At 37.8% G+C, this 71,048-nt stretch overlaps 8 protein-coding genes across 8 annotated transcripts; 6 read left to right on the top strand and 2 right to left on the bottom strand.

The window, feature by feature from the left end:
- Positions 1 to 7,150: 7,150 nt before the first annotated feature.
- Positions 7,151 to 8,029, top strand: LOTGIDRAFT_86689 (hypothetical protein; the record flags this gene model as incomplete). The annotated part of the gene is made up of 3 exons (XM_009066687.1): positions 7,151 to 7,301; positions 7,632 to 7,715; positions 7,896 to 8,029. Coding segments are annotated over 3 exons (369 nt in total), but the record flags the coding sequence as incomplete, so codon positions are not given.
- A 3,742-nt stretch (positions 8,030 to 11,771) lies between these two features.
- Positions 11,772 to 14,855, top strand: LOTGIDRAFT_168766 (hypothetical protein; the record flags this gene model as incomplete). Its single annotated transcript, XM_009066686.1, has 5 exons — positions 11,772 to 11,856; positions 12,324 to 12,719; positions 12,966 to 13,190; positions 13,413 to 13,648; positions 14,790 to 14,855. 5 exons carry the CDS (start codon positions 11,772 to 11,774, stop codon positions 14,853 to 14,855), a joined length of 1,008 nt encoding a protein of 335 aa, XP_009064934.1.
- An 8,282-nt stretch (positions 14,856 to 23,137) lies between these two features.
- LOTGIDRAFT_168764 (hypothetical protein) lies at positions 23,138 to 24,607 on the top strand (the record flags this gene model as incomplete). Its single annotated transcript, XM_009066685.1, has 3 exons — positions 23,138 to 23,289; positions 23,666 to 23,864; positions 24,194 to 24,607. The coding sequence occupies 3 exons, from the start codon at positions 23,138 to 23,140 to the stop codon at positions 24,605 to 24,607; spliced, it is 765 nt and encodes a 254-aa protein (XP_009064933.1).
- Positions 24,608 to 25,638: 1,031 nt separating this feature from the next.
- On the top strand, positions 25,639 to 26,891 carry LOTGIDRAFT_236294 (hypothetical protein; the record flags this gene model as incomplete). The annotated part of the gene is made up of 3 exons (XM_009066684.1): positions 25,639 to 25,778; positions 26,003 to 26,186; positions 26,387 to 26,891. The coding sequence occupies 3 exons, from the start codon at positions 25,642 to 25,644 to the stop codon at positions 26,882 to 26,884; spliced, it is 819 nt and encodes a 272-aa protein (XP_009064932.1). The 3' UTR covers positions 26,885 to 26,891.
- Positions 26,892 to 27,399: 508 nt separating this feature from the next.
- LOTGIDRAFT_168762 (hypothetical protein) lies at positions 27,400 to 32,765 on the top strand (the record flags this gene model as incomplete). The annotated part of the gene is made up of 14 exons (XM_009066683.1): positions 27,400 to 27,493; positions 27,843 to 27,954; positions 28,296 to 28,347; positions 28,671 to 28,774; positions 28,962 to 29,068; positions 29,640 to 29,704; positions 30,144 to 30,245; positions 30,435 to 30,498; positions 30,740 to 30,837; positions 31,068 to 31,204; positions 31,485 to 31,543; positions 31,867 to 31,990; positions 32,200 to 32,348; positions 32,587 to 32,765. 14 exons carry the CDS (start codon positions 27,400 to 27,402, stop codon positions 32,763 to 32,765), a joined length of 1,446 nt encoding a protein of 481 aa, XP_009064931.1.
- Positions 32,766 to 36,213: 3,448 nt separating this feature from the next.
- Positions 36,214 to 41,699, bottom strand: LOTGIDRAFT_132455 (hypothetical protein; the record flags this gene model as incomplete). The annotated part of the gene is made up of 13 exons (XM_009066682.1): positions 36,214 to 36,411; positions 36,802 to 36,963; positions 37,284 to 37,396; positions 37,714 to 37,823; positions 38,025 to 38,176; positions 38,438 to 38,533; positions 38,891 to 39,016; positions 39,353 to 39,468; positions 39,663 to 39,744; positions 40,119 to 40,262; positions 40,697 to 40,851; positions 41,020 to 41,178; positions 41,549 to 41,699. Coding segments are annotated over 13 exons (1,764 nt in total), but the record flags the coding sequence as incomplete, so codon positions are not given.
- An 8,966-nt stretch (positions 41,700 to 50,665) lies between these two features.
- LOTGIDRAFT_196733 (hypothetical protein) lies at positions 50,666 to 56,524 on the bottom strand. Its single transcript, XM_009066681.1, has 10 exons — positions 56,422 to 56,524; positions 56,076 to 56,227; positions 55,062 to 55,244; positions 54,367 to 54,562; positions 53,859 to 54,199; positions 53,494 to 53,635; positions 52,972 to 53,193; positions 52,368 to 52,583; positions 51,821 to 52,060; positions 50,666 to 51,594 (listed from the first exon to the last, which is right to left on the bottom strand). Exons 2-10 carry the CDS (start codon positions 56,211 to 56,213, stop codon positions 51,017 to 51,019), a joined length of 2,256 nt encoding a protein of 751 aa, XP_009064929.1. The 5' UTR covers positions 56,214 to 56,227; positions 56,422 to 56,524; the 3' UTR covers positions 50,666 to 51,016.
- Positions 56,525 to 56,873: 349 nt separating this feature from the next.
- On the top strand, positions 56,874 to 60,801 carry LOTGIDRAFT_132248 (hypothetical protein; the record flags this gene model as incomplete). Its single annotated transcript, XM_009066680.1, has 8 exons — positions 56,874 to 56,944; positions 57,188 to 57,298; positions 57,649 to 57,893; positions 58,245 to 58,375; positions 58,707 to 58,992; positions 59,296 to 59,502; positions 59,978 to 60,465; positions 60,649 to 60,801. Coding segments are annotated over 8 exons (1,692 nt in total), but the record flags the coding sequence as incomplete, so codon positions are not given.
- Between the last annotated feature and the right edge of the window lie 10,247 nt (positions 60,802 to 71,048).

Raw genomic sequence — 71,048 nt, 5'->3', positions numbered from 1 at the left:
TGTAAAGAAAAATAGTAAAATCTCATTTAACTGTATGTAGGTGTGGCGACTCAGTTCTGTCTAGAATCCGTTTTTAATTTAAAGGTCGGGGTCAGTCAGACCAAGAAATATATAAAATATTTCGACATTTTAAAGATGGAGTGTCCCCCCCAAAAAACTCTAATTGTTAGTATAGTTATACTTTAACCAAGCAATGGAAATTCTAATCTATAGGGATATGGCACAACCGCATATATATACCTGTTAAGAATGCTCCCTATGATATACATCTATGCTTGTGAGACACATAGCTCATGGCATTCTGTAAGCATAATATATTTTGAAGAAAACTCATGTATGCCTACATAGCTCAAGTACATGTATATCGAAAGCTGTTGCAATGTCATGCTTGCGTATTGAGAATACAGTCCGTGCAGTCGCGTATACCAATAATTACTTACTAATGGTTCAAATTGCAAGAGATTGCGGGTACCCAACTTTAAGAGGTATACCGAGAAGAATCGTAAACCAAATTGTCAACAAAATAAGTACTTTGTAAACAGCCGTATACCGATAAAAGCAAACAAAAATAAACCAAATTGGACCCTTTGAATTTTTGATGATACTACACTATTACTTCAATAGTGGGTCATTGACTCAGATACGCTTTTCATTCTTGATGCTTTGATCTATAATTAAAAAATTGATTAAATGGAGTTTTACACCCTTATGTAACTAAGACACGAAACGGAGCTTTACCGCCTGTTGTTTTGTACCATGTTGAGCTAATGATACATTGTTCTGTATCTTATTGAACTAATGAAATGAAATGGAGTTTTATATCCTACTGTTCTGTATCTTATTGAACTAATGAAATGAAATGAAGTTTTATATCCTACTGTTCTGTATCTTATTGGACTAATGAAATGACATTGAGTTTTATACCCTACTGTTCTGTATCTCATTGGACTAATGAAATGAAATAGAGTTTTATATCCTACTGTTCTGTATCTTATTGGACTAATGAAATGAAATAGAGTTTTATATCCTACTGTTCTATATCTTATTGGACTAATGAAATGAAATAGGGTTTTATATCCTACTGTTCTGTATCTTATTGGACTAATGAAATGAAATGGAGTTTTATATCCTACTGTTCTGTATCTTATTGGACTAATGGAATGAAATGAAGTTTTATATCCTACTGTTCTGTATCTTATTGGACTAATGAAATGAAATGAAGTTTTATATCCTACTGTTCTGTACCTTATTGGACTAATGAAATGAAATGGAGTTTTATATCCTACTGTTCTGTATCTTATTGGACTAATGAAATGAAATGGAGTTTTATATCCTACTGTTCTGTATCTTATTGAACTAATGAAATGAAATAGAGTTTTATATTCTACTGTTCTGTATCTTATTGGACTAATGAAATGTAATGAAGTTTTATATAATTCTGTTTTGTATCTTATTGAGCTACCGAATTGTTAGATTTGTGCTCTGTTCTTAAAGGTTTTATTCAAACTGACAAAAAGAAAAATTGTCCAGACAATAGTGTTAGGCGTAGAATGCACGAGGTTACCCAAAGAAAATAATGAAACAAAATCGAGAAATGTATTTTAATCAGATCGAGACAATTTAAATCTTGAATTACTGAAATAGAAATTTAATCCAGACAAGTGTGTCATGGCCTACAATCCTATATTGTATTAAAGCCAGGTTAAAAGACGTGTACATGTGTTCCGATATGCCAGCTCAGAAGCATGTGTGACCTATTTCCTCAAGTTTGGATTTTTTTCTGGAAGTAATTGGGTTCGCAGACCCAATACCAATTGTTCTTAATTCATAATAGCCAACACATTGTACGGTCTGGAATCGTTGTGCAATGAAATGAAATGGAATTTCCCGTAGTGTTGTCCTGTATACCATTGTGCGAATTGAAATAAAATAGAATCCTAGCTAATGAAATGAAATTGAGTTAGTGTTAATGAAATATAAATGAGCTGGTGAAATGAAATAGAATCTACGCTAATACAATAAAATTTAATCAAACTTAGCTAATGAAATGAAATTGAATTGGGAGCAATGAAATGAAATAGAATCTGAGCTAGTGAAACAAAAGCAAATTCACTACTTTTTTTTATGTACAAGAAAGATTTCTTACGGCCGGTACGATTGTAACGTTGATGAAATGGGATTATTTTTTTCGGCGTCTTACGTTTGATATGATTGTTTTCATCTACATGAAACGTTCGACCACCAGCCTGTAGCCAATTAGTCGCAACTGTAAAGTTAATGCGTTTACCTATTTTCTATGTAGAGAACAATGTCAGATATGTCTAGGTGTATATATGATATCCCCCTAAACTATTCTACCTTACTAGAATCAATTACAACTTTCTCTCGAGTTTTTCTAACACGTTTCAGATTCTTATATTCTTTAGTGTTCAACATATGTTGCGATAATGACCACCATTTTCTACTTAAAGGGATGCTGTCCTCTAAAATCAATTGAGGTGAATACTCGCTTAGATTCATACTCACTTTATCCAAATAGCTTCGTATGAGGCTGTAAATTTTCACAATCATAACACGTTTTTCATTCGAGTGTAGCTACCTGTATATTATTGTATGCGATTTGTTCAGATTTACACAACATATCGCGAAAATAACTATGTAGAAGCATGTTGATTGGTTAGTTTTAAAAATCACGTGACGTCATGAATATTCATTACCCGGTCCGAATACGAGTTTACCTACTTAAGGGAATCCGGTAAATATATGTCAAACTGTAGTCTCGGACATGTTTAAGACCCGATGGTCTGCAATCGAATTTGCCAATTCGACACCCCTTTCGACATTCCACATAATAATATTGTTTATTTGGTTTATATATTACATTATAAACTTATTTATACGTTGCCAGATATAATTATATCTGTTGGCAAATTCAAACTTTCATTAAACGAGTCGGGTATTTTTGAGCAATTTATCATTTTCAAAATGACAACCCAATTTTTGCCTCACTCATGAATTTTGTAAGTTTGGCTTGTTGCCAGAATATTATTTAAAGAGGCATAATTGTCTAAATATGTGATTTACCAGTTAAATGGCGTAATTTGGTCTAGCAGTATCACCTTTTAGAATTCAAATCAGACGCCAAGTTCGTATATTTGAACAAAAGTTACCATGGAGAGCGATACCGATAGCTGGCATAGGAAATTTAGGACTATAGTATTGTTCCTTGTAATTACTAGTCTTCATTGGTGAAGAACAGTAGGACTCAAAACTCCACCAAGTATTATATTTTTTCCTCAACACCGTTGCTTTGATTATTCTGTTTCAGTTCAGGGATTAGCCTAGAATTTAAAGGTAAAACAAGATGGCTGCCAACATTTCATTCTCATCTGTTGGTAGTATTAAGGTAAATTCAGATGAATTTAACCCGATCGGTTAAACTATCCAGCAAGTGACCTATAGAGTATATTTATTTGACCTATGTGTATACCAGTACTATTATTATGATATACCAATACGTTAAATATAATTAACAAGCTGAAAGCAATAGACAGTCAGATAATATCAAACACGTGTTTCAGATCGATTAATCATGCTTACTCTAAAGTCCGTGTTATGTATGGTTTTCATATAGGCCTGAACCCATAATAACTTAACTGATTAATTAAAATGTTATCTATTGTTTTATCTTTACGCATAAATTAATATAAGTCGTGCTTACTCTGCAGTCCGCGTTAGTTTGGCTGAACCATGACTCTTGACTGATTAATTATAATGTTATCTATTGATTTACATTTATGCATAAATTACCCGATATACATCTGCATAAAAAATTAAAAATTACACATACTCACTCTGCAGTCCGCGCTGTTTAATTATATGATGGTTTCTTTGATGTATTTTAATCTCTTTTCATTTCCCTCGCCATTTCTAAGAAACAGCACTGTCAAACTTTAGTGAATTTAAACCCTTCCCACTATAACACTACCCAGTGCCCCTACCGCCTTCCTGGATTCACCCCCTCTTAACCACCCCCTCTCAATATATTTCTGTTTTGACAATAGACCTCTAATGTAGTATGTAACGAGGTTCAAATGATAAGTTGAAGCTGTAAATATCAAGTCGACTCTAGTATTTAGTCTGTTAAAAAAATTATTGAATCTGCTATCATCATTACGACACCATTAAATATCAAATATTACCACTCAATCGAACATCTTCAGAATCTATTTTTCAACCTTCATTTGTCCGCTAACCAAAATGAAATGAAATGAATGGAGTTTTACATCCTTCTTTTCTTCACTATGTGGGCTAATGAAGGCGGTATGAAACCAACGAGGTGCAGCTTGGTACATTTGGAATTCGGGGGAAGACGTCGGTCGTGTTTTTAATTCTAAGTAAAGTTAAAGTATTTTATAGTCGTCTGGGTATTTGCTTCAAAGGCACAAAGGCTCAAGCTATCTGTTCCACTTTTCAAAATTAGAATCCGACGTCTGATTCTTCTACAATTAAAAAAAAAGAAGGAGCTTTTTTACACCGGAAGCACTTCACAAACAAATGTAACCTCCAACAATCAGAGCTATTAGTAACATTTCAAAGAAAATTTTCGAAGTTATCTGAAACCTAAGTATCGTAATCTACTCGTACTAAATTACTGAAGAAATTAAAATCTCTGCAGCTAGTGATGGAAAACTATTTTTAAACTTTCGCTTTATCTTTTATTAGATAACTTTACAACGTGAAATTATTTTACTTAGTGGTCGTATATCTTTTTAAAGCTATAGATGTTTGGTTGGGACTATTTCCCACGCCTCAGTTGAAATAGTTTTATTGAAGGTCATACTTGCCAACCAAGATACGTACCTAACCGTACAGGGCCGAGTACCGATGTGCAGTTATACCTGTTCCAAATTTGCGACCCGTAACAACGAATAAAACACAAAATTACAACCTTGCGCCGTGTAACGAAAGACGTGAAATGAATTTGTTTCTGAACATTGTCCATAAATTTTTATGTTTGAAATTTTAGTGGTGAAAGTTGCCAAAATAAGCCACTTACCAAGACGATACTATCAGTAAATCGACTGTTATGAAACGATTTAGTTGAAAAAATAAACATTCTAATGTATTTGAGTTACATTCAACTCAAAAAACATAGATGTAATTTCAACAAACACATTTTCTGCATTTCTCGTTAATTTCGTGGAATGCCAAGTTTCTGCTGAGCATTTTATACAACTCGCGTCGAATAATATCATGTAGGCCGTCAACCCTGACCCACACAGTTCCTCAGACGTGATGATAATACGGATGTGATATCACGAAACGTTCCTCAGACGTGATATACGGATGTGATATCCTCACGAAACGTTCCTCAGACGTGATATCGTGACTACCTAGCTCCTCGGACGTGATACTGATATGCTGTCGTCACTACCACGTTCCTCAGACGTGATCTATAGATGTGATATCGTCACTGCCCAATTCCTCGGACGTGATATCTGGATCTGATATCGTCACTGTCACGTCATATATCACGTCTGAGGAATTGGGTAGGGTCAGAATTGTCGGGCTTTTGATGTCCTATAGTCTGAGGCGCTGCTTCCAGCTGTACATGTTAAAGGTCATTCCTAAATCTGAAATGGGAAAACAACCACAGCTTGTAGCAATTTTTCCTTATTGGGTAATGCACAACGGTGTCCGTCATACTTAGGCAAATCTTGAGCAGAAAAGTAGACCGTAGAACCCCATCCTTTTCATACCACTTGCTGTTACATGCCTGCTCGAAGTCCACCTATCAGATACAATCTTCTTATCTCTGTAACTCACAGCGGCCATTTCCGTTATCTGTCTGATACTGAACAGATCCTAGATAACTACCTCGTTGAAGCTTCTGATTTATTAGACACTTTCGAGTGGTTGTATCTGATTTCTTAAAGAGATTGTTTCGGCAACCTTTTTTCTCGCCAATAGCCAAATAGTGTCTACCAATACCCAAATTCTGTCTCGCCAAAAACTATATTCTGCCCAGACAAGGCCAAATTCCACCTTTCCAATTTGGGTATTGTTGAAACAGAATTTCACTCTTGGCTAGACACTGTTTGGCTATAGGCTAGACAGAATTTGGCTATAGGCTAGACACTGTTTGCCTATAGGCTAGACACTATTTGGTTATAGGCTAGAAACTGTTTTGCAATAGGCTAGACACTGTTTTGCTATAGGTTAGATAGAATTTGGCTATAGGCTAAGCATAATTTGGCTATAGGCTAGACACTGTTTGGATATAGGCTAGATACTGTCTGGCTATTGGCTAGACAAAATTTGACTATAGGCTAAGCATAATTTGACCATAGGTTAGACAGAATTTGGCAATAGGCTAGACAGAATTTGGCTATAGGCTAGACACTGTTTGGCTATAGGCTCGACAGAATTTGGCTTTAGGCTAGACAGAATTTGACTATAGGCTAGACACTGTTTGTCTATAGGCTATGCAGAATTTGGCTATAGACTAGACATTATTGGTCTATGTAGTCAAGGCAAAATTCCATCCCATTCATTCAGCTGTAATTACACTATAATTAAGATAGGGCATGTGTTAATTGAAGATAATAGCACCATTAAGATACGAGAATCATGTCTATTAGTATAATATTCTGTATCATATGATTTAATATACCATTAACAGATTATACGGGCTATTAAAGTCATACTAGTTCGTTCAATCATTCATCCTAATTGTCTATCGTTCATTCATTCATTTCTTTTTTTCCTTCATGTCTTTCAATGGCTCATGCCAGTGGCGTATCTAGAAAAAACCTTAGGGGTGGGGGGGAAGTCAAAAAATCAGAGGTGTCTCTCAGAGGCGAGGACTGATGTGCCGAAGAACCTTGAGTCCAGAGTTCTTGGGTCTGCCAGGGCCCTAAAAGCCACCGGATTTCAGATGATCTGAGATCAATTTTGGGCATTAAGAGGGTGAAATTCAAATGAAGACATTTCATTGGTCTAATTCGTTTCGTTATTATTTTCCGTCGGAGACGAACCCAAAAATGTTCTAGCATCTTCATTCTTATTTCAGTGATGATTTCTATTGCAGGTATTCTATGATTATATGGCTGATTCACCTGTTGGGTTCACGTCAGACCAGTTTGAAGACAAATGTCCCCCGGTGCCAAAAGTCCTGCTAGACGGTGCCTGTGCTGTCAGAATCTGTAATTCTGATAGAGAATGTGAAGACGACACTCATAAATGTTGTTATAACGGCTGTACTTATACTTGTCGACCTAAAGTTCAACCACCTGCTTGTAAGTATACATTGCACCATCTTAGCGCGGGCCTATGAGAGGCATTTTTCTTCTACTGTATAACGGAAGTTTGTAACTGCAAAAATTTCGTTGGATTGTAGGTTTGGATTGGGGCGAAATACACGAGATTACCCGAATTTTTCACCTAGTTAAGAGTATGAGACTTTTGCCCGCTAAACTTGCTTTCGAGGCTGCGAGAGGGGCCGCTGCCGCCTCTGACACCCCTCCCCCTCCCTCCTCCGCCACTGTTTTCATTGGTGTGTGTGTGATTACACCCGCTACAATTGATGGCAGTCGACACTTGAGCAATGCTCTGGGTTTATATTTTAGTTGTTGACTGGATACAGGAACCCAGAAGACGATTAAGCTCTGGTAGAAGTTGGTTGATCAATGGGCCAGATGCAGAAACTGAAGGTAAATATCATTTCAATTTCCCATACCGTCTTGGAACACTTGTTTGTCAAACCAATCTCCGGTTTGGAGAATGCAACATGGCTTCCCTTCTCCATTAATAGTTTTAATTTTCTAGTGCAGGTGTTAGGTGGAAAAACAGCGCAGTGAGACTCACAGCACATTCATTTCATTTCATTTCAGTTGAGATCTGTAGCACCAGTCCGGTAGATATAGACGAAGATCCTCTATTGTGTCCACATGGTTATTTCTGCAATATAGAGGACGTTGGAGATCCGAATAATGGTATACCGAATAGAGGAAACTGCATCAAACAGGTCGACGATGTCTTGCGAGGTATTGTTTGAATTCGTTTTGGGGTAAATTTTGAACTCTGTCAGGCAGTATGGTAGGATCCTTCTTTGACCAAAAATGACTACAAATTGTGTTATCCAGCTGGTAGACAGGATTCTCGTGAACCTAGAATGCTATATCAGTGGTTCAACTACCATGGTTGAACTAAGTCCGCGGACCCCCAACTCCCGACAAAAAAGCAGAAGAGCATATTTTGAAAAAAATATTTCCTGAGGGAGTCCACAGACCCCCACCTATCTAGTTGAGCCACTGTGATATATCAACGTGAGATCGTTGCGAAGAGGTTTGGTAGACAGCATCCTCGAGGACCTAAGGTTTCATCATTGTAAGACCAGTGCCAGAAGGTTTCACAACCCTGCCGTTTTGGCCAAGAGGGAATTGTTAGACAGGATTCCGAAGAACAGAAGATGTTATCCTAAATTGGAGATGTGCCTTTATTTTAACTTTATTTAAGAGACTTATAGGGGTGCTAAAGGAGTGCGGGCGTGTAACTACTTACTGGGTGTACTAATAGAACTCAATTTCAGCTACGTCGGATTTTAATACTGACAAGGGGTGCAGATAGCTGCAAATTGAGCTATATCATGTGGCTAAACTAATAAACACGCCTTTCCATCTCTTTCATTTTAGACACCCCTTTTAAATGGTCGCAGAAGGAGACAATAGATAGCAGTGAAGATAATAAAACTCCCTTTAAACATCATGGTTGTATTTTAGATGATCAGTTGATTACGGATCAAGCTTCTATAACATTAGATGGAAAAATATGGTGAGAAAATCGTCTCCGTGAGAAAATCATCTCCTATCCCATACCAAGTCAGAGTAGACCCTACCAATCTAGATAAATCTATATCTAATGCAATAGAAAACTGTGCTCGGACCAGAATCTATGTAACCTTGCAGCTCAATGGCATCTTCTGGCTGGTCGCATAATGAATCCATCAGCCATCAGTCATTATCATTATCATCGTTACCAACGTCGTTGTCGTCATCATCATCATCATCATCAATTACTATACCTTACCATTTTTTTATATTTCAGTAAATGTGATGGTAGTGTATTGAAATGTAAAAAAGAAGAAAAATGATGAAAAAACATACATTCCTTTTGGTAAAAAAAACGAGCGCTGGTGTCACAGATATCGCACTCATAACTTTATTATTCAGAAACTTGATTGGGTCTTACAATAAGAATTAACCAGTAAATTGTCTTATGAGCGTATATGAATAAAATAATTACAATAGAAAGCCATATAGAATATGTCATAATTTCAAATTTTCAATGTGGTTCTCACACCGTCATCAGGAATATTGTGATACTCTGAGAATATTTATTACTTTCAACGTTTCATTGTGATTCTCACACCGTCATCAGGAATATAAAGAATAATCTGGGTTATCCGATCTTTGCAATAGGTTCAAAAGAATCAAATCATTGATCAAAAATGTGAAAACTTCATATGGATTTTTTCATCCCCCAATTTTGGTGGTACATACTGCTGAATTATCAAATGACAATGCAATATTATGTTCAGTGAGTTAATAACACTGTGTAATAAATACTGTTATTAAAACATGTTATTTTATGTTGATAAATATAGCCATCTTTCGATGTCCAACTGTCGAGGGATCTTTAACTTGCACAGCCTGTAGAGAGGCAAACGGGGTCTCGGTTTATTGTCCCATCCGAACTACATCAGAGGGTCAGTCCCTCTTACCTACATCACTGAAGGTATTATCTCGACCTATGTCGGAATTGAACACTGGCCCTTCAGGTTACGCTAGCATGCGTTTACGTCATTGAACCATAGCCGGTTACATCCCAGTCCTCAAGAACACGGCGCAGAGCTACCGACAGTAATAGAGTTCTGGGAGTGACGGGACAAGTCAGATCCGAAGCAATTCCAGACTGTTCCGGAAATCTTAAAGGAAGTTCCATTGTCATGATTCCAAGGATCGTTATCGAAGATTTTTGTGTCCAGCTTGCTGGTCCCAAGCATATTACCACAGTATCTTATAGTCAGAATGTATTTATATCCTCTTATTAGAAATCTATTGTCTGAAAATAGCTATTCACCCTATTGGTTTTTTATTGAAGGGAGATAACTACTATTTATTTTAAAATATTCAGACTACACTTGATAACTTATTTGTATGGTGTATTTAACAAATCGAAACTTCATAAAATTTACATTTCTAAGAATGTTTTCACAATTTGAAGACTGTTGTTCCGATTAAAATAAAAATATCAGCAAAATTTCAAAGTCAGAAAGCATGTACGGTTTGTTGGGATTTAGTATCGGAACAAAAGTCTTACGGGAGCATAGCCTACAGAAAGTTTCTTATCCTCTTTAAGAATAATACTAAGAAAAAAACTTTAGCAGCCAACAAGTTTGGAAATTTGCATTATTTGAAATAAAATGAAATTTAATTAAATAGGCTTAGCCTAAATGCAATTTATTTTGGTCTATGGTTTAAATTTTAGACAGCCTTGTTTCCAAATGATTTATTTCTAAATTGTTTGTCTTATCAGCGAGTTCATTAACAACACACGTTTAAAACGTCTTCATTTCTGAAAGCGTTTTCTTAATGAGGCATCCATAATGGCTTTAGATGTTCACGGCTGACTTGGATAAGGTAAACAGTTTTTCTTTTGTTTTATGAGTATCGTTCTGCAATGCCTCATAATAGACTCAATCGTCAAGACGCCTCATTGAAATTTCTATAGTCAAAAGAGATTTGATAATCGCGACGTTTAAAAATCTGAAATTGTCTGCCCTTGTTTTCTAGAGGGCGCCAGTGTTTCAAAATGGAAGAATGGAGTAGAAGAAAGTAATTTTCTGCAGATGGTAATGTCTTTATATCTTTATTTTGCATCCCAAGAATTTATATCCAAATAATTTCTGAAATTCCGGAAGTATGCTTCACGTGTTAGACATGCTGCTAGGAGGAATTCCATTGTTACTAAGTAGCTACACATGACACAACACCAAGCTAACCGATTTTTGCTTTCTAGCAATTTTTTTTTTCGATTTTTTTTTTATAAATTTGGAAGCTTTGTCTTCTCTTGTCGGTTGGTCATTGCAGTTGTAGCTTCAAAGACTGTATCTATTAAGTTTTAGATTATTTTGTATGAGATCAAAGAAAAAAGTAATGTTACGGTACTTGGTTGGTTTGTATTGCCACTAGCCTGTCCATGCCATGCTCAAGCTTCCAAGTTCCATTTATTCAAATTCTCATTCAACTGTACCATTGTTGTACTGTTCTACCATACAACTGGCAGCAAAATGATACACTGCCATAGTAGGTTGCTTATCCCAAAACAGAAGTAGGGAATAAGCATGTGAACCTTCCAACATGGCTTCTTACAGTACCGGTATAGAGACGTTTAAAAGATGCAAAAGTCGACCCACCTATCCTACTAATACCAAAATAATTTGCTATGAAAATAAAAAAGATGCAAAAAAGTACTTAAGGAGAGAGGAAACTACTTTTGGGACCTCAAGGGGAAGAAATAGAGGGAAAACGACTGTGAGCCATTGAATCCTTTATTTACTTGATAAATTTATATTGTAGAGATTCAAACAGATTTGATAGCTATGTGGTAAATGATAGAAGCAAGCAAATGACAGATTTAGAGAAGCTGTCTCAGTTATATTTGTAAATCAACCCATCACCATAGCATAGAACCAGTGATCATCCAAGATGGAGATGTCACAGCTTTTGTCCCCGGTGTTGCTATTTATAACTTTGTTTTTTCATAAAACATTGTGTACTGGCTTAACCACATGTAAGTAGCCAACATCATTTGAATCTTTAATAAACTGAAAGAATATAAATAATTTGCCTCAAAATTAAGGTTATTAAATATACAGTGACTCTGGTTAAAGGGATCAATTGGCCATTTTCAGGGGTTGAATCAGGTATTGAATATTTGTGTAATATTAGAAATGTAAGAAAATTGGTAATTATCTTTATATTTATCTTTATGTCTTATCAATATATGACAGAGTCTCAAAAAACGTTTTAACTTACTAAAGCAGATAAGTCTGGACATACATAGATTATGATCAAGGGCTTATTAATATAGTTAGTATTACATGTCTAACTTCAGTAAAGACACAGACTGAAAATTAGGTCAGTTGTCTGAAGATCTCATAGCGTGAAACTCTGAGTAACAACATGTTTTTTAGGTTCTGTTTTAATATTTCTAGTTAGTATTTATTATGTTATTAAAAGGTTTTTTCCCTCTTTCAGATTATATGGAAACTAATTGTGGAAAAGCGCTAGATTTAGAATATTTCAATGAAATCCAAGTCAAGGCTCAACCGTCCTCCAAATCTTCAGGAAATTTAAACAGTATTTGTACAGTGACAATATCGACTGCTAGGTCAGCCGAGGAGGGCCAATATAGTAAAATTTGTGTCCATTTTGACTCGTTAAAGGTCTCAGATAAATGTGATTCGTCGCTATTTTTAACTGGCGTGGACAGTTCGGACCCTAACAATGCTATGTATTTTCTGTGTAAAGACGACCCTCCCTCAAAGGAAGTGTGTTCGGTAGCAAATACGCTAGACATCACAGTGAGTCGCGGGTCTCAAAGAGCCTCAGATGTCCAGTTCTCTTTAAAAGCTACGAATAAATACCCTGAAAGTAAGCGTTACTGATTTTATTTTTGCGTTCCAAAATTAAGATCAAAAATTAAAGTATCTTGCCTTTGTTTTGTTGCATGTTGGCGTTTCTCATCCAAAAGTTCGACGTTTTTGCTCAAGATAATCTGAACCACTGTGGCCTGATCATTTTATATGCCAATAAATTTAATAATTTTTCTTAAATAGCAGTGTGATATAAGGCTCTTATTTGCAAATTTTGTACGTTCCCTTTGTTTCTATTTTCCAGTAAAATCCCATTGGCAGGAGGAGAGGTTTAAAGATTTAGAAGAAAGACAAGAATCCTCTACTATTATATCTATAGTCTGTGGTGCTGTCGTCGGCGCCATGTTTCTCATTGTCATGGTTACCGTGTGTATCATGTATCAACGTAATCAAGCAAGGGCACGTAACTCCAGTACTAGTAATCAAAACGGAGACAATCCTCTGAACCCGTCTGCTCCTCCTAATCAAGGTGAGGATTTGATTTTAATGTCGTCAATAGAAATTGGATTATCTATTGAAGGGAGTTTTACATCCTAATTTTCGAATGAAATGGCAAATGAAGATACACAATCACAAAAAAAATTTCTAATTACAAATAAGTTAACCAATTAAAAAGTATGCTTGTATCTTTGTGAGATGCAAATTTTGCAAATGGAATGACAGATTCCATGTTTTGTTCCTTTCATTGCAGGAGTAGGATACACAGCAGTGCCAAGACACGATACAGCCACACCGTTACCTGGCAACCATCCAGTACCAGAATACCATCCAATGCATGTGCTTCCATCACACAACCCTTCAGAGGCGTCAGCGCCTAGCATGAGAATTCCTGGAGGGTTTCAACAATATACCATAAACGATGCCAACTTGCAGAGAAACTACGCCATGTCGAATCATGGAAGCATAGGACCCCAGGGCTCGGCACCGGTAGGCCAGTTTTATCCGCCAGCGTATGATGCCCTTTATCCAGCCCCTGAGAAAGTCAACTTTGTCTAGGATAATAACCCTCTTATGTAATTAGCTCTATTTAGTCTAGTTTTAATTAATGCTTGCTGCCATGTTTCTTATCATCACCACTCTTGTCTGTCTGTCCTTGACCTTGTGCGAAAAATTTTAGTGAGACGTTGAACATGAAAATATTTGAGTAATTTGTTGGTTCAGGAATATTTTAAAGAATTATAAGGTGAATAATAACCATTCGAAATAGACTATTTTATAAGCGAGGGGTTGATGTGCCCAAAAATCTTTGGAATGATTTATTGGATTCAGTTATTTGAAAATTATGTGAGTGGATTTTAACCAATCAAAAGAACTCTTTTCAAAGAGAGTTGTGCCCATAATCATTATTTATTAACAGATGTTCATATTTACAAAATGAACCTAAAAAATGGCAAAGTGCTAGCTTCTTGATTGGTTTATTTGAAATTCTCCTTTTAGTTGAAAAGAATTTTTTTTTAAATTTTATATAGCCTATATTGAAATCTTTTGGTTCAACAATTAAAAACGGACAATGAGGCCTGCTGAACTGGGCATACATAAGGATCTTGCTTAATCAAACAATTAATGTTCCACATATTGACTGTCTTCTAACAGCATTTGATATATACAATATACAGCAATATGCCATGTTTCACTCTTTTTCTGTCCATTCTGTCTTCACAAGCATCATGCAAGTTTGCTTTGAATTTTCAGCATAGATTTGAGCATTGCATGGCTTCTAGTTAGTACAAATTACTTGTGAGCTTTTTCTTTATATGTATGCATTAGCTTTAAATTGCTTTTGTAATTTTTGATGTTGATTTTTTAGCTACTAATAATATCAAGATCCTTTGCGATAAAGACGTCATAAAATTCTTAGTTTTAGTGGAATTGCAGGAATCACTGACGTCGTATTTGAAAATTGGAATAGTGCAAATTGGTGTTAACAGTGTCCCTAATACACATAGACAGTTTAGAAAATCCCTTTAATTTTTACAGCAAATGCCACATATTAATTTTGTTATGGAACCGAAACCAAATGCCTCTTCATTTTATGACATGTTTTCAGGAATGCCTCTTTTATTTTCAGGGCAACAAATGGAATTTTGGAAGAGATCAAGGCCCAGGTGGAGGCCCTGGTGGCTTATATATCTGAGGGATGAGATCTTTTTTTGACATTTTGTCTCTTGCTGCTAGAATCTAAGAGGGCCTGTGTTTGGCCACTGTGACATAACAGTTTGTCTTCATTAGTGCAGAAAAATGGGATGTAAAACTCCATTTCCTTTCCATGATGTTTGATTAGTAGGTCACCAAAGTTTTGCTTATGCTTATGCTTATTGAGTCTCAATGGTATTAGTTTAATTTATTTGAAAAATGATATTATTTTAAAATCAAAACTTTTTAAGAAATTCTCAATCAAATTTAATTTTTATTTGTCTAGTCATTTAGAAACCAAAAATTTATCAAGGGATATCGTACTCTAATTTTTTATCACTTTAACTGAATTTGTAGATGACTTCATCCTTTTAATTTCAACAAATTTCTCTACATTGCTAAGCTGAAATTGAGCTCTATCAGCTGGTAAAGCAAATATTTAGATGACTATAGAGATAGCTGAAATTGAGTTCTATCGGCTGGTAAAGTAAATATTTAGAAACTATAAAGATAGCTGAAATTGAGCTCTATCAGCTGGTAAAGTAAATATTTAGATGACTATACAGATAGCTGAAAGTTGAGCTCTATCAGCTGGTAAAGTAAATAATTAGACAACTATAAAGATAGCTGAAATTGAGCTCTATCAGCTGGTAAAGCAAATATTTAGATGACTATAGAGATAGCTAAAGTTGAGCCCTATCAGCTGGTAAAGCAAATATTTAGACAACTATACAGATAGCTAAAGTTGAGCCCTATCAGCTGGTAAAGCAAATATTTAGACAGACTATAAAGATAGCTGAAATTGAGCTCTATCAGCTGGTAAAGCAAATATTTAGAAGACTATACAGATAGCGAAAATTGAGCTCTATCAGCTGGTAAAGCAAATATTTAGACGACTATAAAGATAGCTGAAATTGAGCTCTATCAGCTGGTAAAGTAAATATTTAGAAGACTATACAGATAGCGAAAATTGAGCTCTATCAGCTGGTAAAGCAAATATTTAGACAACTATAAAGATAGCTAAAATTGAGCTCTATCAGCTGGTAAAGTAAATATTTAGAAGACTATACAGATAGCAAAAATTGAGCTCTATCAGCTGGTAAAGCAAATATTTAGATGACTATACACATAGCGAAAATTGCGTTCTATTAGCTGGTAAAGCAAATATTTTGTTGACTATACAGATATTGATGTCCATCAGCTGGTGAAGTAATTTTATTCTAATAATATTCTTTTCTTTTTGTTTGGAAAAGTCTTGATAAAAATATTAGGATAAAAAAAATGTGAAAAACCAAAAAAATAAAACAATTTTGTATGAATAGCTAGCAGTTACCAAGTGACCTTAAATAATGGTTGTGCAAAATATTGTCTGTTTCATTTTAACCCACCGAAGCATGTCATGTAGGGCTCAGTTTAGAACAGAGCTGCAGTAGAAGACTTGTTATATTACAATGGAGACAAAAAGGGAATTTGTAATCTAATTTTGATTACAATATTAAATCTTTTTACTGTTAAAATTCTGCTCAATACATCAATTTAAAGAGCGATATACAAATAGAAATCTTAAAACAGAACCTGAAACATGTAACTCAGAATATCATGTTTCAGGTTCTGTTTTAATATTTTTATAATTTTGATTATGATAGTAACTAATTCAGATCTGCCATGTTTAATTGTATTTTAATTAGATTTTTTGAAAGAGGGGGGACTCCTGGTTGAGACATCCCACCCCTCCCCCCAACAAACCATTTGCTTTCAATGTTTTTATTATTAAAGTGCTTTACTGTGTATATTGTAAATATTGTATGTGATTTCATTGTTTTATTAGGATTTGTCTCCTGTGTTCATTTTAAGCATTAGAAATCCATATTTACTAACACCTAGTGTTACTATGTAATGACAGTGGGCACCAGGTATGTCACAATGTCAAGCGATTACGACCTTTGTCTTATACCTTGACTACAATAGCCAGTTTCTTGTGTCATAGAATGCAGCAATGAACTACATGGTTAGTGCTCACTTCTCTCCATCTTCACAATGTTAAGCCATTATGACTTTCGGCTTATACCTTGACTGCTCTAGCCACTTGTAAACATTATAGGTTAGTGTTCTAGCATACCATCCAATCAAATCACAGCATTTCCGTGATTAAAGTAAGGCGACTATTGTAGTCAAGGTATAAGCCTAAGGTTGTAATATCTCCACATTGTGAAGATGATCTAATCTAAAGTGTAACAAGTGTTTGAAAGGTTGTTCATGTTACATATTCGTAATGTCAAGCTATTACAAACTCTGTTTAATACCTTAACATCAGTAGGCATTTGCAAGTCAGAACCTGCAGCGCTTTGTAGCCACTGATAGCAAAAAAAGAAACTAAGTGTCTGCTTGGTGTGGGATCTCACCCTTTCAACAATTTCTTATCACCCATTCACTTCATGTTCACCCAGCTTAGAATACTAAAATAGAGTAAAGATATTTATGCAAATGCATGGACAATTCCAAATACAAACAAGACCAGTCTACTTTATTTTTAGGTAGTATAAGTAGTAATGTATTCTGCTATTGAACACAGTATAAGTCGTGATTTTTTCACTTGTAACTACTTATACTACCTCAAAATAAAATGGACTATTCCTGTATGTTTTGAATCATACCTGCATGTGCATATCTACCTATGCTCCACTATACAGCCCAGTATTATTTATGTTCACCATGTATCATTTATAAAACTTATATTGTTGTTATTGTACCAAGCTTGTAGATGCTTTGTATTTATTTAAAATATCATTTCATTTGTCTTATTCTGGAGGGAGCACAAGCTCATTAAATTTTAACCTTTTTCATCAAGGGATTAGATATTAAATAGCTTGTAAACCCTTCATAGATCATTTTAATATCTATTCTTTGAGGTTCATTTATTTTACATGACTTGGAATTTCAATACCAAAAATTGTCTAAGATTGGGGCCTTTTCGCATGTAATTTTGGCAATTTTTAAATTCAATTTAGAAACCACAGTGGTCATTGAAAAAGCTTAGCATTAATTTGAAGAATTTCTATTTTTGCTGTCTATTTTGTGAGTAAGAAATTAATTTGTAATTCAACTAATATGTACATTGTTACTAATGTGATAGATGGTCGATTTATTTACTAATTTATACGTTTTACAGATATTCAAAGATAAAGTGGGTTAAAGCTATTTATGCACGTCCATGACATCAATTAGAATAGTCCACTATTTTGATTGGTAAAATAAATGACGATTGGCTAATTCAAAGGTTTTATTGACCATTAATTCCACCTTAGAATATAGTTTACTCTTCTTGTGTATGTTTGATGTGCAAGAAAACACAATCTCGAACAGTCCACTTTCTTTGAGGTAGTTTAAGTGGTAATGCGCTGAAGCTTGAAAATATACCCTAACCATAATAGACTGTTCTTTTTTATATTTGGAAGCGGTCTGATGAACAGTAAAATCTTTACCCCACTTTAGAATGTCTAGTTTTGGATGGTTTGTCAGATACGCTTTTCCCTTCATCGTGGACTCGATGTCTTTTTGTGGTGCATTTTCACAATCGATCAAACGCCAATTTATTCACCCATTTATATTTTTCTTACATCTTTATCTTTTTCTCAATAAAATTGATGATATTTTTACTCAGGTGTTTTCTTCTCAATGTCACCCTGTCTACGATGCTGGTTGGATAGACTGTTTTGAATCTTTTAGGTCCTTGAATTTCCCGACTGTAAGTCGGCTTGCTAGAAAACTTTCTGACACGACGAAAATTGCAATATATATCCCCTCCTACTTATCACAACAACACAACATCATTCTTAGCTAAGTCAAGGGCAATAACTCGACAATCCTGATATCTTTTGGTAACTGTATGATATCCCAAGAACACAAAATATATACAAATATCTACAAAGTTTATTATAATACCAACATTACAGAGACAAAACGACACATTTTCTTAACCTGCGGGCTGATTTCGGTAAACATGACGATTTTAAAATTCGAGTCATCTGATTGGTCAATCACTAAATTAGCTTTATTATCCAATCAGATTGCTAGACTTTTTATTAGCTTTTCAAGAATTATGCCCCTTTTCAATTAAATTTTAACAATACCCCGCGGTTGAAAATTGAAAAAGGTTGCTGAGTAAACCAAAGCACGAAATTATCAAATCACCCTCCTGACAGGGGCTATTAATAGTCTGAATAGAGAATGATTTTCAAATTTTTCGCGCAGTACCTTTCACCCATAGTAAACAATTCCCTATTCATCCCCACCCACAAAAAGTATTCTTAGAACCCAGCCTTAAATAACCTACCGAAAACGTCCTACTCTTTTAAGTCCGGACCTGATTTTCCGGGCTTCGGATCCGACTCCACAAGTGGTTTCCAAAACATCAATTTCTTGGTCTTTTTCGGCAAAGGTTCAGCACAGGGCGTCATTTTCTTAAATTCCGAAATCCTTAATTTGGACAACAAATCAGCTTTATGATTATGGATTCTCTTCACATGAAGAGCTCGGAGGTCTATATTGTACTTGGCGCAAGTTTGAATCATAATTTGATACAATCGGCCATATTTTTGCAGCAGTTTTTCTCCTGGCCCCGGACCATGATTGGTGAAATCCACAGCAGACTTATTATCCGACCAGCATAATACTTTTTTATTGATGAACTTCTGTTTCCAAGTGTACACGGCAGTGACTAAAGCAAAATATTCCCAGAAACAGGAATCGAATTTAAGACGAAATTCGTCGTTAAGATCAGACGGCGAGAAGTGTTCCGGCCAACCTTCGGATATCCAGCGGATTGTATCATTCGTGTCCCGTGTTAGTAAATACGCCCCGAGTCCGCTTTGGGAAGCGTCCACGTAAATCTCGTAATTCGGACCGAATTCTTCTCGTGACATTTCCCTCTTCTCTTCTGGAATTCTGGATAACTTCCTGATACTTGGTAATTTATGGACAGCCAAATTGTTCTTTTCGTTCAATAACCCCAAAACCTGAATAGAAAATGGCTGCCTAATGTAAATTATACTGATTGCTACCAATCATTATATACAAACTGAGATATTCACTCAATAATCCAAAATCTGTGATATAAAATACATAATTGGAAGACACTTATAGTGAGCGCGGACCTATGAGAGGCCCTCTCTTATTATACACAACATTCTCATTCTCAATACTTCCTCAAGTGAAACATTCATTAGCTGCTACCAATGTTTCGCTAAAATGTTGTTTTGGATTTAAGGTTTCCTTTTGAGGTCCGGTTCATTAATGCTTGGTTTATTTAAAGTGTATGCAAAAATAGGACGTGCAAACTCCATTTCTGATTCTGAAATTAAGCGAGACTTACCTTAAACCTGGTGTAAGCCAACAAACAAGTCATATACTGTGTAGAATAGAAGGAGTAGCCGGCGCTAGACACACTGAAAGAGAACGGCCAAGGGACATTGATCTCCGAACTCCAAACATGGTGGTTATCTTTTTTGGATTTCGTGGTGTACAGCCTAAAATTGTGTTTACTGCTTGTATCACCGTCAACGTACGTTCCCTTCTCGTACATCGTATGTAACACATCGAACACCTTCTCTTCATTGACAGAACGGACTTGGCCATTGCTTTCGTGAATTAATCCCATTTTCTGAAATTCAATTATTTAGGATTGGAATGCCAATGACCCTATGAGGTATAAGAAATAATTCTCCATTTATCTCACGAGACACGTATTGTACAGAACATTAGTATATAAAACTCCATTTCATTTCATTAGTTCAATAAGATACCGAACAGTAAGATATAAAACTCCATTTCATTTCATTAGTTCAATAAGATACAGAACAGTAGGATATAAAACTCAATTTCATTTCATTAGTCCAATAAGGAACAGAACAGAACAGAACAGTAGGATATAAAACTCCATTTCATTTCATTAGTTCAATAAGGTACAAAACAGTAGGATATAAAACTCCATTTCATTTCATTAGTTCAATAAGGTACAGAACAGTAGGATATAAAACTTCATTTCATTTCATTAGTCCAATAAGATACAGAACAGTAGGATATAAAACTCCATTTCATTTCATTAGTCCAATAAGATACACAACAGTAGGATATAAAACTCCATTTCATGTCATTAGTCCAATAAGATACAGAACAGTAGGACATATAACTCCATTACATTTCATTAGTCCAATAAGATACAGAACAGTAGGATATAAAACTCCATATCATTTCATTAGTCCAATAAGATACAGAACAGTAGGATATAAAACTCCATTTCATTTCATTAGTCCAATAAGATACAGAACAGTAGGATATAAAACTCCATTTCATTTCATTAGTTCAATAAGATACACAACAGTAGGACATATAACTCCATTTCATTTCATTAGTCCAATAAGATATAGAACAGTAGGATATAAAACTCCATTTCATTTCATTAGTCCAATAAGATACAGAACAGTGGGATATAAAACTTCATTTCATTAGTCCAATAAGGTACATCACAGTCTAACCCTCCTATCCTCGAAATCTATTTCCTTGAAACCCCATTGCATTTCATTTCATTACCTCATGTGAATACTGGACTTTCTTACCTGATAAACCTCACAAGCCTTATAATAAACGTCCTCCTCCGCCTGTTGTAGAGAACGATGTATGGCTGATAGATGAATATTATGGGGCCAGTGGATGTGTAGGCACACGTTCCAAAAGGGTTTACCATCAATATAAGTTTGTCTATAGACCATCATGGGTTCCACGGTATCGCCTGTTTTTATCAGAGGGCTCAGAAGGGATTTCACCAGCTCCTTAGGGTCCTTGATCATCTTTTTCATTCGAAATGCTGAAAATAAAATAAATTCAGATAAATTCAAATTACAGATAATCAATCTTTATAGTGAGTTGGATAGAGAAATTGGGTGTTGTATAGGTTCGAATCTTCAAAGAAAAAGATCTAATGCTAAGGTTTGTAGTAATACGTTTGAAAGTCGGCTCATTTCAGCCATCAATCTAAAAATAAACGACAAAAAACGCTAATCTGTAGCACTCACTATAGTAAAGTATAGAGAGCGCGGACCTATGAGAGGCCCTCTCTTATAATAATAACACTATGCTCTGCACTAATAATTGAAATTCGTTAATCAATTTTAACTTTTTGTACACGATTGGACCAATTCAATATACAGGGGCATTTTGCAAGGCTAGTTGATAATGTATATATAATTTTACCTCATGGCACACTGCATGGCTTTAGTTGTTATCTTTTCTCCAATAAGGTATAGCAATGTAGAATTTGTCATAGACTATACAAAACACAAGTCCATTTTATTTCATTTGTCCAACAAAGATAAGAGCAATATGGACATAAAACTCTATTTCATCTCAATTATAGCTTTTCTTACCTCTTTTTCTGTCTCCAGGGTCAAATGTATTAGCTGACAGAAGAGCGGTGGTGCTCAGATAATGTTTTTGTAGATAGCGGCATATGTAGACGGACAGCCTTATGTTTTCCTTCACGTTGGTTGGACCGTGAAGTCGAGCTAATATCGGACGAACGTGAGTAAATCTTATAAGCGACATGGTATAAGTTCTGACAGAAGTTCCTGCTCTATATGGATACCTTGGTTTTGTAATAACGTCGACGTAACACAATGCCCTTTTAAATATTATAATTCAATTATGACGTTACTTTGAAAGGCTTTTGTCGGAGGTATTTGACTATAGGCTTCTATGAATCGGGCCTAACGGTAGCTGATTTCTGATTTATAAAATGAGTTCAATATGGTTGATATCTGAGCTTTTAGGCGATGTTATACATATTTAACGAGATGTGGCGTCGTGCGGTGTGGGATTTTGTAATGGTACGATAGGCCTCATCTCGTACCTTTAACGCACTGGAAAATTTGCCTCGTCTATTTGCACCGCTCCCCTGTTATTTGACTGGTACTTAAAAAAAATTTGCAATAATGACAGAAAAAAAGACACAGTTCCTTAATCAATTCAGACATTTTTAGAATCACTAGAACTCATCCTTTTGTCGTCAGGATTTCTAGTTTTGGAAATGGACTTCTTTTGAGTCAAATTAATGCATAATGACACAATGCTCGCGAGGAAGTCTCGCGATCCGCACGTCACAAAAATCTTGGTTTATGACGTTATAGCTTTATTAACGAACATAGCAACAAAGTCGCCATTTTATTTTTGACATCCGTCGCGTTAGGACGTACTCGCGTATTTTCAACCTTTTTTCAAAAAAATTGCGAAATGAGCATGCATAGTTCGGACAGCATTCTCTACTGCGAGAGGTTTCATGATTATCTGGGTGAAGATGTGCTTCAAGTACTGAAATGTGGAATTTGTTTAGAGTTTTATGATAATCCAGTTGTTTTACCGTGTGGACATACCTTTTGTTACAAGTAAGTTAGCTTAGCGTTTAGGTTGCTTGCTCGTATTCTTTTATTATCGTTCCCTTACAAGAAAACATGAACGAGGAAAGTATTAGGTAAGATTAGATCCAGACTAGATTTATCATTAACTGATTGCTGACAAAGTCAAAGTATGATTTGAATTCTGAAAAGAGTCGATAGATTAGGCTGAAATTTAGATCAATCAACTGGTAAAGAATATTTAGAACTAATAACCTTTTGCATTCCTATTATTTAAAGAACCTTTCCTGTTCGGGCGAAGAGTTAACCTTTTTGGTTCCCTACACTACACTCAGTGGAAAACGTTTGATCAAACAACTTGACGCCCAAACCCTAAAACTCATTTTCATTTTAATTCCTTTTTTAGCTGTTTACTTCAAATGGGAAAACATGCCAACCGAAACAAGAAAGTTCCCGTTCACGATTTGACTATTGGTTGTCCGAATTGTCGTTGTCCGATTTTCGTGGTCGCTTTGTTACAGCGTGATGTTACACTGAACTACCCGATTCAGTCTTTGATAGATGGTTTGAAAGGGAGAAAAAATACTAAAAATAAATCCAAAATGGTAAGTCAATTGCATCTCAAGTTTCGGATACTAGTACATCATCAGGGCGGCTTTTATTGCTAAAATATGAGGCGAAGTATTAAATAAAATTGGCCATCTTTAAAACGAAGGTTCTTTAGGTTGCAGTGAGTCGTACTCCCGGCTGGTCCTCGAGGACCCCTTTGCCAGCACATTTTGCATCGACATCACCTCAGTATCCGTATCGGTATATCGGTGTCTTTATTAGTACCGGGTACCAGTTATATAATTGGTCAGTTTCTATCACTGACTTTTTCATTGACCAATCAGATTACTTCATTTATTTTTGATAATGTTTTTTTTGTCTTCAGGTCGATGAAGGAACCAATACTGAGAAATTTTTTGATACTGAAGAAGATTCAAAGAAAAAATCGACCATTCCATTTCTCACTTCCGGTGAATTTGAAAAAATCACCAGAGATTTTGATCGTTTTACGTCATCACTAAAAGGCGGGTCGGTAATTAATGACGCCTTTTTCTCGATTGAAAAAATCCGAAACCAATATTCCGATACTTTTGCTGCGGAAAGTTGCTCAAAAGCCAAGAAAAATCCCCAAAATACGTGCAACAAAAACAAAGGAATGGAGAAATATGTTTTTCAATCGAAGATGCCGCGCGATGACGTCAATATCGACCCTGCAATCGTATCGTATTCGGTTTGTGGTTCCGGTCAGTGTACATCGGGCTTTAACCTTCCCAAACCCAATCATGTATCTATATATTAGATAATCTATATTGTTAAAGCCGTGTTTAAACTTTCTCAAACCAAACCATACCATTTTATGTTAAAATTTACTCAAACCAAACTATACCTTCAAATTCATTTTTAGGTTTAAAGAAAACCTAATTCCAATCCGTTTACGTTTTTGTTGAATTCTAACTGTGCAGGGGGGGGGGGGGGGGGTGGTTGGCAACACTTGTTTTTGAAACCCCATTTTATTTGCAATTAAACCTATTTCGATTATTCAGTTATACAGGTCGTTAACTTGGGTGAGGTTCTGCACAAATTTAAACACGGCTTAAGTTTATGTCTTTATGGCTACGATTACGAACGAACAAGGACTACGTTTATGTGAACAGAACGTTGTTGTCGTCATAATATGAATATTGTGTAATGCTTTTATATTTGATATTTCTTGAGCATTATTATTATTATTATTATTATTATTTTATAAACGCTCCGGGTCTACATTAAGACGACAATGAGGCCTATCGTGTTCGAACGTCTTTATTTTGCCAAATAAAAACTCTACAATGTAAATTGTGTGCAATAATTGCTCCTTAGTTGAATAACGTAAGAAAAAATTAACCATTTTCATGAAGATCCTTTCAGGCTGGTTTTTGGCCAAACCTTTTAGCATTGATCTCCCAGAATAATCTGAAGGATACCAATTTACAGAGGACATATTAAAAAAGATACTTATTCAAAGTCAAAAGACTACCACACGCCGTTCGAGACAAGAACCCACGACCACCATCGACATAGAGAAGCAAAACGATATCATTCTGACGCTCTATTCGACTGTTACAGCCTGTCCTAAAAAGGCACGTAGTTCAGTCAAATATATCTAGTTGCGTCAGATGCATAACTAAAGCTCATAAAGCTCCATTTTAATATGTAATTTCACTACCCCACTACATCCAAATCTAATATCTTTGGACTAGCTAATGCTTACAAAAGAGCACCAAGATATGTGTTGCTAGCGAGATGGAATCGAAGGATGACGCTATCTGATGATGACGTGTTTCCACATCCGTCATGGCCATAACCCCAGAGACAAGAAGGTCTTTTGTGACAGATGTCAACCATTGGAGTCGGGAACTAATTTGTAACGTGTGTTTGGAATATTTCACCAACCCCCATACCCTTCATTGTGGACACTCATTTTGTCTGTGGTAAGTAAAATCTTGTGTTTGTTGTTGCTCTCGGCTGTAGTCGTAGAAATTGTTTCTCCACGGCATTTGGCCTGCAGTTCAATACGTTCGAAGTCAATGCCTTGTTGTGTGCAGTGGGGAAAGTTTGTCCAGACAGCGACTCATAGTTTCAGAAGAATGAAATCTAAATAAGTAAATAAAGCAAGACGATCCTATGTTTTGTATCTTCAATAATTTATTTTTAGTTGTGTCAAAAGATTGGCCCTAACAGCCCGAGATTTCAACTGTACCTCAAAACTCAGTAAGATCAAGTTTCGGTGTCCGACATGTCGATATGGTACCTCCGTGGAGCCTATAATCAAACAGTCCGTACCTGTATCTTATGGGTTACGAGATGTCGTAGAGGGATGGAAACGGGAAAAGAAACAGGTAAGCTTACGTCGAAACTGGTGTCCGATGTTATTTCTGTGACTGGCGTGAGGGGCTGGGGTGGCGATGAACGGGTGTCTGTCCCAATGAAGACGATTTTCAATGTATACTTTTAAAAGAGATCTACATCTAATATTATGTTTTTATGTGGACCCAAACCGACGTTCAACTTTTTTTATATTCACTCTTTTTGTTTTCAGTTCTGTGATGAGAATGGGGTCACTGACCTACGATCAATCGGAACGCAAACACCCAGTGTCTACGATGCGACGGAAGTGAGCGAACCAGACACTTTTGAACGCTTGTATCCAGGTGTAGCCTACATCAAGAAAGCTATGGACGTAACCGAGTCGGACGATTCAAGTAATGACGGAGCCACAGTGATGCCGAAAAGCAGCACATCTGTGGAAACCAACAGCAGCTCGCATAACCCGGAATCGGAATCGGAGTGGGAAAATTTTAATAATTTAGATCAACCGGAAGCGGATCAAGATCAACCGGAAGCTGCGCAAGAGAATGCTGATAACGGGCTGGAGATTTTATGGTCTCCCGGTCGAGTTGCACTAACCGTTTTTTGGTTTATATATACTATCACTGTGTCGGTAGTGGCCAATGGGTTTCTACCTTATATGTTGTTATATACTCTTATGTTTGTCCTTATTTTATACACCGAAACAGTACAACGTAATACATTATGATTTTGTACGTTTGGTTTTCTGTTGATTCATTCTAGGTAGCCAGGGTGGTCCAGCAAGTGTTTAAAGACTCGTAGCGACTTACTAAGACCACCTGGAAAACTTCGACTGATGAGTTTAAAGTGTCCCTTTCTGCTACACCATAAGGTGTCTTGTTTTGCCCTACCAATTCCCCCACTCCCTCCCACAACAATTTCAGCCTCCCCGAGACCCGGGGTTACTTACAATTCCTTGAAGCTTCCCCAAGAAATTTTCTTAGGCCATTCTTGAGCGGAACGTTTAGCTTGATTGAGAAAGGTTGGGGACATATAGATTATCTCAATATTTATGTAGCTTCTGCAATGTGGTAAAAAATTGATGTAGACCTCTGACACATATCGATATACCATACAGTAATTATCGCCCTTGTTATTCAATATAATGTCATGGTGTCCCAATTGTTTATATAAGTAGACCATCTAATCAGTGAGGTCAGTTGTAATCTACTACTGTATATTCCCAATTTATAATCGTCAACTATGATTGTTCGTCGTTTACTTTTGCTTTCGTGTTTTGTTGTCTGTGTACAATGTAAACAACCAAATATTCTGTTCATAGTCGCTGATGATTTGGGTAGGTGTCCTTTTCTTTCTTGACTTATATCTAAATCCATGGTCAGTGCTTTTATAAGTTGACCCATTGTGGGGCTCTTAACTACTGCAAGGTACTATAAAGGACTTTAAAGTGATACAGTCGACTAAGTATCAGCTTATGGGTAGCCCGAAATCGGCTGACTACGTGGAGGCAGTCGGTAAATAGTCAGCTAGCTTTGGACTAATTAAACAGAGGGGTTTCTACGGAGAGCGAAGGGGTTGCATGCCCCCCCCCCCTCTCTTTTTGAATAATTGTTTGACCACCACCCCCCCCCCCCCCCCCCTTACGCATATAAGGGCGTAAAACTCAATTTCATTTCGTATTATAGGATGGAACGATGTCAGTTTCCGGAATCCCAATATGATAACCCCAAACATAGACAGATTAGCTAAACAGGGAGTTATATTTGACAGTTCTTATGCTCTTCCCGCGGGCTGCCCGTAAGTTAGTTTTCGTTTTTCTTCGACTACTAATTATGCAGATAATGAAAAGTCACATAATAGCGTCACAAACACGAACACGTGAGAGTGAGACACTTATGCGATTGGGTTTGTCAATTCGATATACCGTGTGAGAGTCCACATGGATAATGCTTCTGGTCGTTTTGATAGATCGAATCCATGACGCCATGTATCGGATTGTACACAACAAAACTTTTGGAGAAAGGCAAATAGGCACAGATCTCCCATTAAATTTCCCCCATGGTACACTGCAGTGCGTTACCTATATCGATTAGTAACATGAGGTTCTGAAGATTATGACGTAAAAATCTATTTTTCAGGTCACGTTCCGCGTTTCTGTCAGGGAAATATCCCTTTAGGACAGGTTTACAGGTGAGTTGTGCTCATTTAGGTAATAACAGAGTTTCTTCCCTCTACTACCGATAGAAACAGAGTTGTGCCCCTTCTCTTGACTAGGCTTTGTTTAAGGGAGACAACTTCGGTAATAACAGAGTTTATTGCCCTTAATTCTTATATTAATAGCATTATGCCCCTTTATATGGCCATTGATAGGCTTCAATGAAGGGCAGTAACTCTTAGTGAACATCTTTTCAAGGAAACCAATAGAAAATTTAAACCATACGGAATAAAGCATAGTATCCCTTTGCGGCTTCCAATTTATGCACTTTTGTGACTGACTGTGTGTTATTTTACAGCATGTAGGTATCCAGCCGTACCAGAACGTATGTTTACCATTAGAGATTACTACATTACCTCAACAGTTAAAGAACGCAGGTTACTCAACCCATGCTGTAGGCAAGTATGTACTACCCTCGTGGCCATAATAGGTTAAAAATCAACCATTTTGTACTTTGATAAACGTGAAATTGCAAGACAAACAGACAAATTGGAAAGGTGCAAACTGCTCCTATCAGTGTCCCCGATATACATAAAAAGTTAAGAAAACCTTACAATACCTTTATTATATTTCCATCGTTATGTTTCAGGTGGCATCTCGGTTTCTGTAATTTAAACTGTACACCGACCTATCGAGGTTTTGACTCGTTTTTAGGATATTACAATGCTAAAGAAGATCACTATACTCACGACTCGGGTAAGACTGGACGCACTCCCAAATTATTCTAGGTAACAGGCCTCCAACGTACCTGTACGTCAGCCAATAAATGATAATAAATGAAGCCAAGTGAAGACTACATACGTCTGTAGTGTAGTGTAGATAATCCAAACTAAAGGTGTCCTCACACCAAAGCGATTACTAGTAGCGTATGGTTGTAAATATTGAAGTGGTCAAGAATACTGAGTTGCGTTCGAAACTTATGCCCGCTGATCTTATTCGCAAACATACGCTATAGTGATCACTATGGTGTGAAGGCCCATTAACTAATGAACACAAGTTGAAAACTAATCACCTGTATTGAAAGGGTTAACATGACAAAATCTCACAAGGACTATACTATAACTTACTATACAAATGACAAATAACTCGCAAATTAAATTCTAAAAGGGGTAATATCCTCCCCCCCCCCCTCTCTCTCTCTCTCATGCCATTCGTTATCAATCTGAGCAAATGAAATAAATTAAGCGAAAGCATCCCTTTCGAAGGGTCCTTATAGCTATGTTGAATTAATGACCAAATATTCCAGATGACCAATTTCTTGTTTCAGGACAATTCTATGATCTACACGATGACCAAAGACCAGCATGGGAATATCAGGGCAAATATTCAACGGTAAGAAACAACTTTATCTCTTCAGGGTCAAGGCCAACTTATATCCATCCATTTGCCATCAAGGGAGCAATTGCATTGGTCCAGTCCCTGAAGTTGTAGAGTTGATAGTTATATACGGTGGGGCTACCGTGGATTTTGTACCACAAATCATTATTCGGCCAGCAGAACACATTATGTAATGATATGCGTCTAACTTTAGATGCGGTTTACACTCGCAATTGTACTGTACCTTGGTACAGTGTAATGATTTCAGCTAGACATGGGAAAAAGGGTGATATCTGTTTATGTCTTGGCACTGAAGGATCTTGCTAGTTACACAGATGAATAAACTGTAATGGCCTCTATCGTCCAGTCCCATTATGTCTACCTAGTTGTGACAATAGACAGTCTGGATGTCAGAGGCTAAAGCTGTAATTATTTCCTCTACTTTTCTTTTCAGTTTTTCTTCACAACTCGAGCCCAGGAAATAATTTCAGCCCACGATGTCAATACACCACTGTTTTTGTATTTACCATTTCAAAATCCACACGGACCTGTTGAGGTAGGGATCACTGTTCACTTACCCTTTTAAGGGGATACAATCATAAAAAAGTTTGTCAATGTGGAACTTAAATAATGAAGAACATCGTAGTTAAACCGCACCCCATATCAATACATACAAGGGACAATGGTTCACTTATTCCAAATAAGGACGTGAAATCTTAACCAATCAAAATTTGATTTATTTAAGGTACCGTCGATTTACTCTGATTTATATCCTAATGTTGTAAATAATGGAAGAAAGATCTTTTCTGGTGAGTCTTTTTGATCATTCAATGTGTCACGTCATGTCACGCTGCGTCACTTCGCATCACGCTTTATTGAGATACATCACGTTACATCACGCTACGTCGCATCACGTCACGCTGTATCGCATCACACTGTTTCGCTTTATGTCACGTCACGTCACGCTGCGCCACGTCTCACTTTTTCGCTTCACGCCGGGTTGTGTTTTGTATGTTACGTGACATGCCACATTATGTTATTTCTCTATAGGTATGGTAACCATATTAGACGAAGCTATAGGTAATATTACTCAAACTCTGGACGATAAAGGAATTCTACAAGATACCCTGATACTCTTCACTTCTGATGTAAGTTGTTAGTCTAGCTTTCAAAATCATAATCCGTTCGCTGCCAATTTATTATGACAAACCGTCAACAGTGAAGTTTCGAATTGAAATCACTTGATACTAATACTGCATGCGTAATCCAACTTGATACCACCAGAAAAGATGAAACTACTGTGCGACATGGTTTACCAACCTCAGCATCGATTCAGAGAGTTCACATGTAGCTAAAACATTCCTGTTTATAATTCCAGAATGGTGCCGAACTATTAAATTATGGTAACAACTATCCTCTACGGGGATCAAAACACAGTTTATGGGAGGGCGGTACCCGAGTAACAGCTTTTATGTCGGGGTACGGTCTTCAACAGACAGGCATCACTTATAAAGGGTAAGACACATAGACTAGTTTAAACGAGTGTCATACTGTTCATTGTCGAGCCTGTTAACCAGAATTTAAGCAGATTTAATGATGGCATTGTAAATTGTAAATTGTTCTGAATTGGAATATCATCAGCTGCTGGACATCGATGTTCCCTAGGCAGTTCTAAAGCTTGTTACTTTAATCTCCGGAGTATAAGAAGCTTTGTCTTATATTAAGTGTGCCGATAAGCGAGGTCCTTTTTACAGAAAGCTATTATTAAAATTGATTAAACTATTATTTTTTTCAGATTGATCCATGCTATAGATTGGATGCCGACATTAATTGGGGCTGCAGGCGCAGAACAAGGTATACAGTGCGTTTTATTTCAATCACATGCATATGACCACGTGGACCTTTTCAGCTGAGGTAAATCTTCCCCTTGTTACCTCACTTGAAAGTGATTTGAAACAAATGAAACGGAATGGAGTTTTACGTCCTGCTTTTCTGTTTCTGGTTAAGATTTAAATTAGATTACAATCTTTTTTGGTTATTGATTTTCTTTGGTCGTCCATTGTAATCCTGAAGTAGAGACGACTTCGGCCTGTGCAGCAGATCTGAACTTAAAGACCTCCCAAGTTAGCTTTTTTCGCTCGCATCCTTTCTAGCAAAAGTGTTTTTGACTCTTATAGTTCTTGGTATGGATGGAATCAACCAATGGGACGCCATCAGAATGAACATACCGTCCAATAGAACGGAGTTTATCTATAACCTTGATGATTTTGAGATACCCAGTCAGGGGCATGCTGGGATAAGGTAGGCATTTCCGGTAGTACCCTTTTGATATTATCAACCATTAGTTCATTTACCACTCAATAAACTACATTGTTACTTGATTTATGCTACCCTTGATTTTGCTCTTCATTTTTGAAAAGAGATACAGGTAGCTAAAAATTGACGCCTGTATCCCTTTAAATCCTTCAAAAATAGAATTCTCTCAAACCCGCCTAATTTATCTTTCCCAGAGTAGGCGATATGAAGCTGCTGTTAGGATATCCAGGAACGTTTGATGGTTGGTACACACCAATGAATGATACTACCGATACACCGGTTTATGAGATGGTTTATAATCCTTCTCATCCTGATATTCCAGCTAGGCTCTTCAATATCACTGGTAGGATATATTCAAAGTTCCATATCACTCTGCGAATGAGTTTTTCAGCTTTCAGAGAGTCCACAATGCCCAAAATACCCATTTGACGTTTAGGCTATATTATTCCCGAATAAGATATAATCCATAAGAGATCGGACATAATGCTACCTGGTAAGATCCTGAGAAATCCAAGATGTCTTTTGTGCCATATTTGATATCAGCTCACTAATAATGGACGTCAATAATTTTTCTTTTCCAGCCGATCCTACAGAACGTAATGACATGGCAACAACTAATCCTGATATTGTGAAAGATCTGACTTCCAGGATTACTGCTAACAGAAAGCTGATGGTACCAGCCAAGTATCCTACGGATGATCCTAAAGCTAAAACTATAGCTGAAGACAATGGCGGGGTGTTCTCGCCAGGATGGTGTTAGGGCCTCATTGCATACTGCATGGCGTTGCTCACTCCAAGTACAGAAAAGTAGGACGTAAAACGCTATTTCATTTCATCTCATTATTTCCTTTTTATGATGTTAATTGTTGAATCGTCTCCCTATGCATCTGCATCTATTATGTATTTGTACCGTGTTTCACTCTATTAGGTAATATTCTGAGATAATAAATATTCTTGATGGCACCTGATTTCAAACCGACCAATCAACATCCTTCTATATACGATTTTTTTGGTAAAAAAACAATACGAAACTCGTAGATATTATTCAAGTAAGGAGAACCCATGGTCTCTCGTATAAAAAAAATGGACCTATTTATTGGTTAGAATTCACTCAAACGAATCTATTTGGATAAAGGAAACCACAAAATAAGGCAGTGATGGAAGAAAGAATGAAAACTGAATTATGTGAAATAATTTATTCATTTAACAAGTTCGTCCGGATTGTGCTTGGCCTTTTTCTTACAAAAAATATTTCAAAACTGAATTGGCATTAGTTGGTCTGTGGGGTGCGGTTTCCATATCGGCATCTCAGACCAACAGTGACCAATAACCAAATGGCAGTTCGTCACTATTGACTGGGAAACCTCTGTAAACAAATACTGAATCTTTTAGACTGTCTTTAATTAATGTTCACTCCTCAGTTTGGCAAGCTCTTTGTAGGGTATAATTCTGCACAATATACACGCAATTATACGGTATATAATATAAAAAAAATCACCCTTTCCTAAGGAAAGATGGTTGAAAACCCTACCTTTTTTTTTAAAATATGATTATTTTGGACTTCTCTCCCTGCATTTTGCATTTTCAGCAGAAATTTATATCACCTGAATGCTTGAAAAATAACATTATCAACAAATAATAAAATATAACATACCTACATGTTTTTTTAGGTTCTGTTTTAAAATTTCTAATACTATATTTTAGTTTAAAAATATTATTTTTTTTTATCCATAAAGTTATAAAAAATGGAATGTTATAAAAAAAAAAAAATTAGAATGAAACATACCTAACCTAAACTTTTAGCTTTTTTGGTCCAATTAATATTTACAAAGTGTATCTATTTGTTTATGAAGTGCGTCTCAGCAGGTTAAACCTTGTATCACAGCTACAAACTTTAAAAATTGTGACCAAAACAAGACTTTTCAAACACCTTAAGCTTTGCTAGATAGTTGATAAAAATATCTTTGATAAAATATTATGCTAAATTCATATAAAATAAGTAAAAATTGTGTTTTCCTGATTTTTAAATAAAATAGGCAAATACTTTCAGGCAAGTAAAATTGGCTCCTTTGTTAATCAAACGAGTCCATCACATATGGGTTGAGTCCATGTAACGTTAATGAAGTCCATCGCATATATGCATATATATACTTAATGACTCCATCATACCCTAAATGAGTCCATCAGACATCTTACATGTGAATCACTAGATGAGCTCATCACATACCAAGTGAGTCAATAACACATGAGAGGAGTCCATCAGGCGTTAGCCATGTCCATCACAAATTCAATTACTTAATTCCATCTCTTATAGGATGAAATTATATGTCCGATGACGTCACCATCCATCAGCAATGTATCACATTGCAATCATACATTATAGTCTATCATATATTAAAGGTGTTCATTACACATTAGAGTCCATCACACACTGAAGGAGTTCGTCACACACTGAAGGAGTCCATCACACTCTGAAGGAGCACTTTACACATTTAAAGGACATCACACTGAGTAGTCCATCACACAGTAAAGGACTCCATCACACTGTAAAGGATTCCATCACATTGTAAAGGATTCCATCACACGGTAAAGGTTTCCATCACATAGTAAAGGATTCCATCACATTGTAAAGGATTCCATCACACAGTAAAGGTTTCCATCACACAGTAAAGGACTCCATCACACTGTAAAGGTTTCCATCACATAGTAAAGGATTCCATCACATTGTAAAGGATTCCATCACACAGTAAAGGATTCCATCAAAGTGTAAAGGACTCCATCACACAGTAAATGATTCCATCACACAGTATAGTCCATCACACAGCAAAGGATTCTATCACACTGTAAAGGATTCCATCACACTGTAAAGGATTTTATCACACTGTAAAGGATTCCATCACACTGTAAAGGACTCCATCACACATTAAAGGATTTTATCACACATGAGAAGATTCCATCACGACTGGATCATCATTCTGTTCATTATGATCAGCAGTCACTAAGAGAATCTGTGATCCATGATGCGGTTTTCCAGGTTTCGATCGCTTCCTAGTCCTTGATGACTTTTCTTCTTCCCACTTAATTTGAGTAAATGGGTCATTATATACAAATTTGCCCGGAAGTTTGGACTCAGGATGTGGTACTGGTACACTGCTGGACAGTGATTCGCCCTCGCTTGTATCGTCAGGCGTGTTGATTGGGTGTATCTTATTATCAGGATGTAGTCCAATCGTTTTTGATTTGGGAAATATTGGTGGAAGAGAATCCCATGATCCTCCTGGCATTGACGTCTGCTGCAAATCTTCCTTTTTGGTCATTTTTGGACTTTCCTTTGAGACTGTGGACATTTTTCTTCCTAAAAATGAAATGAACTTTGATGGAAAAAGGAAAAGAGAAAAGTGCCCTGTCAAAAAGTAGGAAGCTTGCATAAATCCGAGACAATAATTTTCAAGGAAAGAAAGAAGCAAGCAGTCGCTTCTTAAAAAGGAAAGCAACATGAGTCCATTAGAATTCTGTCCACCAGCAGGTCCTGTGACAAACCTCTTGGCATTGATCTTTCCCTGATTACTGTACCCATTTAGAGCTGAGTCAACTGGAATAATGAGAAAAGATGACTTATTCAACATTGTCAGATTTTTACATGCTGACTAAGATTAGAACCAAACACCACCATTTGTTTGATGTTACCAAGCAATTGATGCTACAGCCCATCCTTTCAGAGAAAAACAGCCCACACTGCCCTACCTTTATCTATATCCACATCTTTAACCCATGCTATTTTCTCCACGGTAGAGGTCAAGTCCGGCTGTTGTCCCACTATGGAACTCTGGGTATTCGTTCGATGAAACTCTTTAGCGTGTCGTTTCTTTGCCTTTTTTAAGTGGAAGGCTTTTTTGGTCCCCTTTTTCTTGTGAAGGTTTATCTGCACTATTACACTCTTTACTGTTCTCTGCAATGAAAATTGAAAATGTTTTGATAAGGAGATCAAATGGAGTTTTACATCATAGTTTTCTGCACTTCATTGGGCTAATAAGATAGGTAACACAATGCAGTGTTCAATGAGGGAGATTTCGTCAGGATAGTGACAGCGAGTTAGCTATTTATCATTTCTCAACAAAATTTCAAAGTACAATTCTTCGCGTACGCTTTTTTGGAGCAAAAAATTCCAAACCTATGGCAAATTCTTAAGCTTTAAGCTTTGAGGCTTCTTAATCTGAATGAAATACACAGCCTACCTTCCAGTTAGCTTTGGCAGCTTTTGATTGTTTAGCATTTGATTTGTTGGAGGCTTTTATAACCACCAGGGCACGTTTAGTATCTGTGAACTCTATAGAATATTCCCTTTGAAACCTTAACAGTTGTTTTTTAAAAAACCCTCTCTCTAAGACTATCAATATCTTCGCCCACTGAAATATAAAGAATAGATCTAGATCATTGTTGTTTAAACCATGCTCCCTTATCAATAAATGGATGGAAAGTGGTACCCTTTATCCAAATAGCTTTATATGAGGCAGTAAATTTCAACCAATCAAAACAACCAGATGAGTTGCCCACACTTTTCTAATATTCACAATTTTGTGTGTTGATAATTACAAAACAAAATGTAAAAATTAAGCCTATTGATTGGCCAATTTGAAAATCATGTGACACCATGAATATCTATTATCTCAGTCCCAAATATGAGGGTTACCTGCTAAAGAGAAACACGGTAGAAACATTGAGATGGTATGAGATAAAAATTGTAGAGTGGTTACAAAAGTATCTCATGATTTTGGGTGGTCCAATAAGAGTCTCACCTGTCTCCGCCATTCTTTCTCTGATTTAGTTATAATATTATGGTATGTATTTCCCATCATGGCTATTAACATGTTTAACAATAAAATAGGTACTAAGATCATAAAGATAAAAAACTCAAACTTCGTCAACCAAACATATCTCGCGTAATTAAACGTTTCATACTGAAAAATAAAAAATATTCCAACACCATTAATTATTATGTCTCCAAAAACAACAATATTCAAATATCATGTTGGATTCATAACTTCACAAATTAATTCATTGAAAACTGTGATTGGATTGCATCAAAGCAATCTCTTAAAGCTATGTGGACTCTCTGAAAAGGCAGACGGAAAAAGAAATTAACTAGCTTCATGAAGTCTCTGAGGACAATGCCAAGTTCTTCCAAGAATTCTGAAAAGGTGAGCATGGCCAGCCAGCCAGCTAGCCAAAGTAACTTAGTTGAAGCCCTAATTTGACAAAATCAAAAATGAATTGTTACCTTAAATTCTCCGAGAGTCATTTGAAATAGATTCATGATTGTGTCAGGGTACGTGGAGAATTTTAAAACTTCAGTATTGTCTGTCTGTACATCAGCAAATAGAAAATAAAATCCTGAAAAAAAAATTAATTTGTCAGATGCAATGGATTCTGATTATGACCAAGATTTTGGATTTTAAAAATTTTTTTGATAATTTTGGAGATATTGTTAGCTAGAGATGACCAAGTACCAGCTGGTAGACATGATCCTGGAGAACCAAAAATGTTATCCATGACAAGATGTTTGGTTCTTGAGAACCTGAGGGATACTCAGATCGACCCCAAGATTGGCAGAATACTGAAGATCAATTTCAACACACATTCATGACCAAAGTTCTAATTTATGGATAATGCTGTTTAATCTAGAAATAGATAAAGGTTACATGGCTTACCTTGAGTAAAACCAACTAAAAATATAATATATACAATTCCAAATCTGAATAAATCTCTAATACACATTTCATATACCATAGTAACGAACGGACCAGTTAGCCGATATACTCTAAAAATAGAAAGAAAATGGAGTTTTACTTCCTACTGTTCTGTATCTTACTGGACTAATGAAATGGAGTTTTATATACTTTAATGGACCAACGAAATGAATTAAAACTAAAGTCAAATATTCACTTAAACTAGATTGTCCAGTCTCATATATAAGGACAACATAATAAAATAGGTCTGGATAATTTGATCATAAACTCACCTGGCAAAGAAGAGTAGATATATAAAAGAACATGGCACGGCGATGGTGAGTAATGTATCCTCTATATCAGAGAGACCAGTTAATCTCAGTGGAATACACACTAATATTAACGTACAGGCTAATAAATAGATAGCTTGGTCTGGTGCATGTCTCTGGAAGGTAAAAGCACAAATTAACATTGTACAAAAGTTTCTCAATGCCTAATACCTTAAAAAAATTCCTCATATTTGTTTCAACAAGTAGTGGAAGCAGAACTGTCAAGGAAGCTATTGTACCAGTCATTTTGATTACAATGATGATAAAATAAGGAGTATGCTGGTGTTTGCTGTCTCAGTTCCAGGCAGGTTGTGCCCCCCATTCTTGGTCCCTAATAAAAATGCCAGTAGTTAGAGCACACTTACCCAGTTTCTTACGAACAATAAGAATCCAACTCCACTGATTTCTTTGAGTTCTATCATCAGAGTTAGTGAACATATTAAACATGTTAAAATTTCAAATACTAATCGGGCCTGAAATAATAGAATTACAATATTTCAATGTACCATAGATAACATGGTCAGCTTAAAGAATAGAAATCAAGGGAAATAATTAGTGTTTGAAACTGTTGTAAAGTGGTTAAGAGCATTGTCATCTGTACATGACATCATTTGCTTGGTTATGTTGAGCAAATGGTGCCCGTGGGTTCTAATCTTGGTTAGCTTGTGAATGTCAGTCAACCCAGCTGTAAATGAGTACGGATAATCCTGGAAAAATCTGTGTCAAGGGGGATGGACAAGGATCAGCAGGTAGAAAGGATAAGTTGTTATCCTTGTACAAAAAAAATTGTTTTTTGAATATAGCTGTCAGACATCTATCAAATGAACAACAATACTCACTGTATCAGTAGGAGTAGAAATCTCTAGTAGACCGTGTCTCATGGGTCTGGTATAAACACACACAGATATCATAGCAAGATGAATAAATGCAAACAATAAACGCACAATAAACCGATTCTGAAATACAAAACAGTATTTTTAAAACAAAATCCATGCAATGGAAATGGAATCTAGATCTAGGTACAATGAGTTGACAGCTAAAACTGTGTTTTCTCTCAAGAGCACTATCTGTGTCACTAATTAAAAACAGAAATAGCTATGTGGACTGTTGGAAATAAATGCTGGCTGGTAGTCTGGATCCTCATGAACAAGTTGCTGTCCTTGTATGCAAGAATTGTCACAGGCAGCTCACAGCACATGAAATTCCCTATGTAGATTGAAATTTGAAAGCTAAGGACCCAAAGCAAGGACAGCCTCGGTTGTTCTTATGAGTTGAACAATTGTTGTTTTTACCTGACCAAAAGTTTTCCATTTTTCCTCCAGAAGTTGTCTCATAACTCCACCTTCTAACATATCAAGATGGCCGTCTGTTTCTCCATTAACTATTATCATCAGAGCAGACTTGTAATCTGGGATAGAAATTATACCAAACATTTATAAAAGATCCTTATATTTGGAACATCACCCTGAGCTGCAGCTAAGATAGCCAATGCTTTACATAAAGAAAACTAAGTGCTGCAGTAAACCACCATTTTGGTTGAAGACCACATTTGGTTTATGATGGTGTTTAGTTTTTAACATTTATATAAAGGTTTATACTTACTGGCTTTTCCCTCTCTATCTACCGAGTCTAGATTTTCAAGAGGATACATAGAACATGTTATATTGCTGTATTTCCACATGACCTACAAAGGTTAAAAAAATAATGTGATAAGGCAAGCTGCATCATGGGTATTGGGTAAGAGGCATAGTGACAAAGGGCCAATATGGGAATAGGCAAATTGGGAAGACACTGGGGACTTTCTGAAGGGATGTCAGATTGACAAACCAAGCCACAAATATACCGGTATCCCAAAAGGGTGAGCACTTATTTTGAACCTTCTGCACTTCCATAAAGCTAGACTTTCGGAGAGTCCACATAGCTAACAACATATATATGGGACACTCGTTTGTTAATTTGGCATCCCTTTCAGAGAGTCCACAAAGCTACTATTGTCTCTATGGTATATCTATTAATTCCATTTCATAAAAATACTTTATTAAAGAGCTCTCCACTCACCATACTGTCGATTTCTAACATTTCAGAGAAGATCTGTTGTCGACCTAATTTACTAGCCAATGTTAACGGTGTCAGACCTGCGTTGTTTTCTATATCTTTATTGGCCTTCTTCGTTAAATGTTGTACTGCATATTTATACATTTTCTGAAAAAGAGATTGCGTCTTTGGGCCTCTTTTTTGTAGTATTCCAGTCAATTCAGTCTACCCAGGTGTAAATGGACATGGATAATCTTGAAAAGAATGCCAAGAGGTTTGGTCAAGGACTAGCTGGTTGATAGGATCCCCTAGAACCTAAGATTTAAGATCATTGCTAAGAGAGATGGTCAAGGACCAGCTGGTAGAAAGGATCACAAAAAGGATGGCCGCTGACCAGTTGGTAGACAGGTTCCTCAAAAACCTATGTTGTTACTTCAAACTCATTATCAAGAGGTTTGGCCACAGACCAGTTAGTAGAAAGGATCATCCTAGTTTTCATCCATGTTGATGCATCATTCTGTTGTTTCTTACATACATAAGTGCGCATTATACAGAGGGGCGTTTTATACTCGGAATTATACAGTATACAATAGACTACTCACTGGCTGATGGCAGATAACTGTCATATGTAAGACAGTGTTACCAAAGGAATCCTTCAGGTCTGGATCAGCCCCATTCTCTAACAGATGGTCATAGATTTCTTGGAAGTTAAAAGAGGCTGCGAAGGCTAGAGGGTATTCACCATAATACGCATAACCTGTAGTGATAACATGGACAGAATATAGAGGATGGAAACCCAGGGTGGACTGAGGGGCTGGACAATTGATCATGGTAAGAGGTCCCAGATTAGTCAGGGGCCCTTCGATTCAAAGAAGTGAAAGGCGTCCCACTTGTGCACTAGAAATCCTAGTTACCCTGAACTTACCGAAATAGTCTGTATTTTTGGGATCTTTACCATGTTTGACATCTTCTGGGAGAAAGAAACGACCTGAAGCTCTCTGGTTAACCAAGGCTCCCTGTTTTACTAATAGTTTAACTGTTTCTAAATCATTATTCACTACTGCTATATGTAATGCACTTTCTCCTAAAAATAAGCAAAAATAAACGTTAAACAGCTGATATACCTGTAAAAGAAAAAAAAAATTATCAGTAGCTGTGTGCTGCCAATTTGAATCTTCCTTAAGGTAAAAACTATTCTGATACCACTGCCAGTTCTTCTGAAAATCAGCCAGCTTGCAACAGCTTGATCAAGTAGCCATTTCTGTTTTTGCTCACTGTTTCGTGACATGTTTTTATGTTTTTTTCTGTATTAGTCAATGGTAAAAATTCTAAAGCTGGTACGCAATGTATTACGATTTTTTGTGGGATTTCTGGTTAGAACTTTGGATTTTTATCGTGCTAAGAAAACAGTATTTATTATAGGCCTTGTGTTACAAATAATACTATAAACTCACCAAAGTATTCATTGCCTTCGTAAACATCCAGTGACATTCTAGGGTAGAGCTCCAGAAAGATCTTTCCCACAGCAGTATGTTCCTTGGTGCCCATGAGAAACAGAAGATGGAAGGGGGTCTCCCCCACCCCACCACGTTTATTGAGGTCCCAGCATGCATCATGTTGTTGAAACTCGCAGAAATTATCAATTTTAAACTGATTCAGATCATCTTGAGAAACAGTCTGGAAAATATAGACTATGTGTTAAAAAAAATGAGTCAATTGACGATTTATTACCTATATGGTAGTTGAGGGTTTCGCTTGCAAAGCAGACCATACTTTCAAAACACCTGATGGTACTTCTCTTTGGAGGAGTTCACTACTATACAACTTAATTGACTCTTAATTTTTCCATGCTTTGGATGGGATTTTGATTAATGGAATTGTCTTGCTTGAACAGATTTCAAACCCTTGAGTTGTGGATCAATATTTTTGCAGCTATCCACCTACACAATTTATGTCACGTCTGCGGTTCCATCAAAGTTTTTTTTTTGAACGAAACAAATCTCTCACTTGTTATCAAAGACTACTTGCCTGGTTTTCATCAAGGCCTTTATACCATTTGTAATATTCTAACTTTGTAACAGTCTTCCCTTGTCCTGTATGATACAAATACTGTTTTTCGATATCCCTTCTTATAGTCTCAATCACTTTGTCTCTTCCGAACTCACGGTACTGGTCGATCAAGATACCAGTTTGGTCGATGCTAGCGAATTTATAGATTGGGTTGGTCTGGATTGCTTTATTTTGAGCTTTGAAGGCACAGTCCGGGTCTGCTTCCGTCTGCTGAGAACAAAACAGTTTGTTCCACATCTTACAAATTTATGTCATGGCTTCGATTGGTTGTTGTACTGAAATTATTGAGGAAATAAGAGTTATACCCCCCTATAAGAAATACAATGTGACTTTAATGACCCGATCCCGACAATTATCAGCATTGTGCAATGAGGGAAATTTTATCAGCATTTTGTGGTAATTGTAGACAGCTAATTCAAGTAAATGTCGATTACATGTCATGGGTTCGAAAACTTCAGATGACATGGCCATTACTTCTATGAGTCATTCCGATGATGGGTTCCATCCCCTTTCACCTTTTTCAACGAACACTGCACTAAAGACTCTGCATTAGTAACGACTAAAAGTTTTCGAGTTAATTTCCGAGAGCACATAATTCCGGTCAGTTTCTACTGCAGCACACGATAAACAACACGTTTGATATTGATAAGGCAATAAATAAACATTATTGAATTTCATTCGAGAATTAAAAACTATTATACACAAACTCGACAACTTAGCTATTTATCTTAGTCATAAATTAACCCACACATAAAAATCGACGATGATTTCATTACTTACCTGTGTTCTGATCCTTGCTAATCAAAAGTCGCCATCTTGATTTACCTGGGATCACGTGATCTGTCGTTTAGATCAACAAATAATACTGCGAACCTAATCAATGAAAACGCCAACTATTTCACCTACATATTTCTACCATTATCCTTAATTATGGGAGGGGTCAAGATGGGTGGCATACCTTGGATTAAAGGGAAAATCCCCCTCGATCGTTTCACGATTAGGCTAATAGCGAGGGGGAGGGGTATTGCCCCGTAGAAAAGACCATCGAGTCGAGATTGGTGACACGTACCTTGAATTAAAGAGTTAATCCCTTACGCTTAACGATTAGTTTTTACCCCCACAACGCAAGCCCCCCGCCCCCACCCCCCCCCCCCCTTCTCTCTCTCTCTCTCTCTCTCTCTCTCTCTCTCTCTCTCTCTTTCACTTAACAATTAAGTCATCTGAGGACGAGCCAATCAAAAATGTAGGCTTTTGTAGCCTCGTCGGTTCTAATTTAACACAAGGTTACTATGCATTAAATATAGGGGTTTTTTCTTGATCGGATTGAAATAGTTATGTGGTTATACCCCTTTAAAGCAGGGTCAATTGGGTAATGTGAGTAGGAAAATTTAAAAATTACCAAAGCTATTTAAAAAGGTAGTCCGAAACTCATTTTTCATACCTGGTAGATATTTATGACAGATGACGTCCAGCTAAGCTCAAAGAAACGTTTAATATGTATTTCTTATATTCTAACAAATGAAGAAAATCCTTATTGTATTGAAATTAGCTGTATAGAAGATTGTTATTCCATCCATCCATAACACTTTTAAGAAACGACATGCTGTTTGTAGGCAATTGAATAGAAACAAACAATTTGACTTTAGCCTTGCTTTCCAAGCAATAATATAATTGTTATGAGCAGATATTACCATGACATCTTTATTTAGGTTATTCTAAGTGAGATTTGATTGCGTACAAACCCCAAGTCAGATTTTCATTTTACTGTTTGTTTGGTAGTTAAGAATTCGTAACATCATTTCCGGTGGAATAGTGGTGAAACTCGGCGTGTGTTTCGGACTAGAGAACAATATGTGTACTATACAATTTATCAATTGGTGCAACGAGATCTCAGTAATTATTGTCAATATAGCCGTTACTATGTACATTTATTATTATTTTCAATGTTCAATGGAAAAACACTTATAAATGTCGGACATTCTTTTAATCTTTATATCGGTCATAGAGTATAGGGTTACATATAGCTAAAGGAATATGCTAGTCCTCTCAATTGGCCCTAATTCAGCTATTTGTATGACTTTTTAAAATTGAATCTCGACGTCTTGTTCGTCTACAAGTATTCATGTATCATTTGCCAGTGTTCATACATATTTGATTACAAAAGAAAATGGATACGTGCAAGCGTGTTGATTGGTAGGTTTGGAAATCATGTTACATTACCTCGGTCCAAAATATGAGATTTACTTGTTAAAGTGAAACACGGCAGAAATATATAGTAGTTTCGAACGTGTTGAAGCGACGACCATGTAGCCCTATCAGAATGAGCGAATGTTAACGAATAGGCATACGGGTAACGCAAATATTTAGACGACGTTGGATATCACATAGGCATATTTTAATATTAAGCGTTCTATCATACAATAGAAGAAATATTTTGAAATAATTGTCTAAACGGAGAGTTAGAACGATAGAAAACAGGCGGCTGGCCGAGGGGAGCGAACACTACAATGTCCACAGGACCTTGATATTCTTTACCAGACCACAGGTGAATCCAGGAGGAGTTCAAATCATGGGGTAGGTACACATTCCAATGTTCCCGGAAGTCTTCGATTACTGGTGCCAGAATTAGATCATCACCGAACAGAAACTGATAGGTGGTGTTATATGTTCTGCTATCATCGGGATAATTAAAGAACACTGGTTTAAAGACCGGGATACCGAATTTCACAGTCCGTTCGACCACGCTTTTCGTGTATGGTTTCAACATTACGAATATCCGAGCCAATCTAGAAACCTTCTTGGATATTTTGGGTGAGGAATAAAATTGGGCATTCGCTTCTGGTTGATTCCCTGAAAAATATTAACCATCCAAAATTCATATACAATGCGGACCCTCAAAATTTGTTTTCGAATGGATGCACTCTGTTGTGAAGGAGCCTCAGCTCAAGGAAGACTGAAAAAGGTTGGAGAAGCACATAACCTAATTTCGATAGCAAGGAAGTCCGCATGTCTGATCGTTGAATGATCATGATCGTGATCGTGATCGTGATCGTGATCATGATCATCATGATCATCATCAGCATTGTATCCTATAATAGTTGGACTGACGAATCACTTGGATTCCCTTTATATTTTCTTTTACAGGCTGATATGCATTTACCTTGGTGTGTTCGAAACATCGGTCCGAATGCAGCCAACTCCGCCGATCGGAGAAGCAGTTCCTCTCGTCGTACCAGTAACGGACTAAACGTGGTGTAACCTCCGATATCAAAATGTGTAATACCGACCCCACTGAGCCCCATATTTAAACTGGCTGGTATAGTAGAGGCTAGACCATCACCGTACGAAAAGTCCACATCTTGGTCTCCTGCCCACATTAATGTTGTGTAATTTCCGGTTCCTGTCAATACAAAGAGACGCCGTAAAGAATTGGGCCATATGGTCTTAAGGTGTAATCAAACCGCACCTTGATTGTGGTTAAGAATCAGCTATTGGACAACTTAAGTTGTTATCCTTGTAACATCATTGTCAAGAGAACTCGTGGATAGACTCCTTGAGAATCTTGTTGTTAACCCTGTAAAAGAGGATTGGTCAAGGACCAACTGGACGACAAAATCCCAAAGGAATGTCATCCTTGTAAAATCAACTCCGAGGGAGTTGATCAAGGATCAGCTGGTAGAAAGAATCTTCAAGAACCTTAATTATCCTTGTGCATGACATCATTGCCAAGAGGTTTGGTCAAGGATCAGCTAGCAGGCAGGATCATTGAGAGCCTAAGCTGCCATCCTTCTAAAAACCGTTGCCTAGGGTTTTGATTAAGGATTAGCTGGTAGAAAGGAACCTCATATCCTTGTAAAAATAGCAGTCGAGAGTTCTTCTTACCTGAAAACCCAGCTCTCATGAAGAATATAATATCGCCAAGTTTCTCCGATTCCTCCACAGCTTCTCTGTTGAGTCTAGCCCAAAGGACTGGCCATTGGTTGTGTACCATGGACGCTGGTTGGTTATTGTAGAGAACAGCATCTACTGGTAGATATTCACTAAAATCCGCCATCCATCCTCCCAGTCCCAACTTGATCATGTTTTCTTTTATAACACCTGGAATTCAGTGGCGTTTTTATGACTGTGGACTGAGCATGGGTCACAGAATCATCAATCATCATAGACAATTCCCCCGTGTATAATGACGTGTATAATGATCTGAAATTGTGTATGTGGAAATGGGACAAAGTTGGAAAAGCCTCTTTTCTGTACTGGACGAAAAGTAACTGTAGCTCGGCAAATTCTTAACAAGCAAGGTCCTAAGGTCCCAAATGCTGAAGAATCTTCACTCGTATAACACTACGAGATCCAATAATTTCAGAATAAATTCGTTATAAGGAACGAGGAGCATAGACGAATTCCTCTAGTGGTGGTGATAGAATACAAGTTCACGTCCGCGTCCGGCAGAAGCTGATACCGCAGATGAATTCCGCTGGATACTTACCGTTTTTGTACCAGTTGAAAGCGTCTGGATTGGTAAGATCTACAGAACCACCAAGGATACCCTCGAAGTCTAAGATATATGTTTGGTTGGTGGCGTTCTTCACTAGATACCCCATAGAATCAGCGTATTTATACAGATCCCCTTCTATAGTCAGGTACGGATTGATATAGCCCAATACTCGTATATTCTGTGTTTGTAGATTGACGATTGCTTTATCTAAACCTGAAGAAACAGCACAATTATCTGGCTAATAGCAAAGTGATCTATGAAATGTCAAATTCTTAGGAAAGGGAGTAATCTCAAGCTATACTACAAAGAATTACCAGTGAAATTGGATACATCAGTCATTTGGAATCGTTTTGATGTTAGCCTTTCTTGTCAAAAGATTCGGGAACTTTATGCATCAAAGAGACCTTGGGTATCAGCAATGAGGACATGGGGCCTACAGAGTTAAAATGCCTGAATCAAGTCGTGAAATCCCATCAGATCTTACCTGGATAAACGGTTTCATTCCAGCGCCAATTCCAAAATAATCGTTTACCCAACAGGTTTTCAGTATAGCCTGCCCAATCTTGTATCCATACCCCAGTTACTGGAATATTGTAGTTCTTGGAATAGGATACATAGTCCAGCATCTGCAAAAAAAAAGAAAATAACAATCAGGTTCATGGACTAGTTGGACAAACTCAATCCCAGAATAACAGCAGACGTTCTGGAAGTCAACCATGGGTGTACACCTTTGGAACGTATCGATTCCAAAGAAGGAGAAGGCTCCTTGTAAGACACAATATCAGATCAGATCACATATGGTACTACAACTATTGGACTGACGTATGTTGGTTTTATTTTTGAATTACCTTTTGTGTTCCACCTTGAACTCCAATGATGGCGCCGTCATAGACCCAATCCGGAAGTGGCGGCATCCTTCCCAAAAACCGTGTCAGCTTGGTGACCAGTTCATCAAAAGAGTTGCCAGTATGGAAATACATCCGTCCTGGTTTACCCTGGATGAAAACCTCATGGAAATCTCGATGACCAAAATCCAAGATGGCGTAGTTGGAACCTCCATGATGGAAGTAGTATTTCTGACTGCTGTAGAAAGTTGGTTGTGGGAAGTATGTGGTGAAGTAGTCCCCTCCGGAATGCCGTAAATCTGTTACAAACGTTACGATATCACTTTTGTTTCTGCCAATTCCTGAAGCAAAAATGATCTTTTTTTTATGGAGTGGAGTTTTACGTCTTAAGAAGCGTTAGATGACACTTAACCAACCTTACGTTCGTAAGATCTATGATTGTCTTGGCATTGATTTAAAAAAAAAATAACAACTTAGGCTCATGTGTCCGGCCCGCGTTTCCTCTGGGAACTTCTCAGCGATGGTATTACAGGGATAGCAACTTGGGTTCCTAAGGGTCCTACCAGCTGGTCCTTGGTGGAAAACCTCTACCCCCTTTCCCATCGCCAGTTCAGATACCTGCGAACCAAGTCTATTGGCTACAATGATCTTTCTTACCCTGCTCCCTAGTCCAGATGGGATATTGTAGTCCTCTGAGATTAAGGTAAGAATATTGTTCCCCACCACCATAAATAGCATCATCAGGTTGAGCTGCGATTTGAACCCAGAGTCGATCATACTGGTCTCCCAGATCACTGATGTCTACAGTCAGTGGATGACCTTCTTCTGATCCCAAATGAACTGATACCTACAAAGAAAAATTCACCTTATAGCATTATAACATTATAGTACGCGATTGCGCATTGGGAGACTCTGGAAGTAGTGCCTATAATGCTTTACAGTATATTTTTCTGGACGACAATACATTTTTCTTCAAGCTGCGCCACCGACAAGAGAACTCGTCAGGATAGGCCCACTTTCCCTAGGCCAACAGTTCAATGATGGTGATCAACTACCGAGAACCTGCATCGGTACCGAAGGACATGCCAAGACCATGGTCTCATTGTATCCTTCTAACTTGAATCAGTAATTACTCGCAGTAAAAGGTAACTGCTCATGGTACAGAAGACGACCCCTTTCCCTCCTTCTCCTTCGATGCCTCCACATCCCGTAAACATTTTGAGCGGTACAGAGGATCAGATGAGATGCCATTCATACACCCACCCCTACGCCCTCTTAATGTAACAGGAGATCAAATGGGATCCTATCAATACATCTCTTATCCTTGAGCTACCTCTATAGTACAGAAGATCAGATGAAATCCCTTACCATCCGCACCCATGTAACCCCCCCCCTCCTTCTCCACCTTCTTCACCTCCACCGCGACTTACCTGAGCGGTACAAAAATACATGGTAATATTAACACCGTTCTTAGTATAAATAACATTTTTATAATTCGATAGTCCAATACGTTGATGCGTGTAGTCGTTTATATCAAAGTTTCCATACGTTTCAGAGAACGTGGTTTCCCCTGATCCGATATAGACGAACGGTCTGTGTGGACTATGCTTGATAATCTGGAAAATATGTATCAAAAGACTTTAACGAAGCTTGATTCTCTAAATGGCAGAACATAACTTTCTTCTGATATTTCGAAATCTTCTACAAGTAATATAGTGACAGTGCAGATTCTATGGATCATAAAGGGGGAGCCGAGAATGAGCTATAGAATTGTCTAGGTAGTGGCTAACACCACCAGGCAATTAAGAACTCAATGATTCAAAATTCGAAACTGAGGAGGGGATTGATCCAGTCTCAGTCTTGATCCCCCATCCCTTAATCATATACCAGTGTGGGTACCCCAAGCTGTTATTGAGGAGGGGGCAGAGTCCCAACTCCCCTGAATACAGTATTAAAATAACAAACTTGCCTCTGTGTTGTTGATGGATACAGTAAAACTGCTTCCATATTCTTTGAAAGTGAATTGTCGACTTCCGGTTGTAATTTCAACAACCAGAAATAGTGCAACTAAAATTATCAACACCGCACTTGAGCATGGCTCCATCATCTACAAGAAAATGTCAAAGCTTTTACCCTCCAATGCTTGTGTGGTATTCAATGTAAATGAATGAAATTAATGGAGTTTTACGTCCTACTCTTCTGCACTTAAGTAATAGTTATTCATGTTACCGAAAACAAGAAAGACAGTAGCTGTTTCGTCTCTGTTGGGTTATCAAACGACCCATTGTGAAAGTTCTGCTGCATCATTTCACGAATACGGGTTTTGACATGGTCTCGGGGAAGTATGACAATGTCGGCGTGGTTTAAGTCGGGAAATTCCGGTACAAGATCTACAAATTCTATAAACAAAATACAAACCTTCGTGTTGATCCTGACAAACCATCCACATCACAATCAGAACATCCACTCCGACATTAAACCTCGACTATATCCCCCTGAGCTGATCATAATTTATTGGTCTTATCTATTTGACTACTGAATTATTTTTATTATTTCATCACTGAATTAGTAATAGGGCATAGATAACTTTTTATGTGTTGGGGTCTTGTCATTCACACATATCCTGTGGGCATTGGCTTTTGAGGGAGGGGGTGGGGGGGGGGGGGGGGTGTGCAAACTGATATCTATTCTACTTAAACTTCCAAAATCGCTATAGATACAGTCTCCTCCTTCCTAGATTAGTAGGGTATCCACAGGGAGGATCGCCCTGACACCTTGATATGACAAATGTCGGCTACAATACACAAAGGACCCCGGAGCTCAGATGACTCACCTCCTCGGTCTATGGAATCCTCGCTACGCTACCTGCCTGTGGGTTCTGGTCTCTCGCCGTTTTCAGCAGTGAATGGTCACGGGCTATCAAATAACCCGTTGCCAACAAGGTTCAGATCATCATCAATTTGATTTGAGAGCTGCTCCGTGTCAGCCATTTAACTGGCCAAACAAATCTGGCACTAGTTCAGTTCCGTAGACGTGACACACGGATGTAATGACTTCCATCACTGACAGGAAGGAATCTGTGCGCAAAAAGGTTGTTTTGACCCCAAACCTACAGCGTCTAGCCTGGAGAACCACCACAGTCAAAAACAAACAAAAACGAGTCAAAGTTTACAAATTATTCATTTATAACAAAACATACTTAAAGAAAATGTTAAGAGGTTTAGTAAATTGTTAATGAATGGCGGGAATCACAGATGCCTGACGTCAGAGTCCCTAATCCATTTACACATAAATGTTAGAAAATCCCTTCAAAATCCCTTTAATGTTACATGATATGACTAATAAAAAAGTTCATTTTTAGTTGTCATTCAACTTTCGCACATCTTCTATGATAATATATCACTCTTTCATCCGAATCTCATCCCAATATTTCATTTAAGAAAGACAATTCATCCCTTGGTGCTAGCACCGGGGCGAAGTGACTTGAGGCGAAGTGTCGTTTATATAAAATTCTACACCAATGATGACAAGATAGCAAGGAATGAAGCGGATATAGTCAGTAACGTAACGGAAGTTAGCACAGACATGGTTGATGACGGAGTCGTATTAGGTTCCGTTTGAGGCGGCTGCGTGGTGGGCACCACGACCAAAGGCATGTTACCTATGGCCTCAAATGTTTTTGAAAATTTAGACGTTGATTTGTAAAATACTGGTGGTTGCCCGATTGGGGCTTCCACGGTGATGTCTTGCGCGCCATCATATTCCTCCTTGGACCAGAGATGTACCCATTTAGATGTCGCATCAGGATCTTTAGGTAAATGAACATTCCATGAGCTCTTTCCAGCCGATATAACAGGAGCTACGAGAACGTCGTCACCGTACATGTACTCGTAAGCGACGTCCTGAGATCCGACGTCGTTTTCGTATTGCATGAATAACGGTCTTTGTGCTGGGATACCAGTTTCAGTTGTAATGTTGACTACATGTTGGGAGTAGTTCTTTAGAAGGGTGAACATCTCTGTCAATCGAGAAAACTTCATGGAGATCCCAGGACTCGAGTAGAACTGTTTGTTTGCTGCCGGCTGGTTCCCTAAAATGAACAATGTCTCGGTTTGAGTGATATGGGGAATGGTTTGACGTGCCAATCACAGTAAGCTGAAAAGGTATGTGTGGTCGACACTTTGGTAGAGTAGGTACAACAATGAAGATTCTTGGACGACGTACAGCAGAAGCTAATGTTTGTTTTTATTTCGAGGGTCATGTATTGTTGTAGTATTTTGACGTTCATAATCATAAATCATTTCACAGTGTCTTACCTTCATGTGATCTAAAAACTGGACCAAAGACAGCAGCTTCCGCAGATCGTAGCAGTAACTCCTCCGTTCGGACCATAAGTGGTGCAAACGTCGTGTAACCGCCGATATCAAAATGTGTTATACCGGCCCCACTGAGCCCCATATTAAAACTAGCGGGTATAGTAGAGGCTAAGCCATCACCGTAAGAAAAGTCCACATTTTGGTCTCCTGCCCACATTAACGTCGTGTAATTTCCGGTTCCTGTGAAAAGAATATAAAGAGTTATCTTTTCTTGGTTCAACGTAATCTGCTTATACAGTCATAGTAATAGAGCTGCTGCATCAGCAGGTTGTCGAAGAAATGTTGAATGGTTCAAAATCCAAAAATATATTCGAAGTGCCAAATCGTGTACACACTGTCAAGATCTCTCTCGAAAGGTCTTGGCTGTCGGTCTGGATCTGAACCAGTACCCCATGTAAAGCTGGGAAAAATCTTCGTAAGAGTGTAACTGCACGACAATTCTCAGCCCTATGCATGAAGTACGAATGGAAAGATCTTTGCTATATACCCGAGTATCCAGCTCTCATCCAAAACACCACCTCTCCCAGGTTACCAGATTCCTCCACAGCTTCTCGGTTTAGCTTGGCCCACAGGACGGGGTATTTATTGTGGACAATTGTAGCCGCTTCTCCACTGAAGGCATGGACATCAACTGGTAGATATTCTCCGAAATCAGCCATCCAACCCCCCAGTCCTAAATCTATGGAGTATTTCTTTACCACCTCTGTAAAATTAAAACGACATCCTTAGAGCACTACCTTGTGCGCCTAAGTCTCTATATTGGAACTCCCATTTCCAAAGACAGCTGTCCCAATATGGCTATCATATCCGAATATATATCAACAGCTGGTCTCCACTTGTGCGCCCAATTATTTTGGCGTTCTTGACCACTTTTCGATATGTGAACAGTTGGAAAGATCATCATTGACAGAGGCCAACACCTAGACAAAAAATCGAGACCTGCTGACCCACTTAGGGGTGCTGGATAACCTGCCTCTTATTCTATACGATCACCCTATGCAAAATGCTACAGAGCCAGCTCAGGCTCTTTGAGTGAACTAGTACCACAGATTGTGGTAACGTATATATAGTATAAGACAACAACTATTTACCATTTTTGTACCACTGATAAGCGTCTGGATTAGTCAAGTCTACAGTTCCACATTCAAATTCTCCAAAATCTTGTAGATAAGTTTGTCCAGTTGCATTTTTAAAGAAATATCCTTTCTGATCACCGATAGCGAAAAGATCGCCCTCTTTATTGAGGTTGGGGTTGATGTAACCGAGTACTCGAATACCTCGCTCCTTGAGTGTCGGAATGGTACTGTTCAAATCTGAAATGGAATGGAGTTTTGAGTCCTGCTTTTCTGCACTTAGTTGGGCTAATAAAGACGGGCAATACCAAGCAGTGTGCAACGAGAGAAACTTGCAAAGTCAGCGACATAAACTTCTCTTTTTCGATGTTCAACTTTCGAGGGATATTTAACATGCACATTCTGTAGCCGACGGACCACCTTGGTTTATTATCCCTTTCAGACATGTATCACTGACAGGTGGAATCCGTGCAGGATTATCAGGAATTTCCAGCCCCTAATATAGTTAAAAAGTAGTGTGAAATATAGACATGGCATCACCTGGATACGTAGTTGCATTCCAGCGCCAGTTCCAGAATATTCTTTTACCAAAGCCGGTCTGAATGGTACCAGCCCAATCCTGGATCCAAACTCCTGATAGTTTGATGTCGTACTGGTCACAATAGTCTATATACTCCAACATCTACCATTAATAATAAAAAAAAGGTTAAAAACGAATGATCCGGACAACAAAAAGAAACCCGAAAACCAAAATGAAGTTTCATTCTTATGCAACCTACTTGTTATTCATGATCTGTTCAGATATAAAAATTTGCATCAAAATTCAAGTTGATTTAGGTGCCCCGAAGAGTCAGTATAACTTGCAAAGGCATTAAACTAAACTAGTCAGGAATTTCGATACAAACCTTCTTGGTGCCGCCTTGAATTCCAATAATGGCGCCATCATAAATCCAATCCGGAAGTGGTGGCATCCTTCCCAGAAACCCCGTCAGCTTGGTAACGAGATCATTAAATGTTTTTCCAGTGTTAACATACAGCCTTCCAGGTTTTCCCATGATGAAGACCTCGTGGAAATCTTGATGACCGAAATCCAAGATGGCGTAATTAGAGCCGCCATGATGAAAGTAGTATTTCTGGCTGCTGTAGAAGGTCGGTTGGGGAAAGTATGTGGTATGGTAGTCCCCTCCACTCCGTTCCATCACGTCTGCTTGGAATGTTACCAGCGTGCTCTTATTTCTTCCAACACCTAAATTGAAAAGTATCAAATATGTTGTGAGAACTCTCTGAATGGGCTGCTGAGGTCACACCCACATGCCAAAAGGATAGGATACTGACCCTGTTTAGCAACTAGTTCTTGATCAAACCTTTTGGCAACATGCAAGTAACTATGGTCCATAACGTACAAAAACCTACCCTGTTCCCTAGTCCAGATAGGATACTGTCGACCTCTGAGATTAAGGTAAGAATATTGTTCACCACCACCATAAATAGCATCACTAGGTTGAGCTGCGATTCGAACCCAGAGTCGATCATACTGGTCTCCCAGATCACTGATGTCTACAGTTAGTGGATGACCTTCTTTTGACCCAAGGTTTACTGTGATGTTTTCCTGCAATACAGATAGGCTTATTCATGGCTATTTCGGGTTAATAGTAACACCAGTACGTTTTGGGTCACTTCTGTATTACAGTTGTTTATGGTCGCTCTGCGTTATTTAAGGGTAATAGTAACGCCATGTACGCATTATCAGGGTTGATTATGACTGTTCGCTGTTTTTGCGGTGAACAGATGTACCACTGGTCGACAGTTTACTTTGTCACTCTACGTCAACGCAAATTACCGTTCACAGAATTCACAAAACAACACTCCAGGTCTGAATGCTTACGCTTTAGACGTCATACAATATTGTTAATGCAAAATTGACTAGAGCTCATCTCATGCCGCATCACCACGAGGGCAGCTAGTTTTGGACATGAAGACATAAACAAAGTATGCGAACTCATTTAACATGTCCAAGTACAATAGCGAGGATATAAATTTGAATATAAAGGCTCATGCATCATGGTGTTTCAGGTCACTAATGTTCACAAATGGGACAGTTTACATACAGCGTTGTAGTTGTAGACCATGATCAGCTGATCGCCATTGGCGGTAGACGTTCTCTTAATGAGTTTCAGACCAATTCGTTCCAGCGTGTAGTCTTTAATGTTGAAGTTTCCTCGATATTCCAGGAATTTGGTGGAACCTCGTCCAAGATACAGGAACGGTTTGTCATTTGTATGATCTATTATCTAACAGAAAAGATAATGGTAAGAAAGCAAGAGTTAAAGGTATTGAAAAGAGGTTTTCTAAGAATTGAATATTAATGCTATCAGTATCAACGATAAACAATTTTTTTTTAGGATTTTAGGATATCAATTAACGTTTAGGGGATCCTTTCTACCAGGTGTTCATGACTAAACCTCTTGGTAAGATTAAGAGTAAAAATAGGGTCGTGTCTACCAGTTGGTCCTTGGCAATGATTTAACAAGGATAACAACATGGGTTCTCAAGGATCCTTTCTTCAAGCTGGTCCTTGATGAACTTCTTGGTAAAGTTAAACAACTATACACCTTAGGTTCTGGCGCATGCTGTCTACCAATTGTTCCTTCTAATGTCAAGTCTAGTCTTGATGTTGACTTTCGTTCATTACAAACAATAAGATTGGCACTACGATGACCAGGACGAGGATGCAGAGATGATAAATGACCGCATTCAGCTATCATTCTACAGAAACAGCAAAATTCTCCTTTCCCCACTCAGTAAGTTAAATTCTTAACCACTGACTACCACTCGCTACAAAGCGAAAATATAGAAACTATGGTGGCTGAAGTTGGCCATCACAGGATGTGAAATGGGCGTAATTAGCTTCCATGGGAAACGATTTGACGCCATTCTCCGTGGCTTACATAACAGCACCTACAGAAACAGTAAAACTTTCATTTCTTCAGTAAGTGAAAATTCTTAACCATTGACTGAGCTACAAAGCGAATATATAGACACTATGGTGGCTGAAGTTGGCCATCACAGGATGTGAAATGGCCGTAATCAGCTACCATAAGAAACAGTTCTTCATGACTTACCTTAACACCGCCAACAGAAACAGTAAAACTCCCATTTCCCCGGTCTGCGAATTTATATCCTTTACAAGAGGCAGAGCCACAGCACACAGCTAGAGCAATAAGGATTACTCTGAGGGAGGTTTCAGTCATCCAACCCATCGTTTTTCACACCTACAACGAATCAGGACAAGCAAGCAAGCATTTTTTTTTTCAATTCATAACTAGGCCATGTTATCTCCCTGATAAATTTCAAAAGAATGATTTTGAGCTAGCTCCATCCGCATCCGCCCCCACCCCCCCCCCCCCCCCCCCCCCCCACCAAAATTATTCCCAAAAGCTTATTTAGAACGAAAAAAGAACCAATTTACCTCGTCGTTCCTCGTCGTTCCTCGCAAAGAATCCAATCTCCAGATAACTTAATCAGCTGACAAATAAGGAAAAAGATTTTTTAAAAAAGACCAATCGTCACCACCCATCGTCTCATGATGAGGTTGATAAGTCAAAAGTATGAAGAAATGAACGAAGTCGTTTATTTTATCTTTTTTATGATAAGTTTTATAATTTTTGACATTGTCGTGTTATCTTTAAATATGATAAAATATATCAGCATCTTGGATTCAGCGCGTGCTCTTGAATAATCAAAAGCAGATTTGATAACATCTTATCTATTTATAGACTGACTTTAAAATTATAAAACTCTTAGAAATTTATAACAGACGTTGCAATTTTGATCTTTTCTTTAAATATGATACATTATTTCAATATCTGGGATCTTGCTCTATTTGACGCCATTTTGAATTATTGAAAAATTTGTTATTTTCCAATGTTTCACGAGAGGCCATATTTGATGTAGATATTCCTGGCAAAGCTTTCATTTCCAATTTCTCGATGTAAGTAATTCCACTTTTCTTTTTTGTCCCTTTCAGAGAGTCCACATATTATCTTCACAATGTCAAACTATTACGATCTGCGTTTTATACCTTGACTTCTTTTTTTTTTTTACATTTTTTGTATCACGTTAGTTAGTAAGTGCAGCGATTTGATTGAATTGTAAGAGTACTTATCGTTTCAAATATCGTGATGTCGAACAACCAGGGTCAGGGTTGTAGGAAAGATTGGTTTGTATTTTTCAGGGAAATAAATGGAACTACATACTATGGCGAAGTTAGAGCTAAGAGTTATAGTCAACAACAATATGACGAATCAAAACGCCTCGGGGCATCTGCTGGACAAATCACTGCCAAGTAAGATTTACATTCAATTTTTCTATATCGTGGTCGTATATGGATCGGACCAATGAAGTAGATCGTTTCTGGATTCTTTTTAGCTCCTGTGCAGTGAGCTAAATTTGTTCGTATACATCAAGACCAATATTTGAAAGTTTATTGCCATTAACAAAATTAGTCATCCTGATAAAGATTAAGTCGGCAGCATGAGATGAGTTCTAGTTAATTTAAACAAGCTCTGCAAGGAATGCTTCTACGGGCGGTGGTAGGAGGGAAAAGAATCCTCCCCCCCCCCTCCAACCCCCCAAAAAAAAAACAAAAGAAAAAAAACGCCCACCAACCCTTGATTCATCACTCTTTTATTTCAGACCGAATGCATACAATAAATTCAATATAGCCGTGAACGTAGCAGCGATGCAAAAAATCACTTTTAACCTAACGTACGATGAATTACTAGAGCGCCGAGCTGGTATATACAACCATGAGATCTATATTAACCCAGGCCAGCCTGTACGTGATGTACAAGTTAAAGTTACTATTCAGGAAACTCGAGCTATTAAAGATGTTTCCGTACCAACACTTACTACCGAAATACCGTCAGTTATTAAGAGAGGTAGTTTAAAGGAGTATTTTCGTCTATTTTACACTATAACGGTCAAAGGTCAAGGGTTATGCCCCTCTTGCAGCTGTCCCGTCCATGTCAAAATATATTATATGTACATTAAAGTAAAGGAAAGCTGTGCTCAAAAACTCCGAAAAAAGTCAAGTAAATTTACTTCCACTAAATACACTTTAGACACATCATACACATCTCCCATTGGAAAGACCTTTAATGAATAGTAATCGAACAGTAAGACCAATTTTACATCTGAAAAATGATACGCATGGATAGCTGGCAAAAACGTTTTTGAAATTTCTAAGACGATTTTATCTCTTTCAATTTCAGCTAAAATGGTAATAATAGACCAGCCAACACCCAAAACAGCCAACATCCAATTCTCTCCGACCACGTCTCAACAGGGGGATGGCGGATTGGCGGGAAAGTTTATCGTCCGATATGACGTAGAACGTGATTATTCGGTTGGAGATGTCTATGTAAGTAAACTCGAAAAGACACGCCATATAGATGTATTTATATTAACTCATGCTGGACCGGATAATGGAATAAAAACATATTGACCAGGCCCGTTGCCAGACTTGATTGTTCTGAGGGGCAAATAATATATCCGCAGGGACAATGTTAGAATTTTTCTTTTTTGGGGTGGGGAGGGGGTCGCATTGTCTCTCTGTATGCCCAACGTATGGAATCCTTTTGCGACTTGGGGCATAACTGAACAAGTTTTCATGAGTTTTGGTTTTTTATGCAGTGTGGCTGTGAGTGTGCTCAATCATTATTTATATCAAATACCAATTAAAACTATTACAGGTTGTCGATGGATATTTCGTCCATTTCTTTGCGCCCAACATCACTGAAGAGTTTCCTAGAGACATTTTGTTTATGTTGGATACCAGTACGTCAATGGCGGACCGGAAGTTGGGCCAACTGAAAGACGCCATGACAGTTATCATCAAAGAGCTAAGTGAACAGGATCGTTTTAACATCTTGGTTTTCAACACCCAGCAGACGTTTTGGGCAGACGGTTTCCAACCAGTAACTTCTGGCACAAAATCAAAAGCTCTAAAGTTTATCAAAAATCTTAGAACCAATCAATGTACGTAAATTTTGATTTCGGAGACAAAGCAGCGCCATCTTGGATCTTAATACCCATCACGGTTTATAACCATGATCTATTCGGGTCATATTTTAAACCGTGGAACATTCGATATTTATTATTTCGATCCTAGAATCTTTTCTGAACAACTTCACAATGCCAAGCTATTACCAACTTTGCCCATCATGTATCCCGGAAGTTTGTATGTTTTTACTCACCACAAATTCAAATGTAGTCGCGGTCACTTGGAGACTTTAAATACAATGCACCAATGGAGAATGAAACCTTTTGCAAAGTTAATAGCAAATCTAATTTCAGATACTGACATCCAGGCTGCCTTGGTAAAAGGGTTTTCGATGTTCGAGAAGGACCCAGAAGGTGTACCAATGGTATTCCTTCTAACTGATGGAGAACCAACTAAGGGAAATACCAGACCAAGGTCAATCATTCACTGGGTAAAATCTGCCAACACTCAGAAAATACCCATTTATAGCTTAGCTTTTGGCAAAGGTGGGCACAAAGCACGTATGATGACTGGGGGTGTGGGTGGGGCCCTAGCACTAGGCCTCCCATCATAGAAAATTTTGCAAAACCAACAAGACATTTGATTGGAGTTACTTGGAGATACGTCACTTGATTGGTTACGTCGAATATAATATTATGGTGGTCGTTTGTATTTATCTCGGCAGGCATTTGGAAGTCTTGAATAAGTCATCTTTCCTCATTATCTCAGTTGTGAAAATGGGTAAGGATAATCCGAGAGGGATCAATGCCATGACGTTTGACCAAACACTAGCTGGTAGAGTGGATCATAGTGAACCCAAGTTTTTATCCCCCTAAAACTAAAATCATTACCAAGAAATTTGACCGAACAGCAGCTGGTAGACACGATCCCAGTGAAACTAGGATATATTTTTCTATCTTCCTGTTAAATATTCTGTTGACTTGCGATGCCTAAAACTAAGCCATATCTTTGGTCTTTCAGGATCGGATTGGGACTTAATGTACCGGATCGCCTTTGATAGTGGTGGTGTCGCCCGAAGAATTTTTGAAGGATCATCAGCTTCGCTCCAAATAGCCCAGTTCTATAAAGAAGTTTCCAAAGTTTTGCTTGAGGACATCACAATACAATATTCAAACCTCAATAATGGCACCAAGGTTTCAAATGAAAGGAGCATATTTAAGGAAGATACGGACAGTATTTTGCTGGGTGGCACTGAAATCGTCATAGCTGGCCAAGTACAAGATAACTCTAATTACATAGACTTAGTGATTGCCGCCAATTCTGTCAATGGTCCAATTGCCATGAAGGCCCAGGAGAACGACGACGAGGACGGCATGCACATCGACAACGCAAGTAATATTTTAGAGAGGTTGTGGGCGTACCTTACAATTAAAGAATATCTGGAAACGACGGCTGCATCAGGTACCAGAGGCGGAGACAGAAATAAAGCAGAAAGACTTGCTTTAAAGGTAAACTACAATAGCCACTATTCTAGTGTCACGGAATGCAGCGATTTGATTGGATTGTACGCCAACGAATATAGCCTATCAGAGCCACTTTTTAATTGAAGACGAACTAGGTTTCAAGCTCTGCCCTACATCGTCATAATATGTTTTGGTCCGACAATTGTTGGCCTTTTTCGTATTTTTCAGTATGGGTTCGTGACCCCCACCACTAGTATGTTTATATCACCAAGTGCCACTAATCTATGGAAAACCTACGATGAAGACTATAATGAATTCCACCTTCGAACAGCCAGACCTAGTAAGATTTTAATTTTTTTATTACCCAGTAAATTATTTTAGCACATATAGTAGTAAGAACCGGTATTAAAAAATCAGACCTTATATAATTTATTAATCATTTATATTATTTTTATTCGAACAACCATCAAATATTTACATGCTATATCCCTTTGAAGATCCTGTTTTTCTTTTATTTTTTACTTACAGCTATTAAACCTCGACCGACAAGACCACCACGACGCTGGGGAGGGGGAGGCGGTGGAGGTGGCGGAGGATGGGGTGGAGGTAAGAATTGTTTTTTTTGATTTATATGTATATCCAAACGTTCTTAAATTCATCTTGAAGATGATTTGCGACAAGTGATTAAGATATTTCAAGCAGTTTTAAAACGCATTAAAGATGAGTATTCTGACGAAAGTCGGTTTAAAGCCTAACGATTTTTAAAATCTTCTTGAAGAAAATTCAGCAACAAATGAACATAGGCTATTACATCCAATTTAGATACATGAGGTATCCTATAGCTATCTAAATCTTCAGACATAAGATTAGGATATTCTCGGATATTCGATTAATTTGACCTTTGTTTTCAGGTGGCGGTGACCCCCATTTCATGATTGGATTAAATAGTCTCGACTATCCTCTTTGTTTTGATGTAATTGGAGAAAAGGACGAGATTTACAACATGTTTCAAGACGTAGTCAAAGGTAGGCTTGATCGAGGAGATGAGGGATTAAGAGGAGGGGGTAGGGGGGCGTTAGACCTACACTGTTCCCGAAGTTATACCTTTTTGATTGTCTTTCAGTTTTGATAGGGTATAATACGCTAGCAGAAGGCTTGGGCCCTACTAGACGTGGGGTCGAATTGAATATTTTTATTTATACGTTCCTTTAACATTTCAGACTTGACGGTAAATGTACGTTTCGACACAGGAGTCAAGAAAAACAGAAATGGCGGGAAAAGAGTTTACATCAAAGAGGCGGCCATTTTGAATTCTGGACAAACTGTCTATGTAACTCATGAAGTAATAGAATTTGACAACCACAAGTATCCTTGGGAGGACAGTCTTGAGACAAGAATGAAAGGGGCGTGGCTAATTATAGATGGCGATACGGAGGTTGTTCGCGTTGTGTTTGATAATGGGCTAGAGGCGGAAGTGGCAAGACGAACACACAATAAACATACCCATATTGGGGATGATTTCATCAACGTAGAAGTACGTCACGAGCGGCGTGCCTCGGTGTATGTAACGGGATTAGTGGGTACGTTCCGCTTAAAACTTTTCTGCTCTGCTGTTACGGGGATCAAATGCATAATTGATGTCAGGCACAAATTCTGCATATGTAGATCCAACATTATAATACCTTGCTTCTTTTATCTTTGAATACCGGGGAACATTGCGCAGGTAACGCTAACGAGGGCGTCCGAACCATAAACATAATGTCTTACTTTTAGTATTGCTTTACGGTGGTTACTTTTTTTTTTATTGTAGGGCAATTTATGCAGAAACATGTCGAGCTAAAACTAATTCGACTAACAGATTCTGATACTATTGTCGGTCACTTGGTACAGAAGCACGGCGACGACGAAGAAAGCAGAAGTAGAGCCACGTTGATAACCAGGCACGATCCAGTACTGAAAACTAAACGACAGTGCTGGATGCTTAGGGAGCAAGGGTTGAAAAATTTGGTGAACCCTGAAAAATTCCGTATTTCTAGTATTTTTTCATTTTGATTTTGATGCTTTTTGTAATAAATAGCTTTTGGTGTTGAAAGTTTGGTTGCTTCTATTACAATAATTTCGGTCCGTTGTATGAGAATCCATAATATTACCATGACTTGTTTCTGGGAACTTTTTCACTTCCGGTTTGGCTGAATGTCGGTGCTAGAAGGTTGAATACTTTATATCAACGCCAGTTGATCACTTAAATAAGTCGCTTGCGTCTTTACTAAAGTATAGAGTTTTGGCATTGATGGCCCTCCATAAAATATAAAAGCGAACTTAGTTATGGTTCTAAGTGGAACTTATTCTTTTTACTTTATCGATATTTTTGGAATGGACGACCTTCCATAAAAAGAAAAGAGCAGTCTTATTGCTCTCTTTGGATGTTATAAGACAAGTTCGCGTTTTCTTTTTAATTCGACAAGTTTTTTGGCATAGGTGGCCCTCCATAAAAAGTAAAGAGCTGGTGAATTGCTTTCTATGAACGTTGTTAAACAAATATGCGTTTTGATTTATTTTGTAGACATTACCCATTATGGCCTTGCCTGTTACTCTGTAGAGACTGATATAAGAACATAACAAAGGGAATTAACCCTGTTGCCCCCAGCTTTAACCCTCTGGTGTCCGGATATCTTTAATCAGCCAATACATATCCATTAAACACCAATAGAATTTTATACTAATCTTCGAACTAAAAAATATAGAATAATTCCCTTTTGGAGACTACACAATGTCTACATTGTTAAATTAAGTTTAATCGCTTTCAGAGAGTTCAATGGTTCAGCTTATACCTTGTGGAATACGCGACACAAGAGCAAATCACAGGGGTATGTGGCAAGTCTGATACCCTTGAATTAGTAATGACTTACTCATTACCGCGGTATTTAACAGGTCTCTAATCCCTGTGATGTACTATTAATGAAGCAATATGAATGTGTTGACGCCAATAGATGACCATTATCTCAACTATATAGCAAATACTAATAAGTACCTATTAATGAATAATTAATAGCATCACATTGTCTCGTTTCCGGAGCATTATATGGACAGATGCACCATTTCCTTTTAACAGATTTTATGCATAGCCAATCAGTAATAGTCTTAACAGCTCACCGTCTAAATAAGAGCCTTCAAATTCAAGTGTGTCTAGAATTATCCGCGTTTGAAAGTTAAAAAGAAGAGTCGTCTTTTCTTGGGACACTGCCATCTATAGAAAAGATATCTATAGGTAAAGAAAATCCTAGTTTAAGATATTTTTGAAGGAATTGAAGACCCAAGTCAACACTCAAAATGGCGCATCTGTCCCTTTAAAGGGTAAGCATCGTATTTAAAACGAAATGAAAACTTGACAAAATGACAATTTTGAAAGCTGAAAATGATTTATTCCATATCCTAGTCCGAAACATCTGCCTCTTTTCCAGTCTCTGATGGCTATTTTGACTATTGTAGGCGGCAGCATCAGCGGACCCCCGCGAATAAAGCCAATCCGAGCTATGCCTATGAGGTCAAAAGCTCAATATAGTCAAGGTATCCAAGATGTCCAAAGAAAGGAAGATGCCTATCAATTTTCGCAATTATCGGACAATATTGCACAAATTTGCATTCATAACTACATGCAGGTCAAGGGCAATAACTCGTGATGAGAAAAAACAGACGGACAACAGTACTAAGTCGGTCAAAATCTTTTTTTAAATAGAACTAATGGACACAGTGTTTATAAGTCAATAATTAATTGTACATTATATAGAACCATCACGTCTCTGGATAATAGAGACATCATAGCTAACTTATCGATTTGTTTCAATTTCGTCGAATTTCGTTTTCGTTGCGTTCATTACATCGCCGTGTCACTTTACTTTCATCGTTTATAGATTTGGTTTAAAATAATCGGACGTATTAACGGGAATATCATTTGCATATTCATGAAAAGCGAAATGTTGTGTTTATATTGAATTGTTTAATGAACGAGTCGCTCAGGTATTGGAAGAAGTGCTTGAGTTAATAGTGATTTGGAATAAAAAAAAATAAGGACAGAAAACAATTAAAACAAAACGTGAAATTCGTTCGTATTTGGAGTTTAAACGCTATGTGATCTTCATAACATATATTTTGAGATATTTTTTACCCTTTTTGTTTCAAATTATTTGTGGGACAATGATGAGAAAGCTACGAGTGCTCGTTGTATTTTTGATTGAATTCTTTGTGCTCGTTGACAGATGTCAGCCAGCTATTATTTTAAAGGAAGACTATCAAGGTAAAACTGTGATTGGGGCATGGAGTGAGGATATGGTTTCATGTGATGTTTTTTTTTTAAGGGCTGGGGTGTGGTGGGGGGGGGGGTGGGGGGGGTGAGATCAAGGCAATGGTCATTACCATGCACATATCTTGTCCTCCTATGTTATTAAATCAAAGTTTACATCATTGCTCACTCCACCCCGTTGTCCGTTTTTATAAGTCGATAGAGTCCATTGTATTATCAGTCCAGCAACTGGAAATATAGACATAAAACCGCATTTCATTATTGTCGATCCGCTAAAACGTCGATGGTATCCTACATTTTTCAGGTTGTCGTTTTATCCAATGTGAATCCGGACGTTTACCCATTGGAGAAGATTGTGTTTGTCAGTGTCCTCTGGGCCGCTACGGTCACTTCTGCGAATATGGTAAGTTTCACTTCAATTCAGTCACCAGTAACTCGTTTAAAATCCAACTTCCAACTTCTGGTTTGTCTGCAACAAGATAGGCAAATAGTAAATATCAAGTTGACCAATGGTTTCATAATCTCTTTACATCTGCTTAGAACAAATCTGAAAATGGAATAGAAACTCGCGGTACCTTAGTATAAAACGAATCTTTTTTTTTATTTAATTGTACACGAACAGGGCGTTGGTTTCCATTCTCAAAAGTAATGCGGATAACAACCTTCTAACTGCGGCCAAAGCACATGTCCCCCGAAAAGTTTATTATATTGAATATGTTCGTCATTTTCAGAGGATGACATTCGCTTTCCTGGTGGCAACTATCTACTTCCCAAACCAATTTACGGATGTCCCATCAACAGAATGGTTTCGTCCTCATTAACAGTGACGTTTCCAGCAGATTCCGATGACGTCATGGATTGGTTTTTGAAATCGTCTAACCTGATTGGTCCAGCTGTGCCTAAGGGTTTCAAATTCCATTTCTGCCACAGGCTAGACAACATTGATGATGACCCAAGCTTGTGGATGCCGGGAAAATATTGCTTGTTTCAAAAGGGAGACAACCTATGTCCTGAGGGTAAACCCTGTATTTTGAGTATTCATACCAATATACATTCGAGGAGTCACTGTGGCTCAGTGAGTTAGATGCTTGCTCGTTAACTTGAAGGTTCGGGGTTCAACTCAGGCATAGGTCGAGATAATACTTACTTAATACCTTTTTTTATTACTTACTTATCACACACATTGTTTTGAAAATTGTGCTTACTGTCTCTTTAATAAAACCTGTTGTTGTTTTACTGTAGATTTTGAGATGTCGCGACTTATCGTGAACAGCAGTTATACCCTTGAGAACAGCGAAGTTACAGTACCAACATGGCCGAATGTGACAGCGGGTGAAAATGGTACCCAGTCTGTCGGAGTGTGTTGTCGAGATGACTCTATAGGCTTACCCTTATTGATGCACCACTCGTCCCCTTTCTACTTGCTGAAGGTAGGCTTCTAACATCTCTTCAAATCTGAGAAACCGTTTTACCCTACAGCCATTTATCACCATGCGTTAAACATTATTTCAGCATCCCTTTATACAAATCCCATGACTTTCAGAAATAATAATCTGACGTCCATTTCAGTTTCCATCTTATTCGTTTTGCCAACCAACCCCGTACCATTTTCAGAAAAAAAATTTAACGTGTAAGGTACCACTACAATCGAATACAAATATATAGCTTTAATGGGTGGCTGCAGTGGCAGTCAAATTTTTCAGGCTCTCGCGGGCAGATAAAAGCAATACTGTGACGATAAGTCCAAGGGCTCAACTACCCGATACCCAACACAAGCGGTTAAGAGATGCATTAACGTTAACCTTATTCGAAAGTCGTTCTCTAAACCAGTTCTTGAATGTCTACACTGCAATCTGAATGATCGAAAATCGCCAAAGTCCAATCAGCGTATAGTTTTTAGAAACTGAATAAAAATTCAACCAGATTAACACTGATTGGTGATAATTGGTCTAATCAGTCGGCACAATCTGAACCTTTGACTCACGGTTTGTTCGGAATTACTCGTATCTAACTAGGAAAAAATCAGCAATTTTGTGCAAAAAATATTTGATTTGGGAACTGGAATTTTTACTGATGATTTGGCGTGCTATTGTTAACTTTCACCGAAAATCTTGTTTCTCAAATTTCTTTAGATGTCGAGGTATGGACCAAACTGTCCAATTTGGTTGCCCAACTGTATGAAAGTCTGTATTCGTAAGAATTTTAGGGAAAGCAACCATTGTTCAGCTTGACCAGATGCGGGCTTGGGTTCTGATTAGTCGTAGACTTTATCAACCAGTCTCAAGCTAGATTTCACTGAATTAATCAGACGCATGCTGGACTACTGTCAATAGACCGTATCAGCCAGACTGAAACTTCTTTAGACTTTAATGACCAGACTCCAATTTGTACGAAGACAGTATCAACCAATCTGTACTTCACAGCTTTAAACTCTATCATAAAGACTTTTGTCTGGAATTTACTGCATGTAGACACTATCATCAAGACTAAAACCTCCTGATTTCAGACAACCAAAAGGTGTGAGACTATCCGATGTCGAAATCTTGTCATGATTATCCGAAAGAGGGATCGGCAATGGTATAAACAGAAACAACCAGTATCCTAAATACATATTCAGGGTAGAATTCAGTAGTGGCGGGTGTCGCGCGAATCAGACGATGCTTACTCTTTTCAAACACCTGATGTTACTTCTCGTTGGAGGAGTCCACTAGTAAACAGTTATTGCTCCTGATTTTGTCATGCTATAGGCGAGATGTTTGATTAACAGAATTGTCTCGCATGTACGGATTGTTATTATAAAGCTTTCTTAAAACCGTTTTGAAGTTTATTTTCAATTCACATTACCAGTGACTGGGTTTTAGTGGGTGATTTTGATTAACAGAATTGTCTTGTTTGTACTGACCAGGCTTACTCTTTTCAAACGCCTGATGGTACTTCTCGTTTGAGGAGTCCACTAGTAAACAATTATGCTCCAGATTCTGTCATGCTTTAGACGAGAATTGTCTTGTATGTTAGGATTGCTATCATAAAGTTTTGTTAAAATTCATTTTAAGTTTAATTTCAATTCGTATTACCAGTTACGGGGTTCTAGTGACTGTCAACCAATACAGAATATGGAAGCCGCTGAAGAAGATGTGCAGATATTTCATTGGGAAGACGGTGATAAAGTTACTTTGTGTCTGTACATACCAGGTACGCTTAATCAGTAGAGAATTTAAGGGAGGGTCGTTAGGCCATGCACCCCCACCCCCACCCCTCGGGCCTGTGTTAGATCTGATATTGAAGTGGAAATTAATCCTTCTACATGCTCGAAATTCATTTCAGGCCATCTGAAAATTCTGTAAAAACAAAGCCACAATGTTTACTGTATTTCTCTCGAGGCCTCTGATTGGCTGTATTACCTGGCTTACAACCCAATCAAATCACTGTATTTCGTGAAACAAGCAAGGCGACTGTTCAGACAGACATTAGCCGATATTAATTATCAACATAGGGGAAATATTGTAATCTGGAATCGCAAGCCCAATTTGTTTTTCAGAGCCTTTAGAATGTGTACACCAGGGGGATAAGAAAGATTATCTCGGGAAAATGGCTTTCACGGTAAATAATCAACCGTGCATACCCTGGGACCAAGTGGTAGTAGCTTCCTACGTCGAGGATAACCCAGATTTATACAAAGAAAACTACTGCCGTAGTATCAGATTTAAAACTAGATACTCGTATATTGCCAGAATAGGATGCTACATCAATCCTACACAGTTTGAAGAATGTCCTGTACCCGAATGCTCCAGTAAGTTATTTGTATTGCTTTTGTCATTAATCTCACATTGTCTGTGTTTTGTCCTTATGCTGCCAAATGGGGTCTCTATCCAATATTCGTTTAGCGTGCACAGATGGAGCACACGGGGCCTTATTGTCTCATCCGAACGACAAGACGCTTTTTCCACGTCAGCCCTCTTACGTGCATCACTGACAGAGGGAAATCGTTTGAGATAAAGAGACGGCGACCGTAGACTAATGTCGTTGCCCTAGCAAAATTTCTCATTGAACACTGCATGACGCTGCCCATCGTCATTAGTCTATTCAGACGAAGAAAAGAAGGGCGTGAAACTCCATTCATTAAATTTTTTGTAGGGAAGACATCTAACAGACCATTAATAACACATTCTGGTTTTAACTATCAAGATCTTACTAGACTATCTTGTAAGTATGGTTTATTACAGGGATTGTAAAGAAGTTTTCTAAACTTTTTATGTGTATTTGGGGATACTGATAGCATCATTCTGCACCATTCCAATTATCAGTTAGACGTCTGTGGTTCATGCAATTCCACTACAACTAAACGTTTCTCGACGTCACTACCAAGGTCCTTTCAAAGCCCTATATATAAGAATTTGGGACCTTTGCGATAGTGACGTCATCAAAGGATGTTTCTGGAAGCAAACCATAATTTAGTAATATTACCCGTCATCACATTTGCTTTTACAGTTTACAGTTCTAAAGATATGCAGCCAATCACCTGGCTTCAAACAGATTTTGGTTTTGCTAGGAGAGTGACACATTTCTTTATCGATTCTAAAATAGGTAAGTAGTCAATTCATTTTCATACTAGAGAGTCCACATAGCTTATATGTTGTTTTTTTGGGGGGGGGGGGGGATTAAGGTTTATCAACTTGCCATTGTAATGTTTACAATCGTGGCGCCAGCATCCCGAGACTGGCGACACAAACGGTGGGGGTGGGGAATGGGGGTTATTGTCCAGTTCAGTTCCTGATTTGTTGAACCATTTTCACAACTTGGGCACCAAAATACCACCCCATCGATTGTTTTTCATTCTTTCAGACAACACCGTAGATCTAGATCTATATGTGATTGTTTATGTTACCCAAGGACCCTTCGAGTTTATGGATAAATCAGCCGAAGCTTGTCGAAAAGAGTTGAATTTAAAAATGACTTGGTTTCTGGTTGACGAATGCTACAGACCGATGGTTGGACGGTATGTTACTGTCGTTAAACAGCGAGGTTACGGGAATCTGAAAGACATCGTTAACCTTAACACCAACATTGATTGTAAGTATCGGTCCCTCAGAAATGAGACTAGTGTGCAGTATTATATCTACTTTTCCACTATGTCAAAACCTCTGATCCGTACGCCTATGTCAAATAGAAAAGTATTTTCGTATTTCAGCCCAAACTCAATGTGGTAACGATCTAGGGTTGACAAATGGAAGAATTCTCGACGACCAAGTTGTGGTTTCCAGTCAAACGGAAAACTTCAAGAGTGACACCATCGCCTTTAACTCTATTGGGTGGTGTGCCCGCACAGATGATGATGAGCCGTTTGTTCAGGTAAGATGACACTCTTTAAGAGGTCGCTTAGGTGATCAACATCATTGCTTAATCAAACGGATTCTATGATCATTCTACTGTTTTCGGGTCCAAAGAGATGACCCATTGCAGTACCCTGTCATACAAAACTACCGCGACCAAATAGTTAGCAGTTTGTGACACGACAACAATGAACCACCATTGATCACTATTCATTGCTTAACCAAAACCGATTCTATGACCAGTCTCATGTTTTCCAGATTGAGCTGATAGTACCAATGGTAGTAGAAGGACTCTGGTTGGATGTGGTCATCTACAACAGGGAGGAGTTATATATTACTAATTTTACTGTACAGTACGGTATGGGGCGTGATAATCTTAAATACGTTACAGATGATGCCGGGGATATAATCGTAAGGTCATTTCTGTTAATATATCACAGCAATTAAAACAGTGTAATGGTGTTTTCCCCTTGTATCATCCTTCTTTGGCTAGATGTAAGCATGGTGCATTTCTATTCATAGATCATAGATCATCGCAATCTTACAAAGCCAGAGGTTCACGCCTTTCCACTCTTAATCGTACCAGATTTGTGAAAGCGTTGGCACGAAGCACGATGCCGCATTGAATCTGGAAAGACATTGCACCAGATCAGCTGCACAAGTAGGTCTCTCTCGCGAAATCCATTGCAGAACTTAATATAACGGTCTTTTGGGATGTTTAAAGGTATACCAAAAGGGCCGACTTCACCAGCGACACCCACCACAGTAAATGTTAATGATATAAGCGTTTTTTATGAAACCGCGGGTGGTCTTTGGGTGCACCTCTCTCACTTATTATAACGGACCTTTTTTTTTTTTTTTTTTTTAACTTTTTCAGTATTTCAGCTTCCAACCGCGGGTGATATCAGAGAGGCTGTATATTCTACCCCACAGTATAGTCACCCGATATATTAAAATCACTATAGTCCAATACATTGGTCAACCTTGTTTTAAACTGG

This window comes from Lottia gigantea, assembly GCF_000327385.1.
Source record: "Lottia gigantea unplaced genomic scaffold LOTGIsca_79, whole genome shotgun sequence".
NCBI classification, from domain to species: Eukaryota; Metazoa; Mollusca; class Gastropoda; family Lottiidae; genus Lottia; species Lottia gigantea.
The sequence above is the reverse complement of the archived record's forward strand: the minus strand, read 5'-3'. Positions and strand labels throughout refer to the sequence as shown.

Excerpts from the sequence above, each read along its gene's own strand:
- LOTGIDRAFT_196733 (XM_009066681.1), bottom strand. The coding sequence starts at position 56,213 with ATGGGTTGGATGACTGAAACCTCCCTCAGAGTAATCCTTATTGCTCTA. Across the intron at positions 54,563-55,061 it reads TGGTCTACAACTACAACGCT|GAAAACATCACAGTAAACCT; the intron begins GTATGTAAACTG and ends TCTGTATTGCAG. Across the intron at positions 52,584-52,971 it reads TTATCAGTGGTACAAAAATG|AGGTGGTAAAGAAATACTCC; the intron begins GTAAATAGTTGT and ends TTAATTTTACAG.